The sequence below is a fragment of the Syzygium oleosum genome, unplaced genomic scaffold (assembly GCF_021117445.2).
Source record: "Syzygium oleosum isolate NSW1041296 unplaced genomic scaffold, Sole_v2.1 Sole_v2.02, whole genome shotgun sequence".
Taxonomy (NCBI): domain Eukaryota; kingdom Viridiplantae; phylum Streptophyta; class Magnoliopsida; order Myrtales; family Myrtaceae; genus Syzygium; species Syzygium oleosum.
The window spans coordinates 15,077,858-15,144,331 of NW_026607486.1; the positions used below are offsets into that span (position 1 = coordinate 15,077,858).

Consider the following 66,474-nt stretch of genomic DNA (forward strand, 5'->3'; position numbering starts at 1 on the left):
GGACATCGCCGTGTTATCGATGGCTTCCACAGTGTCCTTCCAGCTTCCCCAATTATCTGCGGTATTTTTTTTTTTGGGAAATCAATCTCAGTAGCCAATATTTGTTTTTTTTAGAGATTCTAAAATAAAACTAGAGAGTTTCATGACTCGTGAATCATATTGTTGTCTTGAGTCTGGTTGCTGGTCGGGAAGTTCATCTTAAACCATTTAACATAAACTTGCTCGAATAGTGCCCTTAAGTTTAATTATTGATCTTCTAAAACACTAAATAAACTTGTAGTACGTATTGGTGGTGCTATTCCCCTAAAAATAAAGCAAAACTTTGCTTTTCTACATCTTGAAAAGATGTAAACAAGAGCCTGAGTGTGACGAACAAAATTGATGTCCTAGAGCCCCACTCTTTGTGGTCGTCATTGAATCAATTAGAAACGTCAAAGTTAGGTTTCTCATTGGAGACTAAGACTGGGATCATCAGATATAGCATGGCCTAATATGCGTGTCCAGTTTTGAGGAATCTATGCGTGGCATGTCTCAATGTCACCATATTTATGTGACAATTGAAGAATTGTCCTTGTTGACTATCTCGGGGCTTCCATAACATGTGATTCACGCAAAAATCCTAAATAGGACAACACTAGGACGATGTATAAGTCATTACCACGTACTATTTATTGTGCTTTCCACGTGATAAGCGAAGCTCAATTCCATTCACTCATATCAAATCAATCATATTTTAAGTGCATACCTACGGTCTCGCCAAACGAATCATTAATTTCTATATGGTTCTAGCTTTACGGTCCATAGAACGTGATCTATACATGGTGAGGCGTCCAAATACCTGCAAAATAATTGCAAGTCCTCCCTAAGGAAGCACTAGATATGACACATATATGTCCATTATTTAGAGCTAACGAAGCACTAGCTATGTGGGGAACCTAAGGAAGAAATGTCAACACATTAATGATATGAATCTATTTGTTGACACCTAAATTTCGGCGCATCATTTAGTGATTAATTACATAGAAAATTAGGGATTAAATTTTAATCCCTGAACAAAAATATTACAAATTGCATAGCATAAAGTTTAGGCTCATATAGATTAACTGCATTTCGCATCGGATCGGCGGTGGTAAGCGAGCTTAAAATTCATCACGTAAATCGAGCTCGGGCACCGAACGAGACTCGGCTCACTCGGAAAGCATGGGCCAAAAATCACACACAAAAGGGCTTGGTTGTCTTAATTTGAGCTTAAATTAGCCCATTATGCTTAATTAAAGAAAAGCTCAAATTAATTCAGCCCACTTAGAATTAAATTAAAGCCTAAACCTAAGCCCATTAGGATTAGAAAGCTCGACTAATTGACCTATGTTTACATTATAAATATATGTTTATGTCTCATAATTAAGGAGGGGGCTCTCATAATTTTTCAGATCGGATTTTTAGAGAGACATACGAGAGAATTTTGAGAAGAGTGAGAGAGAGAGAGAGAGAGAAGGAGACCGCCCGCCGCGCCGCACTGCGCGCCTGCCGCGCCACCGCCCGCCTGCGCTGCCTCCTGCCGCGCGCTGCCGTCTCCCGCCGTGTGCCACCGCCGCTGCACGCCTGCCTGCCGCTGCCTCGTCGCACACCACCGCCGCGCCGGTGCCACCGCCGCCTGGACGTCCCTGCTCCGCCCGTCTGTGTCGCTGCTGCTCGCTGCACAGCCGTCGGAGAGCTGCCCTGCACCGCCGCTCGTCAGCCAGAGCTGCCCTGCACCGCCGTTAGCCCACCGCCTGTGTTGCCGCTGTTCGCTGCACAGCCGCCGGAGAGTCGTCCGTCCCCGCCTGTTGGCCGCTGCTCGAAGACACTCGCCGCGCCGCCGTCCCCGTCGTGTCACCGTCGCTAGCCGCCACTGTTCCCGACGTCACGCCGCCGCTCCCGACGCACCGCCGATCCGCAATCCCGATCCGCTACAAATTCAAATTAGGAAAGAAATCTGCAAATCAGGTAATTATCATATCCCGATTTGATTTGAATATTTGGTTGCCTAATTTATGCTTATTGATATCTAATTTTGCATATTTGGATAATAAGCATTATTTCAATTAGGATTTTATTTCCTTTTTTGAAATCTTGGATATCTATTACTTTTCAAATTTGGATAGAATTTAGAATTTTCAAAATCTTTTGAATATATCCAAGATATTTAAGATATCTAATATTTTTTCAAGATGTGATCGATTAGGAAAATTTCCTAATCCGCAACCGCACACGTGGAAATAAATCTATCTATCAAGCCTTAGATAGAGTTATTTCCATAGCGGGTATTTCGAATTTTAGGATCGATCTGTCAAGCTTCAGATCGAAACTTAATTCGAAAGATTTAGCGGTTATATTTTTTACTTGATTTTAATTTCGAATTTTGATAAAAAAAATGCCAAAAAGATTACTCTAGAATAGGTTAATTTCTTTAGTTTAAAATTGCATGTTTAGATAATTGGCATTTTTAATTCCGAATTTCATTAAAGAAAAAATACAAAAAAAAATAATATGCCCGTCATTAGAAATAGATCACGTCGTCGCATGACATATAGTTTGCATGTTAGGTTGCATTAATCACATGTCAATTTTTGCACGTCATTACATATAGGTTAGCTTTCATTTAAATAAATAAAAAATCAAAAAAAAATTTCTGCACCTTTGAACTCTAAGTCAGGATTTATCAAAATTGTCCAATTGAGTATTTATCTTGAAATTGGTACCGAAAGGGTGTTAGGGAATCTAGCGTAACCAAGTCCCCGAATTTATAATTTCTGGTTCGTAGAAATAAAATAGTACTCCCGCTATTTTATTTAGGTTTCTAATCAACCTACCTTAAATGATTAGTGGCGACTCCCATAGAAAATATTTGCATGCTCACAATTGGACCTAAATTGCGATTTGGTAGAGTTTGGGAGAACTCGAGCTAGGTTAGTTAATTTAATTGATCTAGTAATCTATTAGCCTAAGATCGAAAAATCGATTTTTTTTAGGTCGCGACACTATTCTAGAAAAAACTTTATATTTCATTGATCACAGTTTTTCATGCATTGATAACATAAGACGCCAATTAGCCCCTTTAATTAGGTGGATAACTTGAACCTGTGTGATGACATGATAATCTCTTCAGCGAGAGGATCAACCAAAAAATTTTATTTTTGATGTAGCTAACTAGTGGAATGGGTAAAAAAGTTAATGAGATCAAAATTTGCTAAGGAGCCACGATTTCAAACTGGTTATCGGTCTTCGTGTTAGGAAAAATATCTTATGCATCGGCCACATTATTGACGCGTGGAATATCGATAATCTTTTTCTTGGATCCATGGATGAATTGAACTAATATAAGGTAAGTGTGATTTACCTCCTTTTTCTGGTGCGTTTGTTTCGCGGAAAACTCAATGATAAAGGAAAATACTTTCTGAAAAATCATTTTTCAAGAGTACACTTAGTTTTCCTTTGTTTGGTGATACACGATGGAAATCCTTTTCTGATGTTTGGATTTCAATAGAAAATAATTTTAATCTCATGATTTTATTCCAGGCAAAAAAAAAATCGAAATTTTTAATATTTTTTTTAAAAACTCGAATTTTTAATTATTTTTTATTTCTCTTTTTATTTTTTCTTTTCTTTTATTGAAAAAATTGGATTTTTTTTATTATTTTTTAGTTTTCTTTTTTCTCTTTTCTTTTTCTTTTCTGTCCTTTTCTTTTTCCTCAGCCAAGACTGGCCGGCAACGGCTACAAGCGAGCTCGAGCTCACCAGCCTCGGCTGAGCCCAAGCTCGCCTAGATCGGGCGAGCCCCAAGCTGGCCGACCTCGGCCAAGCCTGGGCTCTCCTGGATTCGATGAGCCGTGAGCTCGCCGTCCTCGGGCGAGCTCGAGGCTCGCCGCCAGAGGCCGCGATCTCGCCGATCTTGGGCAAGCTCGAGGCTCGCCGCCAGAGGCCACCGTGACCTCGCCTCCAGAGGTCGCCATGAGCTCACCGGCTGTCGCCGTGGCCGGCGATCGGCTTGAGGAAGAAGAAAAAGAAAAAGGAAGAAAGAAAAAAAAAGAAAAAGAAAAGAAAAGGAAAGAAAAGAAAGGAAAAGAATAAATAATAAATAATTCTATTTTTAAAAAAATAATAAAAAATTATTTTTAAAAATAATTAATTAATTAATTAATATTCGATTTTTTTAATTAAATATTTTTATAAAAACAATCATTTCAGTAATTAAGGACCCGAGCTCGAGCGCTGAGGAACTGCGCACGGCCTTTGTGGATTCGGGCCGAAGGGTCGGGACTAGAGCTCGAGCATCGGGGACCTGAGCATGGCCTTTATGGACCCGAGTTCGGGTGCTGGTGCATCGGGTACGGGCACTAGGGGTTCGAGCTCAGCCTCGATGGACTCGGGTGTGGTTGCCGGGGGCTTAGGCCCTGGACACCGAGGTCTCGAGCCCGACCACCAAGACTTGGTCCTGAATGTCGGGACTCGGGAACCAATGTTGGAGTTTTCGTGCCCAAGTGTAGAATTTCGGGTCCAAGCTCCGATAGATAGTCATATTTCGGAAAACGTTTTCCAGTTCTTTTAAAGAGGAAATCATTTTCCTGAATTTAAGCTTTCGTAAGAAAACTTTTTCCATTGACTAGGAAAATATTTTCCGTTGACTCATTTTCCTAAGCAAACCAAATGGCAGAAAATGAAGAAAGTGTTTTCTCGGAAAGTGTTTTCCACGAAACAAACGGACCTAAATCATGTCTCGAATTCGAGTAGTTTATAGACAGTCCATCCTGTTTGGAAGATATAGATTGGTTCGTTAAACCAAATCTTTAACAAAATCCTGAAAGATTGTGCCCTTTTTTTTGGGATAAGCGTATTGAAAATCTTAAAACTTGGCACGAAAGTGCAATTAAGTCTTAAAACTTATCACGAAAGTGCAATTGAGTTCTAAAACTTTCGAAAAGTGCAATTAAGTCTTAAAACTTGTCAAAAAATGCAATCTTTAAAAGTTTTAGGACTTAATTGAACTTTCGTGACAAGTTCTGGGACTTGATTGCACTTTTTGAAAGTTTTAAAACTTAATTGCACTTTCGCGATAAGTTTTAGCACTTGATTGCATTTTCGTGCCAAGTTTTTGGAATTTCAATATACTTATTCCTTTTTTTTTAATAAGTAGGTGGATTTCTTTCGGGGCGGTGGTTTTTCCGTAATTATCCAATGTTTGATCAAGACTTAGACTTCTTAATAAAACTGTACAGTGGACGTTTAAAATAAAAAAAAGAATGTTGGCCGCACATTATATTGATTGAGACGCTTGTTGTTGCTGGCCAGAGTATTATTGGAAGTTTTGTTACTTTTTTTCAAGCCACACGATAGGAGTACTGATGTGCCGTGAGCTTTACATTCAAATTGAATTATTTATTTATAAATAATGTGTTTGGGCTTAATTTACGTGGGAAACATTCAAGCGTTTGAGCGATTGTAACTCTGATTTTCCGATTATTAGTGAATTATTTGTCGCTGGCTCTTCCCGCGGAATAGGTTCCGACTCTCGGCTTGAACCACGTAAATCTCAAATGTTGATATTGTTCATCGTTTATTACTCTTGTGATTTTTCGTTGATTTTTTTGCAAGACCCAATATTTTCCACGTTAATATTACAACGATCTTATCTTAATTTTAGCCAAAAGGAAAACTGTCCAATTCAAAATGGGCAACCTTAGTTTGTAGATCTTGCGGTGGAGAGAAAATCAACCGCAATGTATGAACCGTATGAAAACTGGCCGGTCGGAACTAGGGGTGATCGGTTCCAGGGTAGGTAGGGTCCAGACCTGGAACCTGGAACCTACCCTGTTATAACCGGTTCTCATTTTCGAACCTACCCTGTTTTCCCTAGATCCTGTTTTGGAACCTACCCTGTTTTTCCGGTCCGGTTTCAGGGTCTACCCAGTAACCTATTTTTTTTTCTTTTCCTGGTTATAGAAATTCGAAGCAAAATAAACAATCCACAAAGAGGTCCCAAAGTAGATCACATTTGTCCTCCAGCATCAAATCGACAGTGTTAAAGATTAGGTAAAAGCATAAGACGCTCTAAGGCTCACAAGCGCACAAAATTTAGCAGTAAGCCACTTCAGTGATGCAATATAAGCATCAGTGCCAATAATTATTCCACTTTCTCAACAAAAATAACTACTCAGAAAAATTATATACACCAATCAACCACCATGGGCATGGTATAACCAAGCTCAAAATTTCGAAAAACTATCAAAAGATATAATAATGATGTCATTAGAACAGCAAAGTCCTCACCATGAGCAATTGCACTAGTGGACTGCGTGGGCTCCTCACTTTCATCAGCATCATGACAAAGTAAAAAAAGAGAAGATCCGCTCGCTGAGATTGACATGTGCGAAGAACTCTACAGCTATATGGACATCCACATTAACCATAACATAATCTGCTTCATATTGCAATTCCATCCAAGCTTAAAGTCTGAATTTATTAATGATGACCAGTATCAAGTTTGAATGATTTCATTATTACCCTTGTTTAATCATAGCAGCAAATGAAAAATAGTAAATGGGCACAAGAAAAATGATTAACTCTATTTTATTTCCAAAATCATGCGGATGTCCAAAACCAAGTGGCACGGAGCGACCTAATTACATCTCATTTAGCTGACCACTAAGACGATTGCATGAGAAGAATCAGTTATTCCAAAGATCTTCAAAAATTAAGTCAACCATTTGAAACTTGACCTGGTAATTTGCTCACAACACAACTTGTACTGTTTGCAGAAGTTATGTTTGATATCGCACTAAACAGGCAATCAAGCTAAGCAAATACCCATAATCAAAACTCCAGCTTCAATAATCTTTTCTTATCTATCTTAACTTTTCTCACATCATAGCAAGAGTAAAACAAAATAGATAATCAGGATGAAGGAACAATGGCCCAAACAATAAGCAGGAAATCTGAAAAGTTGACTTTAACTTTCAGACTGCATCCTCCAACAGCTACTCCCCTAAAGGATACATGTCTACTGTGAGGAAAATGTAAAACGCAGGTGTTGCCTATCTACAAACGTCGACTTTATGCCATGGGCAAACGCTAAAAGATGTCATCTTTCAGTTTGAAGGTAAAAGATTTCAAGTCTTCATCATAAGGAAAGGAGAATGCGGGTCCCTGAGGTTTGAACTCGACCACATCACAGATCCTTCCTACTTTTCATTAACATGAAAAAGGGACTTGCTTTGCGCAAAAAATTAGAACTTTTCTTGAACTCAGCTCTCGCCGGGTGTATTGAGCAACAGCATTGCGAAATTGCAAGCATAAGACTATAAACCCGTTTGCAAGCATAAGACTATAAACTGCGGCGACGAGCGGCGAGCCCCCCGCGGCGACGAGCTGCGAGCACCCCCCGCGACGAGCGGCGAGCACCCCATGGCAACGAGCGGCGAGCAGCCGCGGCGACGAGCCAAGCCGCGGCGACGAGCGGCGAGCACCCCGCGGGCGACAAGCGGCGAGCACCCCGTGGGCGACGAGTGGCGAGCAGCCGTGGCGACGAGCCAAGCCGCGGCGACGAGCGGCGAGCAGCTCCGGCGACGAGCTCTTGCGGGTGGGTTTTTACTGAGAAGGGCAAGAAGAGAGTCAAGACTCGAGACTGAGAAGTGAGGCTGAGAATTGAGAGTCTGATTTAGGGTTTTTACTGTAACTTCAAGCCGGTTCTAAAAACCGGTCCGGGTGGGTTTTCACCTAGACCCGGAAACCGGGCCGGTTCCAACCGGTTCCAAAAATATAGAACCGGTTCCCGGACCGGTTCAAACAAGAACCGATTCCCGGACCTGTTTTCCAGGTGGGCCGGTCCGGTTCTCGGGTAAACCCGGTCCGGTTGCACACCCCTAGTCGGAACGGAACCTAGAGTTTAAGTTTAAGCGATACTTGCTTGAGGCGCGCACATTCATGTGCCCTATAAATTACTCCATTCTAAATGTCTTCTTTTAAAGCTGTGTAATGTTCGCAAGAGCCAAATTTGCATATTTCACCAACATAATCCATGAACAGATAAGTATAGTAAATTAGGACAATAGCTCTTGACATTTCACCCTACGTCACTAGTTTTTGACTTTCTAGGATTATTGAGACATTGGAATTCTGTCGTAAAGAATCTCTCATATTATGTCAATAGTGTGAAAGTTGTCAATTGGTAGTTAATGTTACAAATGGAGATAGACCTAATAGCAAAGTTCAATCGCTCCAACTATGCTAAAGCATTATTTCTCAAGTCTGGAAATTATTACTCATCATTCCTCGTATTTCACAATTAAATGCATCATTTTTGTAAAATATAACTCTTAAATTTGAAAGGACTTTTTGTTAAAAATTCCTAGTAAATACTTCCTTAATTTTTGAAATGTGAAGAGATTAGATAATTTGATGGGGCCAAGATTTAGGGATGAACATGTGAATGTTTTTGAGAAATTTACTGAATATAATAGAGCTATGATGCTCAAACACATATGGCTTCTTTTCACCGATAAGGAGTCCATGTGGTGCAAGTGGATACACTCGAACTTCATAAAAAGCTCTAACTTCTGGATTGTTTCTAAGCCCACTTTTTGTTCCTGGACGTGGAAGAAAATCCTTGACCTACGAGACTCTGCTCGGACTATTTTTCGATGGAAAATTGGTCATGGTCGGTCGGTCTCATGGTGGTTTGATTGGTGGCACGACAAAGGCCCCCTATACCTTCTGTTCAGTGATGCGGACATTTATCAGTCTCGTATTCCCCGGGACACGTCTGTTCGGGCCTTTTATGACTCAGTATGGCAGCAGTCACATACTTTGGATACTATATTGAATTGGACGGAACCTCCACCTATTTTTGAGGATGACATTGAAGATGAGCTGATCTGGGCTCCTCAACCATCCTCTACCTTCTCGGTGGCGATAGCTTGGAACCATATAAGAAGAAAGGGACTCCCCGCTCAGTGGCATTCCTTCATATGGGATCATCATTTTGCTCCACGCCACTCCTTTCTTCTATGGATAGTTTCCCTTGGTAGATTGCCTACACAGACTGCGCTTATTCATAATAGCAAGATTGATTCCGCTCTATGTGCGTTTTGTGGTACTACTCCGGACTCAATCAATCACCTCTTCTTTCAGTGCTCCATTACAAGAAGCTTGGCGTTTTTTTGGGCAACTAAATGCTATCTTCCATGGCGTAACCGGCCATGGCATGAGCATATAACATGGGCAATGAAGGTTTGTGGAGGATCATCATTTGCTCATCGTCTCTCCAGGTTCTCATTTGGAGCCCTTTGTCATATAATATGGACTGAAAGAAACAACTCTATTTTCCGAAACAAGAGTACTTTCATCCCTGGTATACGCAATCATATGATCAAAGTGGTGAAGGATAAAGCCTCAACCCTTGGAAGAGTTGCAGACACACCATTGAATAGGAGATTACAAAGGAGTTGGGGGCTCTCACCATCCATTTTTTCTTAAATGGGCTGGGTTGGCATTCCTTTGTATAGCTTTCCCTTGTTTCCTTTATGTTTTTGTGGTTGAGCTTTCCGTGTTCCTTTGGCTTGTACCTGCTTTGTTGTTTGTAGGTCTTTTGGTTAGCCTTGTTGGGTGGCCTTCTTCCCCCTCTTGTTCATTCGGGCCCTGGGGTGTCCCTTCTCTCTTGTATAGTCTTGCTGGACCTCTCTTGACCCTATATGGACAGGTTATGTCCTAATAGGGTCAGGACTTGGTTTGAGCTTTAGCTTGTATTTGGTGTTTGAGAAAGTTATATATACACTTACCTTTACCAAAAAAAAAAAAACATAATTTGAGAAAATTGGAAGCCGGAGACCCCTCCAGTTCCCATATGAATCCGCCCGAGTACATTGATACATGGAGATACTCTTTACATATGGATCTAAAACACCAGAAGAAATTTTCCCGACAATTCATAGGCTTAAGATTTCGGTAATTGAAGTTTGATGACGAAGGATCATCTCGAGAAGATTAAGGCTTATCTAATAGTCAATGCAAAATTATTTGGAGCTCGGTTAAGTGTATCTCTACTGGCTAAACTGTCTGGATTACTTTCATGTGATGTTTGAGTGACTTTTCGTATTTCAATTTGGTCAAATATTATAGTAGTTGGAAAGCCCTATGTATCTAGTTTTCAATGAATCAAGTTTCAAGCAAATTTAGAGATTCCCCAAAAAATTTGCCAAAATAGTTAATGCTACTCAGGGAATCCGAGAATGATTTATCTTAATATTTTATTTGTTGAGTCACGTGCATTGCATTTAGTTTCTAGATCATTTGAGTCCAGAGTCAATGTTCTTATTTATGTTTTGTCCAGGGGTTATTGGTCTTTTATCTTGCAAATTGAAATGTTAGTGTCTTGGAATTTGCCTAACCTAGAGGGCTGTTCCAAGTTGTCTATATAAACCCCTATTAACATTTTCTCGAGAAAAAAATGATAGTTTCAATGATTTTCTGGAATTGAAGTCTTGGATTGGAGTTTCATTGGTGGATTCCATTCAGTGGCGAGTCGCGGTGTATTTTAAGATGGATTTCTTAGGTGACAAATGTTTACCATATGGTGTGCCATGTATTATGATGTGATTTTCTCAGGCGGAGAGCATTTACCAGCTTGTCGCACCTATGTTAACTTTTATATGTCCGACACCTCCGGTTTCACTTAACGACTTAAAAGAAAGCAAATCTTAAAAGTAACACCAGTCACAATGATCGCAATGGATTTACCTAGTGATTATGCTGAAGAGGGCGCAATTACATGAAGGGTGAGAATCAATGCCATGATCTACATCTGGGGAAAGCCCTAACTTAATCTTTCTTGAACATGTCAATTCACGGCTTTGTTCCTTGGCTACCCAACATTGGCCGGGGTTGCTGTACCTGCATTTCACAGATCCTCGTTAATCAGTCACACCACCATCCGTTTTAATGGGTCAAATTCTGGGAGGAATCAAAGAGAAAACTGGAAACTGTTGAATCCGCCCAAATCAGCATCTGCAAGAATTAATCGTTTCGGTCATACAATACCTATAAAATCCGCCACTTCTCTTGATGTATTGTGACTGGCTAGAGGTGATCAATGAGCTGAGCAAGACAGGTTCGGGCCAGGCTCCTTGCATAAAATCCAGGATCATAGGTCCGAGCCTGACTTTGGGTCTAGAAAGATGTTGTCCATACTTGCCTATCACAAAAAAATAAGAAAGAAAAACCCTAGAAATGTGCATTGAAAGCATCATGCTTGCCCCGTAAAGGAGGCCCCCAAAGCTCACTAGTGTTGATTTCGCCCTGGCTGGCTAAAAATATTTGTGCCCAAGCTTTAGCCCAAACTAACGATAATAGGCCAGAGTTGTGTAGGGCTAGAGTTCAAATTTCATGAAAAGCCTCACTAATCTCAAGGATCTTGTAAAACGCGAGTTGAAATCTAGGTGGACGGTCTAAATGACGTGAACGTCTTATTTGATCTTGGTGATTTGAGGAGTTGAGCTTGTGTTATGCACCTAATTTTCACGCAAGATTTCGTAACTCGACTACTATAAACCTACCTCCACTATATTTATATTGTATGCATCTCTTTTACTTTATATTGTGTGGTAAATTTTCATCACTCGTTTTGAACGTTTCGGTCTATCTATCGTCCGTTCTTTCATGCACTAGAAAGCAAATTTCAGGCCACGAAATATATGGAATTATTATACCACGTGCAAGAATTTTTTCAGCAAACACAACTGGCTGAACTTAGACACACAAAGCACTACTTATATTATATTGTCTAATTAGGAGTACAACACTGCATTGGTGGATGATTACACACTTAGTAGGCAAATAAACATCGTCCTTTTCCATGCTCCCAAAGCATGTTATTGACTACTTAACCACACGTAGTATATTTTCCCTCAAATCTATCGATTTACCATTTTAAGCGCATATTTTTTACTGCGCGAGATGGTGGGCATCGACTACCAGGAACATCGCATGGATGAAGTCCATATACTTAACGGGATCGGGAAAATCATTGCTTTTCTTCTCGAAAGTCAGAACCGCTGTCGCCGTGCAGCCTTGGCCCTTGGCAGTGAACTGGTACTCCACCTTCAGGCTCTCGTAGCGTGCCTTCGGCACTGGACCGTCCAACAAAGTCCATGTGATGGACTTCTTCTCATTGTCAATGGCTTCCACAGTGTCCTTCCAGATTCCGCAGTTAACTGCGGTATTTTTTTTTTTTTTGAAAAAAAATCTCAGTGAGCAATATTTTGTTTAGGGTTTCGAATAATAAAACTAGAGAGTTTCATTGCTCGTGAATTATATTGCCGCTTTCAGTCTTGGAGCTGGTCGAAAGGTTCATCTTAAACCATTTATAATAGTTTTGTTCGAAAGGTGCTTAAGTTTAATTATTGATATTCTAAAACACTATATAAATTTGTGGTAGGTATTGGTGGTGCTATTTTCACATCTTTTTTTTGTGTGGCTAAAACACACCCTTTTAAGTTAATTCACCAAATTAGCCTTCAACTTTATTAAGAATGTGTTAATATTTCCTAACACCGTCTTTGGGCAATCTAGTGATCCATGACTTACAACTTTCCTATCTCAGGTTTGTTAAAAAATTTCCAATTTTACTCTTTTCAACTGGAAACTCAATTCAGGACTTTAATTCATTGGTTCCTTTCAATCTTTAAGCACAAAGCTAGAAAAGAAAAAGAAAAGATAATGAAAGAGAAAGATCTAAGACTCTTTTTCCATCGTCCATACACAGATAATAAAATTTGATACAAAGAAGTTTCCTTTTCTTCTAAAAATGAAGTACACATTTCAAACCTTTGAATTCAGGACATTCCTCACATGCAACACACATGTATCTTTGCTAGGTTTACTTGAATAGATCAAGTAAGAAAAAGTACTTTAGAAATGGCATGTGCCAAGTCCCATTTAAAGGTGGTGAAAAATCATCAATACTTACTAATCCTTAAATTAACATATGACTCCAGTTCAGTCGGACTACACATTATGTTCATGCATGAAGTATTTACCACAAGCTTAATACATGCGTGTCCTCTCGCCACCTCAACTTAGAAACCAGTAAAGACTCTGCATATAGTGATCATTAATCGAAGCTTTGTCCCAAGGTCCCCAAACAAAAGCTCATGGAATAGTAATGAAATGTCAAGATCTTCCACGAGCTGAAAGATTCAAGCTCGACACTGACGTTATGTGTTAGATTTAGTTCCTGTGCTCATGATGATGAATTAACAACGACAATCGCATCGTTTTTGGATCGAATTGTCGATCACAAAATAGAAGAATGAGGAGAAAATTATCATTTTTTTTATTAACAATACATCGAGACAACTAATTAATTGAGAAAGAAAGAAGAGATAGATATGATATGGGATATGAAAATTAAAGTGGCTAGATTAAGTGACAAATTTTTTAACCTACCATCAAAAAAAGTCCACAGCCTTTGCGAGCCCACACAGTTCCATTGGCCGCTGACCAATTCCACTTTCGGAAACACTAGAGGCATGATTTTTTCGAAGACGAAGCATTTGTTCCGGTAGATATCATATACCTTCTCAGCTGATGATTTCAACTCCAGTTGACGCTTCAATTGCCCCATATTCTCTCCTTTTGCTCTTGGAAATAAACAAGGTTAAGAAACTACGCAGAGAAAGTGTATGTTGTAACTAGACTGTACAAATGGGCCAGTTTATAGAAATGCTTAGGCCTTTGGTTAGTCCCGATGGCGATCCGCTCTTCTATCTTATAATCTTTCCAAGCATATTAGCAATCATGATTCTACCAAGTTGTTCACTTCACAAGCGCAATCCTTCCAAGCTTCAATGAACATCACAGTTCTAGACTTGTTGACCATCACTAAGGTCCATCCCTGTTCACCTTATCTTGGTCCTTCCAAGTCATCACAAATATCCCCGTTTTTCTTGGCTTGTTCTCCCTCGATCAAGGTCCTTCCAGTTTGTTCACCTTTGTGGAGATCCTTCTAGCTTGTAAATATCTTTATGACCAATACCTTGTTCACGTTTGATATCAACAGTGATCCTTCCATATCGGCATAACGTTCCTAATTGTGACTGAGCACTCATCCTTCCATATCGGCATAACATTCCTAATTGTGACTGAGTACTCAGTATCACACCTGATATTGATTACAACACAATTTGGATTATAGCTTGTGTATATATCACCCGATAATACTCAACCAGTACACACATTAATAGCATCCGATTGTTTTTGTCGTCGTCAAAACCACGTAGGGAATTTTCCCAACAATCTCCCCATTTTTTATGATGACAAAATAATCTTCTAAAAATGCAGATGTCTTAACACGTAATTTGTTGTGCCTCCGCATCGCTTGACGGCTAATGCTTATCCATCACCACCAGCAACCCTCGGCAAGCACCAACCCGAGCATCACTAGCGCGTTTCTAGCCTTGCCGTTGCGTCCGTGAAGTACCAGCCTACTTCTGCAGCGTTTAACATCAGGTTGGTGATTTCCCAAGGACGTTAATAATCAACATCTAGCCTTGGGTGATTTTTCCTGCAATCTCGGTGGTTTTCCAACTCAGTCGCAGCTCACAAAGATATAATCAGCATCACAGCTACTAACAACAGAACAAAGAAGAAGACTCAAAGTTATAGACTTGGTTTGTTCATTTCACTCTCCCAACCTCACTACTTCTCTTGTATTGAGTATATATAGTCTTCCAATCCTTAGATGACCGTTTCCCACTCAACTCCATGAAGTAGCCATTGGTTCTACCGTTGCTAGCATCAGATTAGCTCTCTCTAATAGTGGCAGTTTCTCAAACCAGTCGGACTGCTCCTCTCAGTGTCTGTCTCCTATCAGAATTGCCATAACTGCTCTGATAGTGTTCTTGATGCAAATTCTAAGCTTTTGTAACGGATAATTTCATCTTGATCAACATTCCCATCAGCCGAGCAAATGACCATCACCCTCTAGGACTCGATATCTACATTGTCCCTTACCGATAATCAAGATTGCAGATTATCAGTAGTCTGTTAATGTTGCACACTGATGAAATCCTGTGGAATGATATCCAATCAATCATCCAATGATTCTTTTGATTTCTTTAGCGTACAAAAACTTCCAAGGACATTAGTATCATTGCTAATTCCTCGTCTTCATTCAACTCACTGGATCATCGGCATTGTCAGTGTCTTCCACCTCATTTGAAGAAAACTGCTCTAACTAGCAATCTGCTATCCCGATGGCGATTTGCTCTTCTATCTTCTAGTTCTTCCAAGCATATTGGAATCATGATTCTACCAAGTTGTTCACCTTCACAAGCGCGGTCCTTCCAAGTTTCAACGAACATCACAGTTCTAGACTTGTTCACCATTACTGGTCCATCCAATTGTTCACCTTATCTTGGTCCTTCCAAGCTATCACGAACATCCTCGTTCTTCTAGACTTATTCTCCCTCGATCAAGGTCCTTTCAGCTTGTTCACCTTTGTAGAGATTCTTCAAGCTTGTAGGTATCTCCCTTGTTCACGCTTGATATCGGCAGTGATCCTTCGATATCGGCAAAGCATTCTCAATTGTGACTGAGCACTCAGCATCACACCTGATACTGATTACGACACAATTTGCATTGCGGCTTGTGTATATATCACCTAGTAATACACAACCAATACACACATTAGTAGCATTTTATTGTTTTTGTCGTCGTCAAAACCACGTAGGGAATTTTTCCAACAATCTCCCCATTTTTTATGATGACAAAATAATCTTCTGAATATGTAGATGTCTTAACACACAATAAAAGATATTGAATCTGAGTGCGTAAAAAGTAAAACATATTTGCTTATCTTGCCAAAAATAAGAATTCATATCAGGGCATAGTAAGCATACAATTACTAAATCGCGTAAATTTCAAATAGGAATAAACATCCATCATATGACTTAATACTCCTATAAACACAAGCGCATATTCATCTAATATCTCCCCCTTTTTGTCATAATAAAAGGCGCTAATAATGTATATGCAATCCATCTCATTTTCTCACAATCTAATATCTTCCTCTATTCGACATACTAGGGCGAATAGAAAAAAAAAATGTGCAATGAAGCTCGTGTTCAGTGGATCGAACATCATATGCATAAACAAATATATATCAAGAAACATAGATACATACAATCAGTCTCTCTCTCCCTTATCATCATAATGAAAAGCATGATGTTGCAAAGGAAATATAAGGATCTCCTAAGATGATTTCCACAATTCACACAAGCAGATGTCAATATCTCCAGTCACGATAGTCATCAAGGAATAATTGAGACAATTAGCATTCATGATAATACAGAAGAGACGGCAGATAAAAGTATTATATCATGAAATTCTATTTAAAGACAAGCATTGAGAGACAACATGTCAACAATTGATGTGAATTTTTTATAAGACCAATGTTGCTTCCCCTGTCTAAATGCTATCGTCACAGTAGATACCATCATCATCAGTATTGCACCTTTCATTCCATTGGAAGTGGATGAACACATTGACGAGCTAGAATTTCAATTGTCTTTCCTCTTGCTTGTAAGGAGATCGTGTAGGGTGAGAAATGAACAAGACGATCTTAAGACTCCGAGATTAAACAATTTCATTAAGAAGAATCCTCATAAGTAACATTACTAGAAAGTAAGATTGCCCATTTGAATATGAATAATCTTCTGTCCAAAGAACTTAATCAAAGTAATCAAAAAAATCTTTCAAAGGCAAGAAGGAGAGTTTGTGAAATTTTGATAGATGATCTTTAATACTTTCAAAATACAAATTTGGTAGATGTCGCGACCTAAACCTCCCGCAGTGCACCACCTAGGGGTTCGGCTAATGGATTATTAAGTCTAAGCCTAACTCGGGCCCTCCCAAGCCCTACAAATTCGCGACTTAAGGTTCAAGTTCTTAACATACAAATCGTTTCAATCAGGAGTCGCCACTAATCTATTTTTTAGTGGGTCGATTAGAAACCCAAGTAAAGTATCGGGAGAATTACTTTACTCCTACTAATCAGAGATTATGGATTTGGGGACTTGATTACACTAGATTACTCTAATGCCCTTTCGGTACCTTTTCTCTTTTATTTCAAAAAAATATTTGCAAGCAGCTTGGATTGATTTAAACTTATCCACTAACATGCGAGGTGATCATGCGGATGCGCAATCAATAATATAACACTCAATAATGCAAAGCAATAAATAAACTGCAAGATAGGGACTTACCTCAAAGTAACGAAAGCACCCGCAATGTTAGTTAGAAAATCACATTGACAATCCTAATATGATTTCTAATTAACACGCAATTCCATTCAATGTATTTTTTGGAGTTTTCTCTTATTTAGTGAAAATTAAACTATATGCAATGCATGCTACTAGTCTAACATGACATGCGACATGCGATTTACCTAAATGTCCTAATTCTGACAACAATTAAATGCACTATCTCTAATATGGCATGAAAATGAACCTAGACGTGAAATTTCTAATGACGAGAATTAATTAATATGTAACTACTCTAATATGACATGCACATGTTTATTTTGGGTATTTTTTCATGAAATTCGGCATTAGAAAATAATGAAAATTTATTATCTAGTGCAAGATATTATCCAATTCATTTTAGGAATTAAACTAGGCCAAATACTAATTTAAATCGGAATGTTATCCTAACTAGATAAACCCTATAAAAGCATGCAATCTATTTAAAAAAACTTACCTTGATCCTATCAAATCTTTTTGGGAGATTCAAATCAAATCAAAACAAAGATAGAAAGAAATAGCAATCAAACGACACCATATCACAAAATATTACCGATATCCATTTAAATTTAGAAACGATAGATTGACAAATCATATCCCGGGCATGAAATCGGATTGGCCAATTTTTCCACACAATCACAAATCGTATCTCGGGCGGGAGATCGGATTGACAATTTTCCGTGCGATCACGAATCATATCTCGAGCAGGAGATTGGATTGTCAACCATAACACGTTATGTATTTCCTGACTTTAAGGATACTCGGGAATTCCATGGATACAATAATATTACTTGAAGATTCGCATAAAATTGCAATATTTCAAATAAGGAAGCAATATACTCTAAAGTCAAATTAGATGAGCTTTTTACCTAATTCGAATATTTGCTTTCCAAGTTTGGACCGGCGAATTGCTGTGGCCGACTGTGGTGGTGAAGTTCACTTGGATTATTCAATGAAGCACTTGGATTGCTGGAAGGACGTGGTGCTGATAGGGGACGCGCGGTGGCGATAGCTCTCGGTAGGACTCACGTTTGTAAGTGCTCGGTTGTGAGAGGGCTTTTACGTTGACAACAGCATGGACAGTTCCACAAGGATATTTGCAAAGTGGACTTTGCTTGGATGAAGAATATTGACTCAATCAACATTAGACCAGCCTCGAGAGATCCTGTAAAATAAAACTCGGGTGTGGTAAGAACAATAAAACAGCAAGCCGAAGCGTCGGACGAGACTGGGACCAACTGAATTGTCGGCTTGCAATTTTGGGGTCGAGGATAACTGGTCGCGGGCTGATACAAGCACCAGTTCAGCAGGTGGTGTCCATGGAAGTAGCAAATCACAGCACGAACAGGAACACAGCAATGTTGTCGTTGGACTGAACCTTCACGAGATGGAGAGCGGGTCGTCGCGAATCAGAACAACGACGTCAATGGTGCGCAGGCGACTGTATGAGCAACACGAGCAGGCGGCATAGTCGGCAGCTGAACGACGTTCCAAGTGGTGGTTGCAGCAGTGGCTTTGCTGGTACGAGAACTTGGGCACGGCCGTTGAAGGTGGCCAGGCTTGAAGACGAAACCTCTTCTCTTTCTCGTGTTCTAGCCGTCCCTCTCTCTTTGACTTTTCTCTGGCTTTTCCTCTTCTTCACGTTCTCTCTGAACGTGTCTCTCGATTGTGGCCGTGTATTTCAATTTTGTGGCCCCCACTCTCCTCTCTTTTCACTTCTTTTGTGGCCCCCACTCTCCTCTCTTTTCACTTCTTGGACGTGCTGCACCTCCTCTCTGTATGCTCTCACTCACGATTTTTTCTCTCAATTGTGTGGCCGTGTGTTCATTGTGTGTGGCCCTTTCGATTGTGAACCCTAACACATCTATTTATAAAAGTTAACCAGGATTATCTTGCAAAAGTTAAGATATATTATTTTCTAATTCTGATATTCAACTTAGGCAATTTTCTGATTATTTCCTCTAGCTGAATATTCATAGAATAATATGAATTATCTTCCAAGTATATTATTTAATAATTCAATAATTCAATTATTCTAACTTGCTCTATAATGCATATTTCGGCCATATATGTATTCAATGGGCTTGGACAAATATTTAATCTTTTGGGCTAAGTCCAATCAATTAAGCTCAAAACCATTCACTTAAGTCCATCCGTCGGTCCAATGCAAATGCAACTAGATTAGCCTAATTACTGATGTAAATGCTCCTAATCTATATGCAATTTAACTAATATTTTTTTTGTCTAAGGGCCGAGATCGATTCTTAATTTTTATGCAATGAACGAGTAACTGAGTCACAAAAATTTAGGTGTCAACAGTAGACTTCGATTCAAAACAAAGAAATCTTTAAAAGCAACAAAGTAATTTCAAAAATCTTGAGTTTAAAAAATGGATCATCAACAAATGGAATTAGTAAAAACATCTCTTGTAAAGTTAGCCATAACAAGATCTTTATGCTCAGAAGTAAAACACTTTTAATAACAAGCGACGATGCTCTAATACCAATGGGGCTAACAATACAACCTAGAGGGGGGGTTGAATAGGTTGAACGAAGATAATAATAAACTTTCGCGGATACCAAACCATCAGCACACCTGATGGTGTTAGATGCAAGTCAGCATATATGATGCTAGTATGTAAATAGAGTGAGATAGAAGATAACACACTGAGTTTTATAGTAATTCAGCTTTATCCCCAAGCCTACATCCACTCTCAAGATTAACAGCCACAATCAGGCTGGAATCCACTAGTAATCAGCATTGCAAGTTATAACTGGCAAGTGTTGTTCATTTTACATGATTGATCACACTATCAGGATACAAGCACTGCTGTTCTACTTATACACTTAACTACTTGCTATTAAAACTCAGTCATAGCTCACAAAGACATAATCAACATCACAGCTGCTAACAACAAAACAAAGAAGAAGACTCAAAGCTATAGACTTGATTTGTTCATTTCACTCTCCCAACCTCACTACTTCTCTTGTATTGAGTATATATAGTCTTCCAATCCTTAGATGATCGTTTCCTACTCAACTCCATGAAGTAGCAATTGGTTCTATTGCTGTCAACATTTGACCGGCTCTCTCTAACAGTGGCAGTTTCCCAAACTAGTCGGATTGCTCTTGTCAGTGTCTGTCTCCTGTTAGAATTGCCATAACCGCTCTGATACATCTTCAGTGTTCTTGATGCAAACTTCAAGCCTTTGTAACGATTAGTTTCATCTTAATCAACGTTCCCATCAACTAACCAGATGACTAGCACCTTTTAGGACTCGATATCTACATTGTCCCTTACCCATAATCAAGATTGCATATTATCATTAGTCTGTTAATGCTGTCCACTGACGAAACCATGTAGAATGATTTTCGATCAATTATCCAATGATCCTTTTGGCTTCTTCAACATACAAAGACTTCCAAGGATATCAGCATCACTGCTGATTCATCCTCTTCATTAAACTCACCAGATCGTTGGCATTGATACTGTCTTCTACCTCATTTGAAGAGAACTACTCCAACCAGTAATCTACTGTCTCAATGGCGATCGACTCTTGTATCTTCTAGTCCTTCCAAGCATATTAGTGATCATGATTCTACCAATATGTTCACCTTCACAAACATGGTCCTTCCAAGCTTCAACGAACATCATAGTTCTAGACTTGTTCACCATCACCAAGGTCCATCTAGCTATTCACCTTATCTTGGTCTCTCCAAACCATCACGAACATCTCCTTCCTTCTCGGCTTGTTCTCCCTCAATTAAGGTCCTTCCAACTTGTTCACCTTTGTAGAGATCATTCCAACTTGTATACATCTTCACGCTCGATACCTTATTTGCCCTCGATATCAACAGTGATCCTTCCATATCAGCAGAGTATTCCCGATTGTAACTGAGCACTCAACATCACACCTAATACTATGACACCATATGCATTATGGCTTGTGTATATGTCACTAGATAATATTCAATCAGTACACACATTAGAAGCCTTTGATTGTCTTTGTCATCATCAAAACTACGTGGGGAGTTTCCCAACACTATGCGCTAAAGAATACAAACGACAACGTTGGTAAGTTCAAATCAAGATCAATCAAAGATATATTTCTTGACTATTCTACTACTAGCAAAGCTTATCGTGTTTTTAATTAGATATCACAAGAAGTAGAAGAATCGATCAATGTTAGGTTTGATGACAACTTGAAGGTATCCAAAGTAGAGATGAAGATGATGAGCCATCACCAATGCAGATTACAGACTCTACGCAGAAACAATAATCTCAACCTCAAAAGGAAGTCAAAGACGAAATACCCAAAGACTGGAATCAGTCAAGTCAACCAAAAGAGCAAATCATCGGTGATGTTGGTGAAGGAATATGAACAAGAGCTTCATTCAAAGAGATCATCAACACTCCTGCTCTTATCTCTGAAGTTGAGCCAAAAGAAATTAATGATGCACTTTTGGATGAAAACTGGATTGAAGCTATGCAAGAAGAGCTTTATCAATTTGAATTCAATGAAGTGTGGGAACTGGTCTCTTGACCTGAAGGGCATCTAGTCATAGGCTTAAAACAAGTATTCCGAAACAAAATGGACAACGAAGGCAATGTCATAAGAAAAAAAGCCAGATTTGTTTTTTTTTTTTTTTTGGTAAAGGTAAGTGTATATATAACTTTCTCAAACACCAAATACAAGCTAAAGCTCAAACCAAGTCCTGACCCTATTAGGACATAACCTGTCCATATAGGGTCAAGAGAGGTCCAGCAAGACTATACAAGACATATATAGATTACGATGAGACATATTTGTTGCAAAGGGATATTCTCAAGAAGAAGGTATAGATTACGATGAGACATATATGCACCAGTAGCAAGGTTAGAAGCTATTCGCTTGTTATTTGCTTATACATGTGATTATGATTTCAAATGACGTCAAATGGATGTAAATAGTGCAATTATAAATGGTTATATTAGAGAAAATGTGTTTGTTGAGTAACCTCCGAGGTTTGAAAATCCAAAGCGAAGTGATCATGTTTATCAACTAAGGAAAGCCCTATATGTACTCATGCAAGTCCCTAGAGCCTAGTATGAAAGACTCAACACTTTTCTTGTCAAGAATGATTTTGTGAAAGGAAAGGTAGATACAACCCTGTTCACCGAGAAGAATGGTAATGATATCCTGTTGATTCAAATCTATACTGATGATATCATTTTTGTCCTTCTAACGACAATATGTGTAAGAAATTTGTAGACATGATGAAGAGTGAGTTTAATGGGAGAGCTAAACTTCTTCCTTGGACTTCAAGTCAATCAATTGAAAGAAGGAACATTCATATTTCAAGAAAAATATGCAAAGGAACTCGTGGAGAAGTTCAACATTGAAAGCAGCAAGAAGGTAGACACTCCTATGTCATCATCATTGAAACTAGACAAGGATGAGACACGTAAGTCGGTTGATCCCAAGTTGTACAGAAGCATAATAGGTTCTCTATTGAATCCAACTGCTTCAAGGCTAGATATTTTGTTTAGTGTGTGTATTTGGGCACATTTTCAGTCCAATCCTAAGGAACCACATTTCAAGGCTGTTAAACGTATTATCAAATACATTGCATTGTACCCAAATTTAGGCATATGATATCCAAATAACTCGGATGTTACATTACTTGGATATTCAGATGCTGATTTTGCCGGATGCAAGATAGATGGAAAAAGCACCACATGTACTTGTCAATTAATGAGATGTATGCTTATCTCATGGTTCTCAAAGAAACAAAACTCAGTGGCACTATCTACAGCCGAAGCTGAATATATGGCACTTGGAAGTTGCTATGCACAAATCTTATGGATGCAACAACAATTGAGTGATTTCAATGAAGACAGCTCAAGCACTATCATCAAATGTGATAATACCAATGCAATCAACCTCACAAGAATCCTATCATGCACTCTCAAGCAAAGCACATTGAAATCCGTCATCATTTCATAAGAGACCATGTCAGCAATGGTGATATCAACATCAAGTTCATTGAAATTACTCAATTGTTGGACAAGACTGCATTCGATTTTATACGAAATAAGTTTGGCATCTGCAATCCACTTGAATAAACTTCAAGTATCAGCAATGCAAATGATCAACTCTCATAACATCAACATTATACCCTGTAAGAAAGTACAGGTACGCATATTTCGAAAAAGTTATCGTTACATTGTTCTTATCTATAACGTAATATTTACACTGTGTTGCTTGATTGCATTTTTATCCATTGTGATGCTTATTAGAATTAAATTAGAAGTCTATTAAATTTCTTTGTAGAAAGTTACTGTTACATACGAGTAACTCCCTATCTCTCTCCTCATCACGTACGCCATCATCACCTATTTATATGGTGATCATGGTTCAACGGTTTCATTCTTTCTTAAATCTTCTTAAGGTGAATCCCTCTCTCACTCTTCTCTTACTCTGTTCAAAGCACTATAATCTCACTTCTCTTCAAAAAATTCCTCATGGCTCTCAAAGCTCCATCTAAGAGCACTCGCAGACCCATTGCCACGCGAAGATCATCTTGCATGGCCACTGTTCTCTCTCGCACTCTCAAGGGACCCTCTGAAATCGATCTCACCTAGCTACAAGAAGAATCAATTGAAATTACTAGTAGTCGTGACACCTTCATAACTCGTCAAGATACAGGACGTTCAGAGACTGTTAGTGCTTCATAGCCACCAATAATGAGGAGAACTCCAATTGCTCATACTTCTAAGTCTCATCTACAACCACTAGTGGAACGAACTCCTGTTGGACCCATTCAGGAAGCAATCCTCATTGCACCTGGACAGGAAGGACCCCTTAATGATCAATAACAACAGCTCCTTACACAGCTGTTCTCTCAGGCCGAAGGTGTACAACAAACCACTTGGGCCAACCTACATATCACACTTATGGGAGTGTTGCAACAACAAGGTCTTATGCCTGTTAGAAATGCTATTGCGATAGCATCTGCGTCAACCTTTGCACCAGTGATCTCCAGCATCGCTCCTACTGATGAAACATTTTATGAGGAACTTTAGGATGTCCCCCTAATGACAAGAACAAAGAAAAGGACACTATCGACCAAGAATGACAAGTTGATGCTCCCGAAGGAACTAAGCAAAGGAGAAACAAATAACCCTAGACTGAAGAAACCGACATATCAGTAATGGTAGAAGGGATCATTACTAGCACTGACGAGCCAACCAATGAGCAAACCACTGAAGAAGGACAAGGGGACAAGCGGAAAGATGATAACGATGATTGCACCTTCTCTCAGTTTAAAGTCATCGAAGGTTTTCCCATCAATCCATCTTTTGAGTCTCCCATGTTTTTTTTTTTTCTGATCACGAACAAAACTGTATATTATGCGAGGGCCATGATCGACATGAGGACCAAGTCCCTCATCATCACCGACCCGAAATGCCCATTGGCGGTCCCTATGATCCATAGATTGACGGAAACCAAGACCATCTCCATGATCCAACTTGTGGACGATGGGCTAAGAGTTGAGGAATCCGCAACTGAGTCAAGCACAAAGCCAAAGGTAGAGATACTCAACATGAGATGCCTATCCATGTGCTCTTTCCGGAAGTGGCGAACTTGTCGGACAACATGGTGATAGCCAACCCAAAGGAGCCGAGTAGCCGACAAGTCGAGAAGCCAAAGATAAAGCGGCATCGGAAGTGGAAGAATTGGCAACGTCCCAAGGAACCAACAATCCACCCCGAGTCAGGAGCACCGAGATGTTGGTCAAATGGGTGGGGGAGAATGTCACGGTGCCGAGTTTCCATGCACCAAGGACCGTGTACGATCAAAGAAGATCAATACAAATCCCTTAGAGTTTCCGGAACATTCTCAAGGACGGGCGATACAGTAAATGTACCATGTTCTAGAGAATTCCTATATTAAGTGTCAGTAGTTAGTGGATGGGGAGATGCAATCTCTACTGCTAGATCGAAAGGAAATCTACGGATGTAATGAGAGGACCTCTTGTATAAATAGAAATGCTCTCTCTCTCATTTGTATCCATCAAACACTTGAATCAATAGAGCTTCTCTCTTTACGATATGGGCAAGTGAGCGAGCGATTGATCCTTGAGTAGAAAGCTTGGCTTAGGCACTCCAACGATCCAAAGAAGCCTAAGTCGCTACACGGTTCGATCCCAAACGATCAACCCGTGACAATGGCATGAGAGATCCTTGATGAGCGTTTTCTTTTTATCTTTCCTTTTCAACCCCACCTATTGATTCTTACTGGTCACTGCTTTCCTTTTAGAAAATTTTATACATCTCCCACAAGCTTCAGCCCTTGTTTGCCTTCCCTTTTTTTATTTATTTATTAAAACTTCCTTTGTAGAAGACTCTAAAAATCTCTTTTATTCCGCCAACCCACTAATCACGGTTTCCCCTCGAATCTCCACTGAATTGATTTCTTCAGCCGCGTTGAACCACTTGATTCTCGCTGTCATTTGTTCCGGCAAATATTGTTGCACCGATTCATCTAACTTGCTCCTGAAAATTGTTGGGGCTAACAATACAATCTAGAGGAGGTAAATAGGTTGTTTAAGAACTATGAAAAACATTTGCGGAATATAACAAGTTCAACTTCAAATATTGACAGAAACAGTTTGTAGAAATCAAGTGCGTTCTACTGTTTGATAAATCGTGATAATAAAGATCAAGTAATACCAATAGTCTATGTTGCACCGACACGTTCCGGAGGCCACCGTATTGGTGTCGGACACCAACACGCGCCGACACACGGCGGTCATGCTCGGACACGCGGTCAACGCGCCGGACACGCCGGCGACACGCGAGTCCGGAGCAAAAGGGAGAAAGAAGAAAGAAAAGCCCTCTCTCGTCAGATCTCTTGCTCACCAGAGCAATGAACAAGGACACATACCGCATAATCGCAATCCCTTTCAACAGCGAATACCCGTTGATCTGGAAGTGCGGAATGGGGAGGTGGGGGATCTGGGAATCGGTCGGGATCGGGGGAGAGAATTTGCCCGGGGAGGGAGGATCTCGAAATCTAGGTCGGGAAAGGTTTTGAGAACTCACCGACGACCCCCGATCCTCCCAAGCCGAGCGTCATGGATGAGCGAGCTGAGCAAATCGGAGTTTCCGCGGTGAGAGCTGCCGGAGAACTGATCGGAGGAGAGGAAGAGAGAGAGAGAGAGGGAGGGAGGGATTGTTGCAGTTGCAGAGACGAGAGAGAGATAGAGTCAAGAGAGTATTTGATGGAGAAAGAGGAATAATAAAAGCTTTATGCCCGTCCTTAATAAAAAGGACGAAGATGGCTTCTTAAAAGCTTTAAAAAATTGATGGAGAAAGAGGAATAATAAAAAGGACGGGAAGAAAATAAAAACGAAAATGGGTACTCCAAGAGAAAAATATATATGGCCAAACAAAGGAATTTTTACTATATCACTTGACATAACAAAATATGTCATATATAATTTATCAAACTAATTTGATTGATTGATTTATTTATTTGTGAATTTGTATTGAATTAATTTGATTAAAATAATTTAAAAAAATAATAATTTATCATGTATATATAAAAATATACATTTAATATATAACATGTCCCAACGTGTTGGAATTCTCTACTTTTTGAAAAATGACGTATCGGCGTGTCATGTCGTGTCGTGTCGTGTCGTGTAATGTTGTGTCGCATGTCGGTATCAGGTGTCGGTGCAACATAGCCAATAGTGAATGGATAGAAGATTTGCAAGCATATATATAGTGGTTCGGTTTTATCCCCAAGCCTACATCCACTCTCCAAACTAACAGCCGTAATACGGGCTGGATTGCACTAGTAATCAACTCATCAAGTTGCAATTTGCAAGTGCTGATCCTTTACAAATGATAGATCACACTATCAGGACTCAGCTACTGCACGTACTCTTGTACACTTGATCTTTTACATGATTACTATACGGCAAAATTATCACAGTGAAGATCTTTCGAGAGAATAGAACAATATCAACAAGGAAAGTAGCTCAAAGCAAATATTCAAATTCTACATTGTGTTCTTTAACATTTTGGCATAGAAGGTCTTCTCTTAAATGGACATCTTCGATCTTCCGTTTGGAGGTGCTTCAGAAGATCAACTAGTCGTTAGAAATCCGTTAGTGCTGTTGTCCAGAGATGGTGCTGCCCATATAGCCCTTTATCCTGAACATTTGCAGGCTATCCGAAAATAAGTTCTGCAGCTACTATTTTGACGCTGACTGCTCTTACATTTCTGACAGATGCTTGCTCGTGTTCCTCGATAGACTTCCTAATCTTCCCGTTGCACATTTCCACCCTTCAACGGCTATAATCTCGAACATCCTCACATGTTCATTATTCAAATATCACTAATGACATGATGGTTCAGTATTGATGCAAACATCATCAATAAGCTAATCTTTAGGTTCATTAGTGCTGTTTGTTGGAAAACGTACAAGGACATCTTGCGATATTCTCCTAATGGATCACACCATGGATATCACGTAGTCCTTAAAGATCATCACAATCTTCCACCTCATCTATACAAGGTAGCTGCTCTCACCCGATATCGATGCTAATCTTTCTGGTCCATCCAAGCATATTGGAAATTTCGACTCTACCAAGCTGTTCATCTTCATGGTCCTTCAAAGCTTTACCAAACATTTTCGTTCTAGGCTTATTCACCATCATCATGTGCATCCAACTGTTCACCTAATCTTTGTATCTCCAAGCCATCCCGAACATCCCGTTCTTTTTGGCTCATTCACCCTTGATCATGGTCCTTCTAGATGTTCACCATATCTGAATATCCTTCTAACTTGTAGACATATTCAATTACCTAATATCTTGTTCACCTTAGATATCAGTAGAGCATCTTGACAGTGGTAAAGCACTCCTCATATCATAATGTTTTGGTGCTGTTTATGACGAACATATGCATCTCTGCTTGTGCTATATCACCTAGTACTACTTAACTAGTACACAAATTAGTAGCGTTTAATTGTCTTTGTCATCTTCAAAACAACATAAGGGATTTTCCCAATAATCACCACATTGGTGATTTTCCCAACAAAAATAACCAAGACTCACATTAACAAATTGGGAATAGTTCTCTACTTTCCCTGTCGTTCCTTGGCCGAGAATCTCCGGAATATGTGTCCCTTATTCACTTCCCGATTTTGCAAAAATTAGCGCCTAAAATCTCACCATCCTTTGCTCGAAATCACACTTTCCTTGGTGGGAATTAGTTGAACTTTCTTGCCCTCTTTGATTGCTCTCCCCGTCGAGCAAAGGATCCTTCATGTCGCAAAGAGGAAGCCGAAGCCAAAAAGCCACGTGCCCAGCCGCAACCCATGCCCAAAGGTAATCGTGGCCGTGGGCAAGTCGCCAGCGGCCAGCAAGGCCCGACGACCCTCATCCAGTGGCCGGTGAAGAGAAAAAGAGGAAAAAAGGAAAAAGAAAAGAAAAAAGAAAAAAGAAAAAATTAATTAAAGAATTGAAAATATATTATTAAAAATTGTCAACGTCAGTTTCGGTCATGTCACGTAGGATGACTGGCGTCCACGTTAGCGAATTCTTACCAAAATTGGCCGGATGGATCCAATTGGCAAAATCTGAAAAAGTTTAAGACTCAATTAGTAAAATTAAAAGGTTTAGGATTGAATTGGCAAAAGTGCAATAGGTTTAGGACTTTTTGGACAATTTTTCCATTGGAATGTTTATACTTTCTCGAAATATTTTCTTTCAAATTTTTACGGCACTTCGATATTGATTTCTTATGAAAGTCCAGATAACTATGAAAGAGTCGATATACAAAAAAAAATTAAAACACTAGTCAACAGCCTTAATTTTACTAGCAGTGTAATTCCAAATCCACTGCTGTCGCCGTGCAATTTTTGCCCTCCGGAGAGAACAGGAACACTACAAAAAAAATTAGGTTTTAGCGACGAATTTTGCCACGAAAAATTTGGCAAAATTCGTCGCTAAACGAATTTGCGACGAATTTAGCAACGGGAAAAAATTCGTCGCTAATACGCCGTCCCAAAATTTTGCGACGAAAAATTTCAATTTTCGTCTCTAATTTGCGACGAAAAAAAATTCGTCACTAATTCTTCGTGGTAAAATTCGTCGCTAATTTGCCACGAACTTTATTCGTCGCTAATTATTCGTCACAAAATTCGTCACTAATTTGCCAAGAATTTTTTTTTTTTGGTTAGTAATTTGCGACAAGCTTATTTGTGGCAAAATTCGTCGCTAATTTGCCACCAAATTTTTTTACTTTTGCCATGAACATTATTCATGAACGAATTTAGCGATGATTTTTTATTAATTCTTTAGCGACGAACTCTGTGACGAATATCGTTTAGGGACGAAATTAGTAACGAAATTTTATTTTGCAACGAACTTTTGTAATTTGTGATTGTACGATAAAATCATTTATTTTTATTTTTGGATTTTAAACCTAATTAAAAGCAAAATTAATTTTTGGAATTTATATTTAACATTAATTAAGCACTTAATAACATCAAAATATTATAATAATATGAAAATGAAATACATTCATCTACATTTTCCACAAGAATGACATAAATATTTTTCTTTATAGTACACATAATGAGAGAATAAATAATCTTGCACAATAACTAATATTGCACAATAAATAATGACAGAAATGAATCAAAAAAGAATATCCTGCTTTTAGCGACAATCCCCATCATATAAATAATGAACAAAACTAAAGACACGGTCGATGTGAGATGCTCACTTCCTGCTCCAGTTTTAACAAATGCCGGTTGAAATGTTGTTGCAACCTCTCATTTGCATAACTTATGCAGAATTGCTCAAAGCTGTTCTTCTACAAAACATAAATTGTCTGGAATTAGACACAAAATTAGTGACATTGTTTCCACATTAAATGTTAATATATTCAGCTTCTAAAGGATAAATAATGACTGTGAAGCAAGCAATCTTAATTAAGTAAAGCAACGAAGGTAAATGAAATATAGAGGAAAAAGGTTGAAGTTCACTTTCAGTGATAAATCTAATAGAAGTAAAGAAACAAAGGTGCAACGTAGGTGTTCCAAATTGGTTCACTTTCCACAACTGCACACTTCCACCACAAAAAAAAAACATTTATGTAAGTGACATGAACAAAATAAAGAATGATATTGGATGCTATTTATCTTTTAGCTACCACAAAATACCTGACAACACTGCACACTTCCACCACAGGCAGCATAATGAAGTGGAGTGCTTTCAGCACCTGCAACGTGCAAAGAACAATACACATGACTTTCCACAAATGCATGATTCTAAGCAGGTATCACTGCATTCAAATAATCAATCATTTTGAATGAAGCCATAATTCTCCCACGGGGTATTTTCTAAAAAAGCAAATAATACCTGGTGCAACCCCCAAGACCAGAAGACAAAAGAGGGGTTTTGGACTCTTGATTGCCCCATTCATTCCCATCCTCAAAAACCCAAGCCCCACGACTAAAAGCAAGGAGAGGAAAAAGATGGAACCAATCACATTAGCTATAACCCAGCTAAGCTATGTATCCCAATACAATATACCAATATAGGTTAACATACCAAATCACATTTGCTTCTTAGAATCTATTGCCTCTTTTCCTTTGCAATGCAAGAATACGAGTAAAATATATTCAGATGCTATGAGCTATAGTAGAGCCGAAAGGAGAACAGTCAAAAGAGAGAAAAAAACAGAGAAAACAAAAGCAAACCAGCTTAAAGCAAACATGAGAAAACCAGGAGTAGCAATATTATCGAAGACTCCGACGGAGACAACGCAATGGGCTCAAACAAAGCCACGAGATCCTCCATTTTTGCGAATATCAAAACAACCAACAAAATCAGCCCTGAATCAGATCAAACAACAAAATCAAGCTAAAGCAACAAAAGCCAAGAACAAATCAGCCCCCAATGTACATGTGCACGGCATATAGTTGTAAATATCACTTTCTTGTGGTTCCTCTTCCAACAGAACAAATCATCAGGTAAGAGGAGTGCTACCACAAACAATTAGTTTCATTTAAAAGCAACAAACAAAAAATCAGCAAGAGAACTCATTGTCCTACTTTTGCAGCCATGATATAGAAGTGCCAATGAACCAATATGTTGCTACTCTATTTGTTCCCTTTTTTTTATGGGCAGCTATTTAGCTACCGAAAATTTTTTCCTCACCTTGAGCATTTGAACATCTTCTTGAAAAGAAAGCCGCAAGGTCTTTCTCAAGTACTGCAATTAAAAATTACTGCCCATGAGTTGCACTATTTATGTAATTAGATTGCAAAAAAAAAAAAAAAAGATCATATTATAACCTTTAAAGGTTCAAAGGGGTATTGTCTTTCAATAGCTTCAAGTTCTTTCTTGCAACTCGCATTCAATGAGTCGAACATTGTAACGAACAACTTGTCCACAATGTCCATTACCTGCACATAAACGTTTAGTTGGTTAGGCTAAACTGAAAATTCAGTTAAATGAAAAAGTATCCAATCCAACCTCACAATAGTGCTTCTTAATCTCCATTTCAACATCAAGGCCAGTAAATTCACACAAATGCCTATGTGTGAAGGAGTCTTCTGCCCTAAAAATAGGGCCAATCTCAAAAACACACCCAAAGTCACCACAAATGGCCATTTGCTTATGAAGCTGAGGTGACTACACCAGGCATGCAGGGTGCCCTTTATAGTCCAGTTTAAACACAACAGAATCTCCTTCACTGGATCCAGCTATCAGTTTCGGAGTGTGGATTTCAATAAAGCCTTCAGATAACAAGAACTGGCCAAAAATCTACACAATGTGAATTCATATAAATTCAGGTGTTAAGACTCAAAACACAAGGCAAATGTAAATAGCAAACTAGGAGGAACAATGGCCGATTAAAGCATAAACACCAGAGCATCAGCATCTTATCTTAAGAAATTGGACTTTCATATGGAGATTGGAGACTACAAAAACAACCCGTGTGTCTCTTTCACCCCTCCACTATCACCTCCACTTTACTGCACTTCTTCAAATCCACAGGCTCCACCACAAACTCTTAGGAATAATTGCTTCAAAGCGAGAGATAGAGAGATCATCTTAAAACAAGGCAGCAAGTAAATATACACAAAAGAATCCATTACATGCTCTCTCCGTGCTAACACTATAATAAATTCCGTAATGGATAGTTGATACTGAAAATCACACTTCGTTTCAGCAACTCAAGTATCAAAAGCTCCGGCCCAATACCAAGAGTTCGACAGGGGACACACTTAACTCTTCCCTAAACTAATAAACAAACATGCTCAATACATCAAGAGCTGAAACACTCGAATCATCGAAATCCCCGAGCAAAATCCAAACTTATTCAGACAGATATACATATTGATGGGTACTCCCCCGTGCTAAATCAACCTCCACTTCTAAACAAGCACAGACACGAAAGCGCAGATAACAAACGGAATCCCTCTTATTTCCTTTCGAGAATTAGACTGAACCCGAAACGACACGCACGAGAAGGGAACTCACACGACACATCATCAAATTCGACGAGCGAGAGAGAGAGACGGACCATCGGAGTTGGCCTTGAAGCGAGCCGAATCGCGGTGATCGGAGGGGGCCTTGCCAAGGACGACCGCGTGGGGGGACTTGTCCTTGCCGTTGACGACGCGGGACGTGGACGGGGAGGACCGCTAGAGGAGGTGTTTGTTGAGCACGTCGTTGATGTTGATCCTCTGCTTCCGATCTGCGCCGTCGACCACCACCTCCTTGCCCTCGACGGGGGGAGGAGCCGCCGCCCCTTTGGGCTCCGCGGCCTCTAGGGCTCCGGAGGCCATGGCGAGGAGTCACGGGGGGGAAGGGGTACCGAAAACCCTAGCGAGCGCCAGGGGGGTGGGGCGGGCGGGCGGGCGAGGGGGGTGGTGGTGAGGGCGGGCAAATTGGGAGTGTGGGCGGGGAACGCGAAAATTGCTACGGACAAAAACATTCGTCTCTAATTTTCCGTGGCTCAATTTACTTTTTATGGTGTAATTTTATGACGAAATTAGCGATGAATTTTGCAACGAAATTAGCGACGAATTATTTTCTGTCGCTAGCAACGATAGTTTACATAAACAATTTAGAAAATAAAAAAAATTTGCGACGACAGTAATTCGTTGCTAATTAACGACGGATTTAGCGACGACATTTTACATAAACAATTTAGCCATGGATTTTAGTCAGTGGCTAATTAGCGACGGATTTTAATATGTGGCTAAATAGCCACAGATTTAGCCACGAAAATAAAAAATAGTCGGGAAAATGAAGCAAGAGTTTATTTTCGTCGCTAAATCCGTGGCTAAGTAGCCACGGATTTTAATCCATCGTTAATTAGCCACGGATTTAGCGACAAAAATAAAAATAGTTGGGAAAGTGAAGCAAGAGTTTATTTTCGTCGCTAAATCTGTGGCTACGTGGCTAATTATCCATGGAATTAGCCACGGACTAAAATATGTGGCTAAATTCGTGGCTAAATCCGTCGCTAATTAGCCACGGATTTAGCGACGAAAATAAAAATAATCGGGAAAATGCCGCAAGATTTTATTTTCGTCGCTAATTAGCCACGGATTTGAATCCGTCACTAATTTGCAACGGAATTAGCGACGGCGACGACCTTTCATATTAACAATTCATCAAATAAAAAATTTTCCAACGAATTCAGTTTGTCGCCAATTAGCGACGACCTTTTAACAATTCAACAAATAAAAATGTCGCAAATGTCGTCACTAATTTTGTCAATTAGTGACGATCCAAATCCAATGGAAAATAAAATATCGTAAATGTCATCGCACGAATAGTATTTGACTTATCGCCATTTAGCGACGAATTTTCCGACGACCTATTACATTAACAATAATAATAACAATAATAATAATCAACAACAACAATAATAATTGTGACAATAACAATAAACACATGTCGCAATAATAATAATAATAATAATAATAATAATAATAATAATAATAATAATTACACATAATTAATAAAAAGTCTCAAAAATCATAATCTTCATCTTCATCTTCGTCTTCACCTTCGTCTTCGTCTCGATCTTCATCTTCTTCATGAGCATCATCTTCATCTTCTGTCTCAAAATCAGATTCTGCAACACCTTCTAAATTTGATTCGCGAATTTCAGTTGGATCCACATCTATCATTGCTCCACATGGATCTCGTAAAGTTGAAATGTTATATTCTTCAGTTTCAACCGTATTACAAACTTCCTCTTGTTGATATGTTGTATCCTTCCAGTGTTCCTCGATTTTTCTTCGTGCTTTGGTTTTACATATAGCCCACCAATCAGTTTTGTCACGTTTCAAACTAGGATATGATGCATAATATACCTGAATTGCTTGTTGTGCCAAGACAAATGGTTCATATTTCATATACCTTTCTTGTGATTTATTTCAACCAAATTAAACTTCGTATGCACCTTCATTCGTCGCAAATTCTGTCACAAATTAGCAACGAATTTATTTTTTGTCACAAAATTAGCGACGATTTTATTTTTTCATCGCTAATTCTGTCGTAAATTAGCCACGGACAATTTTTCGTCTCAAATTAGCGACGAATTTTTTTTTCGTCGCAAATTAGCGACGAATTTTTTTTTCGTCGCAAAGTGACGATAAATTTTTCGTCGGTAATTTTCCGTGGCTAAATCCTTATTTTTTTGTAGTGAAAGTTCGCCTTTAGGCTCCTGTAAAGATTCATCGCCACTCCGTTCAGATAATTGAATGTGATTGACTTCGTCTCGTCGTCGATGGCTTCCAGAGTCTCCTACCTGCTTTTGCAATCACCTGTGCATGTTTATTTTTCCTGGAAAAAAAATCAGAGTAACCAATATTTTTGTTTAGAGATTTTAAACTGAAAGTAGAGAGTTTCATGGCTCGTAAATTATATCTTAGTTTGTAGTCTTCTAGTTGGTCGGGAGTTTATATAAACCATTAACATAAAATTATTCGAAAGGCGCTTAAATTTTATTAACGACCTTCTAAAGCACTGTATAAATTTGTAGTTTGTATGGGTAGCGTTATTTAAACGCCCTCTTTTTGGCTAAAGCACGCCCTTTTATCTTCATTGATTAAATTAGCTTTCAATTTTTTTTTGGCCTGTATTAATATTTCCTAACATCTTTTTAAGCGAATTTTAATAGATTTGCTATGGATGTACCAGTTTGGATTTGTTTGTGACACGGAAATTAGTTTTGGTTAAATGTAACACAATATACCAGTTAGAGATTTTTTGTGATACGAAGATTTGTTTGTGAGAAATGTGAGACGAGTGTACTTGATTGAGATTTTTGGTGATATTAACCCTTCTAATGTTAGCATAAATAGATCCCTCCCTTCCAAACAATAATTTCAATATATACTTCTCTTCTCATTTTTAGTAGTAGTTTAGACAAAGTTTTTTTCCTTCCATATAGATTGTTGCTCTTTTTCTTTCTCTGATCTTATTTTATCTAGTAATAAATATAAATATTAGTCAAGATCAATTTCGTCGAAAAGGTGTCCACAAAATTCATTTTGAGATATGAAATGATGAGTAAATCGACAAAGGTTGTGAATGGTCATTTGCTGATTGTTGGATAGGAAATATTAATGACAAGAAAGTTAAAGCTACGGAGACCGGAGACAATCATATCCAGCCATGTAAAGGTACTGGAAATGTAAAGATGAATAGGAAGAGAAAGTTGAAAAATTGGTGTTCCTGAATTTTTTTTTTTTTTTTTGGTGCTCTTGAATTGATTGGTGATAATTTGTATAGATTACAATTCGAGTATTTTATGCCGACTACTAACGGTTTACGGCAGTTACTAAGAAAATTACATGAGCTACACATGGTTTTCACGATCTAGCTCTACTCATTTACAATCCCCGAGATCATCGACTCGACTACTCGATGATCGTCTCCTCCACTTTCTCTGATGGTATATTTTCGATAGTTGCATCTGAGATTCCTAGCACCATTATGGCGGTAGCTTCGCTTCCACGTCTTTGTAGTTACCATGGTCAGTTGCGCCCACAACTATCGGTCCCACTTTCGAGCAACTACATTCGAAATAGTTGGCTCCATGACTTAACAGTTCGCTACTTCCGCTCTCGTCGTCGGTTGACATTTTTTTTTTTTATGTCAACAACATCGTTCAAATTTTCATACTGTCATGAACAGACACATCTTATTACCGAAACAGAAAATTTGAAAAGACACGTTTTTTCGCATTTTGATAGTAAATTACATGGTGTTTTATTGTAAAATAGTATGTTTTTTTTATGTGCTTTGGATTTTCGCTTCTTCTAAAATTTTACACAGCGCCCTATCCCATTAAGTTCACCAGACTCAACTTCACTGATAGAGTGTATGTTTCGTATACATAATATGAATTTCTGGGAGAAGGATCTACGGCTCAGAGACGGACGAAAACAGGCCGCTTGAATTTTGGTCTTTCAAACCGGTAATAACTTTTGTCGGATCGCCTGAACAAATTATTTTACAACAACCCTTGAACAACTAATGAAAGTCCCACAAATACATGGAAACAGTAGAGATATTCGACAATCTCTTTGAAGACCATTCCATTATTTCCAAACAAGAACCACACGTAATCAAGCGTTCCTTTCACTGTAGACGCACATCGTAAAACATGTTCAAACATACACACCATCGAACTCACCAGAGACAGCAAACCAGTGCATATACATAAAAGTCCAGATTCTTAGTTTCTGCTAGGCCTGAGCCTGAGCCTGAGCCTGAGCCTGTTCCATGTGGTGAAGATCGATGTCCTTGCTGACATGGACGCAGAACTGGAGCAGCGAGTAGGGCTCAGTCACCTCCTCGCTCAGCTTCTCATACTTGAGTGTCCAGTGGACGACGCTCCCGCCCCCTTCCTTGGGCGTAGCCTGGACGACGAGGACAAAGTTCTTGTACAGCTTCATCAGATCGCCTTCGATCACTCTGAATGTCGTCGAGTTCTTCTCATCGTCTATGGCTTCTATCACCTCCTTTGCAACCTTAGTCTCTCCATCTGCAAAGTTCATTGGACGCGAAAGGTTAAGTTATCAGATGAAGGCCCATTTCATTAGTATCATTTGAATATTTACCGTGGGTGTAGCTCCAGCAGATCACGGATCCAGCCTTGCCCCAGTCGCCTTTGTGCAGATCAACGCCCTGGATCTTATCGGTGGACATGTTCGAGATGTGGTGGGGCCGGCAGCTGAAGACGTTGTGGAACTTGTCGGCCGGAGCCCTGATCTCCAAGTCTATCTCCATCTTCCCGTGAGCTGTCATTCTTCTTTTTTTAATTTCTTTCGTGTTAGATGCTCAGTGATCAAACTGATATGATGATACTATGTGAGCTGCAACTGTGTGATGAAGAGAGTGAGTGTTATGAATAAGATGTGAGAGAGTCCTCTCCCACTATGCTTTATATACACAAGTACACATCGATGTCTTTGCGGTTTTCGTTCCTTTAAACTCGGAGAGATTTAAAAACTAATTTACAGAGCGGATTCTCACAGGTAGAGATAGCGAGAGAGACTATTATCTATTAAACTATAGATGCATATTATGCATGCATCTCATGGCACGGTAGCAATTCAGAACTTTGGATGATTGCTACTTTGATTTAGTTTTCAATCACATAATTCAAGGAGCAATTGCAATTGTACTCCATTGACATCTACAATTATTTTTAGAATCTCATGATTCGTGTTAAGCCGAAATAATTGGGCCAGCACCAACATGTGAAATATAATAGTATGATTTGGTAAACTGCTAGCAAGCATAAAAATTGGGTCTGTGATTTGATGCTTTTATAGGAAGTTTCTGTATCTGTCTTCACATGCCCACTTGCATGAGAATTGAAAAAAAAAACGATATATATAAGAGTAAGATTTTATTGTAAGGAAACTAATATTTACTATTGATATTGCACTTTTCTAAAAAAAAAAACATGATTTCTAAAGTGAAAGTCAGGATTTGCTCTTAATTCGCCAGTGAAGTTTGGTAACACCGGTTTTTTCCCGAGTTTAGTATATTTATCCAATAGACTAAGCATTTTCAACATGACTGGTCATATAAACTATCTAAAGAGAAATTGCTGGCAAATTTCTCTGACTTCTGATTTGGTGGCCGTGAAATTTAAAGAAGATGTCCATTGGAACGGTCCTGAGCTGTCATGTCTCCTCACGCATTTCTTTTTAATAAGCAAAAGGATGAGAATGGACAACTAGCACTGAAAATCCGACACTCGCTCCATATTATTCGGTTTGATCCGCATCCTAGCAATCATCACTGTAACCAAGAAGTTTCTTCATATGAAATGTATCGTCATATCGCTAGATCAATCACCTTTGAAGTATATATTTGAATTACGTCTTCTCATGCATTGATCAAATCAACATGCATTCTCTCTCTTCATAGACCAAATCCCACCAATGATTTGGACTCGCTTGATAATCTCAAGGCAAGTCAAAGATAGCTGGCGCACAGGGATGATGGAAAATAAATGAAACCTAATCCACATATCAATAGACTCATCTGGGTAGGACCATAAGAGAGACGTACTTATTTAATTTGTTATATCAAAGATAAAATAATGAAACGAAATAAAATAGGACGACGGATGGAACGACAGTAGCCCGGACATGAGATCACTTCAACTATTAACATTAAATATATCAGGATAATTGTCTAAAAAGTTATAAATTTATTGTTCAATAACTAATTTAGTCTTTAACCTTTCAATTGTGCTAATTTAATTCTAAATATTTTTTTGTGTCAATTTAGTCATAAACATTTTGAAAATTTGTCAATTAGTCCTAAATCTATTATTTGGATATTAGTTTGAAGAACAACATTGGTAAATCGTCAAAAAGTTTATGACTAAATTGATAAATCGTCAAAAAGTTTATGACTAAATTGGCAAATCATCAAAAGGTTTATGACTAAATTGGCAAAATTGAAATGTATTAAGACTACATTGGCAAATCGTCAAAAGGTTTAGGGCTAAGTTCGCATGTTGAAGGTTTATGACTGAATTAACCTCCGTATAATAAGTTTGGAACTTTTTGGATAATTTTCCCCAAGTATATCAATATTCACCATTGAATCTGTTTAATAGAACAACATAATCCTCTTGGGTGCTTAAATGAGTCAATTACTTACTAATAGAATTACATGACATTCAATACATTAATTGAGTAGACAAGTTTGAATCAGTGTCCTTACGTTTTAGCACTACTCGATCACTAAAGAGTTAATGATTTATGCTTCGCGTGTGCGTCATTCACGATAAGTACGTGTGGTTTCGATACTATTAGTTTTTAAATTTTGGGAAAATGTATATGACAAAGCTCAATGTTCTTTTTTTTTTTTTTTGTCTCACTCTTCTCTTCTATGTACATGTGTGTGCACTGCTCACGGGAATCGAACCCCAGACCTGATACTTTCCGACTTCACCCCCTAATCACTTTACCAGTAGGGCCTCATGCCTATTGGCAATGTTCGGGTTTAAATATACATGATTTAAACCCGAACATTTAAATTTCAAACATTTAATGTTCAGGTTTAAATCACGTATATTGTCCAAACATGACGGAATAGAACGAAAGCCTGAAATCTGTATTGCAAAGAGGAATAAGGAAGAACTTCGTTGCAGGGATGGATCTGGAGCAAACATGATGGAGGGGCCAAAAATTGTCCACGGATAAATAATATTTGTTAGCAATTGTATAATGGAGACTGTTGTTAACAAAACTGAAACTCATTATTTTCAATCATGTATCATGGTAGAAAATCTTCTTTTTTTTCTCACTTTAGAATGATGATGAATTTCACAAAATAAATAACAAAGGATATTTAACTTTTTTAATAGATTTGTGACTAACTTAATAATCTTAGGATAACAGCTCTTGACTGTTTTCCCTCCATCACTAGTTCTTGACTTTATAGGATTATCACAAAATTAGAATTCTTTCCTAGACAATCCCTCATATTATTTGAATAGTGTGTGAGTTTTCAATTGATGGTTAATGTTACCAAAATGGAGGTAGACCTTGCAGTAAAGTTCAATCATTCCATCTGTGCCTAAGCATTATTTCTCAAATTTGGAAATAATTACTCATCCTTCCTCATATTTCCCAATTACTTGGAGCTTGATTAAGTGTATCTCTGCTGGTTGGATTGCCGGCGTCAAAATATGGTCACATACTAAATGATTGGAAGATCCTATGTGTCTAGCTTCAAATGAATCAAGTCTCAAGAAATTTGGAGTCTTTCAGAGAAAATTACTACACAATACTAAATGCTAATCAGAAAATTCGAAATGAGTTTTCTCGTATCCTATATGCTGGTTAAGTCCTATGCATTGTATTAAGTTTCTAGATCACTTGAGTCCAGAGTTAATGTCCGATTTATGTTTTGTCTAAGGGTTGTGGGTCTTTATATTGAAAAATAAAAGGTCAGTGTCTTGGGATTTGCCTAACTTGGAGAGTTGTTCCGAGTGGTGTCTGTATAAAACGCTCTAAAGTTTCCTCGAGAATATAATGATCGATTTAATGAATTTCTCGCATTGAACTCTTAGATTAGAGTTTCATCACTCCTCCGTCTCTTTGGTAGATTCCATTTTTTCAAATGGATTTCTTAGGTGGCGAACGTTTACCATGAGATATGCCTAGTACTCTGATGTGGTTTCCTTAAGTGGTTAGCATTTATCAGCTTATCGCATTTGTATTATCTTTTAAATCTCTAACTTCTCCGATAACATTTAATGACCTTTAAAAAAGTAAACCTTAAAGTAACAGTAGTTACTGTGATCCCAGTAGAACTTACCCAAACGGATGTTGAAGAGGGCACAATCACATGAGAGTGACAAACAATGCCATGATCCGCATCTGTGGAAAGCCTCAACTCAATCTTTGTTTTTGTTTTTGGGTCGAAAACTCAATCTTTGTTGGACATGTCATTTCAAGGTTTTGTTCCTCAGCCACCCAACATTGGTGGGAGCTGACCCAAAAAAAAAACATTGGTGGGAGCGCTGCACAGCAATTCGTAGCTCGTCATTAATTAGTCATACCTCGTTTTTTTGTTTAATGTGTCAAATTCTGGAGGAATTAAAGAGAACTGATAACTGATTGAATCCCCAAATTTATATATGCAAGAATTAATTGTTTTAGCCATACAAGTCCCGTAAAATCTTCAACTTGTCTTGATGTATTGTGACCAGGGAAAATTACTAAAAAATTTCTTAACCCGTTGCACTTTTAGTCATAAACCTTTTAATCATGTCAATTGAGTCATCAATCTTCTTACGTTTTGCCAACTGAGTCCATATGGCCAATTATGATCGGAAATCGCTGACGTGAATACTAGCCGTTCTATATGACACAAACGACGCTAACGTAAATAATTTTTAATAATAATCTAATTTTTTTTCGAATTTTCTTATTAATTTTTCATTTTTTTCTTTTCTTCTTTTTTTCTTCTTTACTTTTTTTTTTTACTGTGGTCGACAAGGGTCTTGCTTGGCCTTATTGAGATTTGGGCAAGATGGCCTCGCCTGCGATCGTGATGGTCTGAGCGAGGCAGCCTTGCCCAAATCTAGGCGAGGCTGGCTATGCCCAAGGCCGAGATGGCCTTGTCCAGATCTAGGTGAGGGTCCTGCGACCCTCGCAAACAACAATAAAAAAAAAAGAATAAAGGAAAAGAGAAGAAAAAATAGGAAAAAGAAAAGAATAAATAAAAAAATTCGAATATCAAAATATTATTAAGAATTGTTTATGTCAACGCCGGTTGTGCTAAGTAGGACGGCCCACGTCCACGTTAGTGGTTTTCAAACAAAATTGGCCGAACGAACTCAATTGATAAAACGTGAAAACATTTAGGATTCAAATGACACAATTAAAAGTTTTAGAACTGAATTGATAAAAATGCAATAGGTTTAAGACTTTTTTGGTAATTTTTCCATTTAAAATAGTGTGTAAGTTTTTAATTGAGAGTTACTGTTACGCAAATTGAGGTAGACCTAATAATAAAATTCAATCATTCCATCTGTGCTGAAGCATTATTTCTCAAGTTTGGAAAAACTACTCATCCTTCTACATATTTCAAAATCAGAAGCATCGTTTTTGTAAAATATAGCTCTTAATTTTGGAAGGACTTTTTTGGTAAAAAAATTCCTAATAATACTTCCTTATAATTTGTAAATGATTTTGAGAAATTGGGGCCAAAGCATAATTTCAGAAAGTTGGGAGGGCCAGGGCCCCTCCAACTCCCCTCTAAATCCGCCCAAGTTTATTGATAGATGGAGTTAGCCTGTCCATCCATAGGCTTAGGATTATAGGAAATGAAGTTTGAAGATGAAGGATCATCTTAGGAAGATTAAGGCTTATCTAACCATCGATGCATAATTATTCGGCGCTTGATTAATCGTATCTTTGTTGTCACGCCCCGAACCCCAATGGGCTCGCGACACCCCTCGATGGTCGATCATTGAACGCGACGTCCCAGGACGCGTCGCCGACCCAAACGAAACACCCAACGATAAAGGCAAGCGGAAGCGAAATAGAAACAACCCAGACAATAGACAATAACAACGGGATAACATAGGCACAAATCAACAGACGCATATCATAAAACTGACAGTCACTTACAACATTAAATCTAGGTCACTAGCTTCAAAACCACATTTATCAAAAGGGGGCGGTGGTTAGGTAACCTACTTCACTATACACAAATGGGGCATCCAAAAGATGAACGGAGCATCAAATGCCCAAAGTACTCCCGGTCTCTGGACCGCACGCGACGACTAACCGTCATTCCAAACCTGAAAATGTTTAACAACGGGAATGAGATAAATCTCAATAAGCAGACCCCTAAACCCCATATAGGCCAATGCGTATCCAGACAAGTTCAGCATGCAATCTAACCGATTACATATATATAATTCACATAAATGGACTTACCTCGCCATCCAATCACATGCCCACACTGCACATTAGTCAAATCATGATAATGCAATAATATCCCAAAAGTACATCACCATCACTCGAACGCCATACATATGTACACTCACCCAATTCATCCATGCACAAAACACATGCGCATCCATCCAACTTTTTCACGACCCGGGTCAACACCCCACAGGTCAGCCCTCCGATCAATCCGGGCTCTGTCCCGAGTCAACACCCCACAGGACCTTTCAAAAACAAACTTTCACACGACCCGGGTCAACACCCCACAGGTCAGCCCTCCGATCAATCCGGGCTCTGTCCCGGGTCAACACCCTACAGGACCTTTCAAAAACAAATTTTCACACGACCCGGGTCAACACCCCACAGGTCAACCCTCCGATCAATCCGGGCTCTGTCCCGGGTCAACACCCCACAGGACCCTTCAAAAACAAACTTTCACACGACCCGGGTCAACACCCTACAGGTCCTTTCTCACAATCCGGGTCAACACCCCTCAAGCTGGCAACCCTCCGATCGATCCGGGCTTGTCAAGTATACACAAGCATAATTCAATCAATTTCCATGGCATTCACATGTTCAAATCACACTCTAATATACTCAAACGCCAATCATTCAAATTAGTCCGTGCAAGCATCAAATCCACCTCAACTTCCACAAAATGAGCCATAATAAATCAAGCGCACATGAGTCTCAATAGGCCATCGAACTCAGTCCCCAACTCAGCACGGCCAACACGTATTCAAGCATCAAACCCATTCCATTGAGCTCAATCACCCATCAAACAAATCAATCCTCGTGGGCACTAAAATAACCACCATTCTATCAATTTAAAGTCGCGAACGTGCACTCGTGACAACAACAAACGGCAGTAACAACCAGCCCTCATACCGCGATTAACACACGCGCAATGAACATCAAATCAGCCCGCAAATCAAACAACATTCGATAGTAACAACGCTCGCCATTCCAACACATTTTAACCCACGTTCCGCTCAATAAACCCTCCAACCTCATCCCATCAAACTAACGATCAAGCCCGCCATAATCACTCGCCAAATCAGCCACAAACGAACCATATTCCAGCCATGATCAGTCCCTTAATCAGCCACCAAATCCGCCCTTAATCCGCAATAAATAAACCCTAATCGAGTCTAACAATACCCGAAATCCTAAACGGAGTTTAGGGAGTCGCTTACCTCGGGCCTAAGCGAGAACAAGCCGAGCAAGGGTGGCGAGGGGGACCGGAACAGCAACGGCAGCAGCCTCGGCTCAGCCGCAACTCCGGCGAACGCGCGGCGGCTCACGGCGGCGACGAATGGACGGCTGCCACACGGGAGAGAAAGCGGACAGGGGGCTGAAGCAGGGGCGGCTGTTGGGCTCACGGCCGGAGGGCGGCCAGGCGACGGCGGCTGGGCGGCGGAGGCTCGGCCACGGCCGGGACAGTCCGGCCAAGGCTGAGCTGGGGTGGCCCGGGCTGTCCAGGCGAGCACGGCGGCTGCTGGTGGCGGCGGAGCTGCTGGGGAAGTCGGGTGGTGGCGGACGGAGCAGCGACGGCGGCCGGAACGGCGGCGCACGGCGGCTGGACGAGGCGGAGCCGAAACAGGGGAGACGTCGGGGAGGAGAGAAACAGGGGGAAAGGGGAGGTGGTGGCGGCCAAGGGGGGCAGCTGGGCGGCGGAGGTGGCTGAGGGGAGAGACTGGGTGGCGGAGGCGGAGCGGCGGCGGCCGGAACGGCGGCACGCGGCGGCGGCGAAGCCAGGGGCCGAAACAGGGGAAGGCACCGGGGAAGAGAGAAACAGGGGAAGGGGAGGTCTCGCGGTGGCCGGAGGCGGCACGGCGGCGTCGCGGGCGGCCGGGCGACGGAGGACGGGCCGACGAGCGGCTGGGCAGCGCCGGACCGCGGCGGGCGCGGCGGCGACTTGCTGCTGCGCGCGACAGGGAGGAGAAGAACAGCCAAGCCGGAGGAGGGGGAACGGCCGGACGGGCGGCGGTGCGGCGGCCGGCGGGGCGGCGATGCCAGGCGGACTGCCGGCGACGGGGCGGAGGAACGCGTGGCGGTGGGCGAACGGCGCACGGCGGCTGGGCGGTGAGCGGCAGGCGAGCGTGCGGTGGAGGGGGAAGAAGAACGATCGGCAGAAGAGAGAAAGGAGACAGAGAAAGAGACAGGACAGACGGGACAGGGGGGGAAACGTGAGCGGGAAAAGAGGAGGAGAGAGAGAGAAAAAGTCAAACAATCAGTGCGATCCAACGGCTGTAAAATGATCTCGTTGATTGATCTAACGGTCCCCAAAATTCCAGTTAATAAATTAGGAAAAAAGTCAAAAGAAAATAATCCAAAACACACTACAAGAAAGGTTCACTAGTCCAAATCTACATCCGGTCAAAAATCCACTTTTCACATATTCCTGACAATAGCGACGTTGGCCACAATAATATCGACACCGTCCAATTAAATTCGTCCCGGAACTCCGAGAAATTTGACACCAAAGTTTGGGCTCTAAATAACTGCCAAATTCGATCGAGTGCAATTCTAGCGAAATCTCTAATTTAAAACAAAAATAATAATAATCGAGAGTGATCAGTTCTCGGGCGAGATTTTACTATAAGCACACTGACAAATTACACGTTTTATAAATCCCAAAAATAGGCCGAAATTCGGAATGTCACATTTGTTGGCTGAATTGTCGTGGTCACTTTTTATTTGACGTTTGAAAGACCTTTTGTACTTCAATGTGATCAAATATTATATGGTTTGAAAACCCTATATGTCTAATTTATAATAGGTTGAGTTTCAGGCAATTTGGAGTCTTAAGGAGAATATTATGCCACGACACTAATTGCTGCTCAGGAAATCCGAGAACGAGTTTTTTAGTATTCTATATGTTTATCGAGTCCTATGTATTGTACTTAGTTCCAAATTACATTGACTCCTGTTTTGCTCTGGATGATTTTCAAGGCTTGAATTTGTGTTGTGCGCCTAATTTTCACAAAAAAATTATGTTCCTTAACTACCATAAGCTAACCCAATGTGAATAGACCTATATAAGAATATGGCAAACTTGCATCACTCATCAAGTTTTGAACTTTTTGGTTTGTCTGTGGTCTTTCTTTCCTCATACTAGAAAGCAAATTTCCGGCCACAAAAAAAATATATATATGAAATGACTATACCACATGCAGATTGTTCTGCAAACACAACTGGATGAGTTTATACACACATCAAAGTACTACTTATATTATATGTACTTTGGAGTACAATACCATGCATTGAGGAAAGCTCTCAAATCATGACACGCTTAACAAGCAGCTAAACATCCTTTTCCTTTGATGCTTCTAAAGGATCATTATTTTCACACCACCTAATACTTTAGCACACGCAGTACATCACCATCCGAAATATATCGATTCGCCATTTTAAGCTCATCTTTCACGCCTTGAGAAGGTAGGCGTCAACACTCATGAGCATACCACGCGTGAACTCCATGTACTTATCGGGATCGGGAACATCCGCATTTTGCTTCTCGTAAGTCAGAACTGCCTTTGCCGCGCAATGTTCACCCTCCGGAGAGAACTGGAAGACCATCTTCAGGCTCTTGTAAAGATTCAGAGCCACTCCGTCCAAATAATTGAATGTGATGGACTTTGTCTCGTCGTCGAAAGCTTCCACAGTCTCCTTCCCGCTTTCGCAATCACCTGTGGTATGTACTGCAGTTCAGTTGAGCGTATGACTACTTAATAATCCTTAAATTCACGTATGACTCCAGTTCAGTCAGACTTCACTTTATGCTCAGGCATGAAAAATTTACCACAAGCTTAATACAGGCGCATCCTCTCGCCACCGGCTTAGACTTTCAGATCGGAAATCAGTAGAGACTATACATCGAAACAATGCATCCAACGTGAGTGATCATTAATCGAAGCTTTGTTCTGAGGTCCCCAGACCAAAGCTCATGGAACAACAATGAAGTGTCGAGATCTTCCACGAGCTAAAGGATTCGAGCTTGACATTGACCTTACATGTTAGCTTTAACTTCTCAACTCATGACGATGAATTAACGACGAATTTGATTGAAAAGAGAAGAAATCGGAGTAGCGATGGAACGATCAATCACAAGACAGAAAAATAGGGGGATAGATAAAACATGGGACGTGGGATTCAAATTGGCATGTACAAGTGACAAAAATACAGGACCCTACCAGCAACATAAGTCCAGAGCCTTACTGAGCCCACAGACTCCCAATCACCGGTGAGCAACTTTATATCCTTAACCATATGAGGGGCGATTTCTGGCAAGAGGTAGGATTTTCTCCGGAAGATCTCATAGACCTTCTCAGCTGGAGATTTCAACTCCATCTGAGCCTCGACAGTCACCGATTGAGCCATGTTCTCTGCTTCTGCTCTTGGAAAAAGAAAGGTTAAGAAGCTGTGTTGAGAAGTGTATGATGTAGCTAGACAGGACGAATGAGCGGTATAACACCGAAGGCAATTTATAGAAATGCTTAGGGCTTTGGATGTGTATGGACCTTCGCCACTTTAGTCGATTTCACTTTTCTAAGATCACGACATGTTATTCGAAAAGAAAAAAGGGCTCTTCCATGGTCCCCCGGGAGATTGTTTCTTGAGTCTTGATATGCCGTAAATGATGCACAATTATTCCAATAGAAAGTGTTGTGACATGGTAAGCGGGGAAATTATCAAAAAAGTCCCAAATCCATTACAATTGAGCAAATTCAGTCCTAAATATTTTTTTTCCAACTCAATCATAAATTTTTTGTATTTGTGTCAATTCAATCATTCCGACCAATTTTGGCCAGCTGAGGCCGGTGAGCATCCACGACAGTGCCAGCTGGCCAAAATTGGTTGGATTGACTGAATTGGTATAAATGAAAAAAGTCTAAAACTGAATTGACAAAAAAAAAGTTTTAGGACTGAAATGGCACAATTGCAATAGGTTTAGAACTTTTTTAGTAATTCTCCCCATGGTAAACACACGAAACAAATTTCATTTATATAAGTGATACATTCATTTGTTTTCCCTTATGATCACAAGGAATCCCACCTTAGATCGGTATACATGAGTGTAAAATATCGCGAATTATGAAATGCATTGTCGCTCAAAGTGAGTTGTGGCAATTTGTAGTAGCAACAAAATGTGCGTCGTTACGATCACCATCATAGCCCTCTTTCCAAGCATTATCTTCTATTTATTTCGAGGATATACCCAGGTTCACAAAAAAGGAAGCTTTTGGTAAGGATGAGAGGAATAATCTGAGGATCGAATTGCCCAACTGCAACAATACATGGAATCAAATTCGCGGCCGTGTGGTCATTAATGAATCGGATTCTATATGATCCTTCCCCGTGAAAAATAGCAACAAGAACCGAGGTGCTTTGGTCGTGGATCAAATAACTGAAGTGGTATATGTCGAGGGAAGCTATAGAATAAGATGATCTCTGCTGCTAATGAGTTGCTTTGGTCATGGACAAACGATGAATAAGATGATGTGTTTTGTCTGTCGCAAATTGGTGAGAGCATCCCACCATCCTTTTTTCGTTAAGTACTCATTCGATGACTAAACTGTTATAATATCAATAATGTGATCCCACATTCAGTTTATTATTCCCACATTTAGTTAATTTCATTCACGTTTATTGTCCACGTTAAGTTTCGTGATAACTGTCCATTATATTGTGACCGCCCAAAATAAACGACTTCTTAATGGAAGAAGTCGTATGAAGGGATGCGAATGGATACAAAAGGGTCTTCTAAACCAAACCCTCTCATAATAAAAAAAACACACCATCAATGTTGAAAGGGCAATTGGCTAGAGATATCCTTCACCGACCGTTCAATGCTCGATGATTCAGATTATCAATCGAACTTTATCAATGTCTAGACGTTAATAAAGAATTTTTCAAGTTTCCGCATTAGGTTCTGATTACGCATGAGTTTTGTTCGTCCATGCAAAATCGGGATATTCAGTCCTTTTAGAATTTCTAACATAAACAAGTCAGAGTATCGTAGTAACTCTAATTAATGATCATGTTCTAAACATAAAAATTTGCTTGAACTTAGATTAACTATCAAGACCTTATATATATTTTGTCTATACCTATAAAATGCATCCATAGATCACCATATGTTAAGCCCAAACAAAGATATATAGACCCTAGCTTCATCCTTTGATCTTATTTTTTCCCTTTCCTCATCATGCTGCAGAATCCATATGAGCATCCATGTCTTTGGTGACAGTGGTAAACACATCCATGTACTTATCGGCACCGGAACGCCGGAGTCGGCTTCTTGTCCTCAATCATCACTGTTGCAAGACAGCCGTTCTTTCTTCGGAGTGAGCTTGCAGGTCGCCCGATACACCTTCTACAGTATGAAGACATCGCCTTCCAGGCCGTGAAGGCTCACCTTCATGTTCGCATCGTCTAACTCCACATTCTCCTTCAACACGTCCGACTTCCCTTCTGATAATCTCACTAGAATTGATTAGTTCACGCTGAATTAACACTATGATTAGGCAAAGCATCGACGAAAGGACAAAGAATAATATTTAATTGCAATCGATGTATCTTGTCGGCAAAATAATATTTTCGGTTTTGCTTCAGACATGAGGAAATTATTAAAGAGTGTACTTGAGCACTTTGCCCCGTGTAGCCCACTCAAAATAATTAATGAACAGTATGTTCTATCAATAATTTTCGATGCGACAATTAGGATGACTAACTGCGACTTCCACCACTTAAAAAATTATCATGAGAAATGTGCTTAGGTGCGAAAAATAATTAAAACAAGTCCGTAGTAGTTGAGATTAGGATTGAGTCACAAGCTGAGCAGGTATTATCATTTCAAACTGTACTCTTTTCAGTTGAAAAAGATCTGCCCGGTTTCAACCGTGGTAAATTATATAAAATACATGTACAAAGATATTCAAAATTTTCAATGCTTGAGAACATTTTGAACAACTCCGGCAATCGCTTATAAACTACACCCTCATCGTCGACGGCGAAATTGCAACGCCATTCACGACACTAAGGTCTGGGCAATGGCTCCAATTAATCTTAGACCAATTACTGAAGAAAATTATGATTCATTGTACATAGATTCTTAATTCTTGGATACTTCCTTTTTGGCCAGTTAGGCTAAAGCTCAATATGTGAAAAATCACAGGAGGGACCATCTAAAGTTCCTGGAAAGTCACCTAAAATATGTCTACAAATCGCATGCATTGGATCAACTACACTGCCAAAATATAATCTTTATTCCTAGCTTATTTAATTTGTATGTCGACACCATTATTGCGATTGACCGTCGGCGTTGTCATGATATGATTACTATATATACCCTCTTGTCCAATTTAAGTGTTTTAAGTAAACGAGCTCGAAGTCACTCCACTTGTTAAGCTCTTAATTTGGTTGGGAATCTTGAACATGTACTAGCTTCTTCATAACCATATCAATTTGCAAAAACCACAAGTGTCTTATTACAAGCACAATTGCACAATGGACACAAGACACAATCTCATATTCCCAAATACCCAGCTCAGCTTCTCATCACCTGATCAACCAGCTTGATTTATTGGACCATCACGATACATGAAAGTAACAGAAATCTCAAGCATTACATAGCACAACTTCATATATGATCATAGTCAGGCCATGATCTTTTCCTTCATGCGCTTGTAACATGAGCATCGATGTCCTTGGTCATCTCGATGAACACGGCCATGTAGTTGTCGGGGTTTGGGTCGCTCGCCTTGTACTTCTCGTACTCGATGCTCAGCTTAGCCACGCTGCCTTCCTCCTTTGGGACAACCTTGCACATTGGCTTGTAGACCTTGTACACGTTGTAGACATGGCCCTCGATGCCGTGGAGGGTGACCGACATGTCATTGTCGTCGAACTCGACCTTCTCTTTGAACTCCTCAGATTTTCCATCTATACAATGGCACCAGCGAAACAAAAAAGGTTTAAGTTAGGCAATATGTATGAGAACCTCAGTTTAATTCAATAACAACATCGAATAAATTGATAGTTAGAGAGACCAAATTAAATCAATTACCAACGGTGTACTTCCAAATCTTGATAGCTCCATGCTGATCCCAGTCACCTTCATGAACATTGATTCCTTGAATGTTTTTGGAGGTGACGGTAGGCAATTTGTGGGTTTCGCTCCTCCAAAACTTGAAGAATTTGTCGGCTGGTGATTTCAGTTCGACTTCAGCTTCTACTTTTCCATGCAACTTCGCCATTTTCCCCCTTTATATCTGAGTGATGATTGTATTGAGACACCAAAATTCTCTAAATTTGTCACAGCACTGAATTGTGTTGAGAAAATAAAGGGTATGGCTTGTTTCTTATATAAGAGTTGGCGTTCATTTTTTTTCTCTACTTTAGGTCCCACATCATGATTCACGTGGTATTTTTATTAAAGTATATCTACCTTTCAAATTGCATTGCCGACAATAAGATGTATTTTAGACGAATAAAAGGGGAAATCTACCAAAAAAGTCATAAATCTATTGCAATTATGTCAATTCAGTCATAAACTTTTTTTTTGGCCAATTGAATCTTAAATTTTTTGTATTTGTGCCAATTAAGCCCATCCGGCTAATTTTGGCCGAAAATCGCTGACATGGATGTTGACTGTCCTACCCGATACGGCCGATGCTGACGTGGAAAATTTTTAATAATATTTTAATTTTTTTTAAAATTTTTAATTTTTCTTTCCTTTTTTTTTCTTCCCTTCTTCCTCTAGCTGGACGCCGGACCTTGGTAACTGGCCAGAGGCAAGGGTTGGCAAGGCTCAACCTCGCCAGTGGCCGGCGAGGGCGAGCCTCGCCCGTGGCTGGGCTAGGCTCAACTTTGCTAGCCGACTAACAACCGGCTAAAGGAAGAAGGAAAGAAAGAGAAAGAAAAGTAAATAAATAATTTGAAAAATTATTAAAATATTATTTAAAAATGTTCACATCGGCGATTGAATTGGCACAAATACAAAAGGTTTAGAACTCAATTGGCCAAAAAAAAGGTTTAGGATTGAATTGACACGATTACAATAGGTTTCGGACTGTTTCGGTAATTCTCCCAATAAAAAGATATGCCTGAACAATTATAGCCTGTCAAATAATAGAAGCAATATAAGACTTCTACTTTCTCGGCCATCAGCAATTAAATGGCCATCCATACATTTCTTACATTCTCATAATAATGGATAAATTAGCAGGCCTATAGGTGGACTCGAGGTATTATAAGATGCACCGATCATTGCTCTATATTGTTGTTGGGGTGGACGTGTGAGGTTGTTAAGCGAAAAAGATTGCATATCGAAGATGCGATGCAAGATAGAGCAATAAATTCGGTAGCATAATGCATTGGTTTAAACTTTTGAGTGGAGGTGGTCTAACTATAAATTGATGGGCTCAAGACTTAGGCTCTCTCTTTATAATCTCCATAGGTAAAGATATTGGACTTCTGTTGTGCATCTCAACAAGTGATATTGTAGTCTGATGGTTTATAAGATTGACGTCTAGTGAATATATTAGAAAGAGACTTTCCAATGTTACTCTTTGATTGAAATGGCAGATGGTGTCCCCTTACTTCTCGCCATGTTCGGTTGGGCAAAGGCAATTGACTTGGAGTCAAGAGGGCAGATGTTATTCGCGTATGGAGGGGATATGCTCAAGTGCACGTATGATGGTATCAGGTGAAAGAAGTTCTTTCTCAAAAATGTGGTGTAAGATGGAGCAATTAATTTGGTCTAATAACCCATTCTTTTGAGTTTTCGGAGCGGAGATAGATCTAATTAGATATGTTGATATACTGAAAGATGGAAGTAGAAAGCGTTATGTGCCAAAAAAAAATCATCACGGATATACTTCACTTGTATAGAAGATGAAGGCCCTTGATTTGCATAATATATACTTCTATAGGGTCCCACAATACGTGATTCATGTGATCCTTGGAAATCGGTTTCATGTTTTCAGTTCCCCAATCTTCACCTACTAACTAATTGGTGTATTGAATGAGCATGCGCATTGCAAAAAAAACAAGAGAAGGAATTCCTATTTAATTAATAACACATTATTTTTCACAAATCATACGTATAGTATTTAGCTAATTGTATAGATTAGCAAATTTCTGGACCCAGCACACTGTCCAAATATTTGACCGACGAAATAAGGATTTTTACCTTAGGGCCCATTTGGCAACGTGCCAAACAGTGAAAATTTCTGTTCTTTTGTTCCCAGAAATAGTTTGGGAACAGAAATGCGTTTGGTAAACTTTTTGTTCCCGGGCACATTTTTGCAAAAATTTGTGCCGAGAAACAGTTTTGGAAGAGAAACAAGAAGTAAAAAAAAGTTGCTTCTTGTTTCTCGGCACAATTTTGAGAATCGGTTTTTTTTTCTTCTTTTTCTTTTTTTTCTTTTCTTATTTTTGTGTTGTTCTTCCCTGGGCTGGGCCGGCCGCCGGCGACCGACCACAGCCCAGGGCGGGCGAGGGCGTCACGGCCCTCGCCTCCGCCGCGGGCGCCGAGGGCCGTGACGCCCTCGCCTGCCCTGGGGTGGCTGGGCCGCCGGCCTGCTCGCGGCGCATCGGCCATGGCCAAAGAAGAAAATGGTAGAAAGAAAAAAAAAATTTAACAATTCAAAATATTATTAAAATATTATTTGGGAACAGAAATTTTGTGTAATTACCAAACGCATTTCTGTTCTTTTCTACTCTAGGAATAGAAATTTTGAACAGTTTATCAAACGCCTTCAAATACTCAGAAATTATTTCCGGGCACAGAATCAAAAAAAATCATTTCTATTCAGAAATAGTTTCCGGGCACAGAATGGTATTCATGCGCACCCTTAAACTCACCTCTCAAAGAAATAATGCTAGAGTGGTAAGATAATCCCTATCTTATACTTGTGTTCTATAGTCAAAACGGAAGGATTTACATTCTTTTGTGCACGTATGCCAAACTGCGAATAGCCAATTACATTGAAAACTTAAAGGCGCGATCAACAACAGTCCGCATCGCACATATATATGCATGTGTAAAATTTTGTCATGGTCAAAGGAAAAATAGGACGTGGAAGATATGTGATCATTGTCGTATCATTCCAAAGTACTAATGCAATGTAAATGGACAAACAGAAATCTAGATGGACATTAAACTTGCAAGTACGAGAACAATCTTGCAATCACGTACCATCGTGGAAAAAGCATAAGACGCTTATTTATAATAGAGAAAATCGTAACCTAAAAACGATAAATCATCTCATATCTAACTCGAGATAGAGGCAAATTCAAAATTCCTATCTTTAAGAAATGGATTTCCTAAACTAATTGAACCATACTCATTCTAAAATCCTTTCTAAATCCTTATATATTCTTAAAAACTTCCACGTAAATCTCCATATATATTCTTAAACATTTTTGTATACGTTGCGTGAATTCTTATATCAAGCCCGCACGCTACAGAAATTTCTCTGTAATGGCTTCCGGATCAATCCCCCCACTAGAGAAAAATTCGTGCTGGGGTTGGATTCAAGTTCAGGACATAGGGGCTCATCATCTGGGTAGTAAGCATGAATGCTGCAAACTAGGCAAATTTCTGATATAAGTTTAGGACTTTTTTTGTTATTTTCCGACGTTAAAAGCTGCGGTGATATCCATCGAACCTGGCGGATCAACAACCTAGGCATTGCCATTAATCTTCCGCTTGATTTTGGACGCCCCGTCCTTCTTTGGCTGTAATTTTGCAGTACTGCCCTACGGGAAACTGCTCCTTCCGCAAGAATATCATGTCATCATCGCAAACTTCAAATGCTTTACGCCTCCAGTGTTGGTCCGCGGCTTGTTTATATTTAGGGTTTGCCTTAGCCCGGTCTCTGATTGACTTCCACTCGTGTGGAATGAAACTGTCTGGCCAAATTCTGCGCAGCAACACTTTTGTCAGTCAAGTTAGTAAGTGAAACCAAGTCAAGAACCTGTTCTGGAGCCGTTTTGCAAACAACGGAGAACCCCAATAGCCAAATGAGTTGCGCTATTACATGCGAACTCCGCCTAAGCCGAAACAAAGCACCATCGTTTAGGCTTATCCGTACAAATACTTCGAATCAGATTACCCGAAGTGTGATCCACGACCTCAGTTCTGCCCGTCAGTATGTAGATGCATTGTGCTACTAGAACGCGATGCAAATCGAACAAGTGCCGGAAAACTTGCCAAAAATGACTAAGGAACCTATTGTCACAATCTGAGGTGATCGACTTAGCAACCCGGCGCAACCTCACAATTTGTGAGAAAAGAGCTTCACCACATTTGTCGCATCCAACATGTTGCTGCAAGGGAGGAAATGAGCCATCTTGGAAATCCAGTCCACCGCTACAAGAACGGAGTACAAACCAGTTGAGCACTTGTAAAACCCGGTACACAGTCCGTAGAGAGGTCCTCCCAAATCTCCTCCGGGACAGGAGGAGACATCCCTGCACCAATTCCCCAACTTCCGGTTTCAGATGTCGCCAGTAAAATCTCTCTAGAACAAGGAATGCGAAGCTGATTTCCCTTCATTAGGAAGCCATCGTGCACACGATAATCATCACCAGGTTGCTTTTGTTGTAATCACTCCCAGATTTCTTAAAAATCTTCATCGTTTTTATACAATTCCCTCAAACATTCGAAACCCACAACCTCGCTGATAAAAAGGTGGCCCCCCCTACGAAGAGCATTTGCAACTCGGTTCACGCGCCAGACTTGTGCATTCACTTATACAGGAATATCTGCAGAACAAAGTAATACCGACACGCATGCTTGTCACTTCTAGTCCGCTCTTGATTGCTCAGATACTTCGCCTCTTGACCGAAATACAAAATAAACTCTCTCCCGATCAATAGTAATGCTCCCAACGCTTTAACGCTGGCCAGACAACATAGAACTCCTTGTCATACGTTCGATAAATCATGAAAAAGAAAATTATCTACTAAATCATGGAGATATTACCTTACATCTAATTAAATAATTATTCAGAAAGAAATAGCATCATATGTTTTATAGTTAGGGAAACAAAGTAAAATCCAAAATTTAGATGATCCTCTGGTCTGGATCATTCTCCTCCTCTGGGTAAACTCGACTCCAAGGAGTTGTTTAGATTGCACCAATTTATACGGGTTAGAGAACACTCGCCCTCGAATTCTCGAGTGTTGGTGAACGATTCTACTTTTCCATGTTAACTCGTCATGATGATCCACACACTTTCCCCCAAAGAAAGTTTCTATATTAAACTTTGTAGTTGATTCTTCGAAGTTCTGCGGTAATTGAAAATCTTTCTGCAAAGTAAACTCTAGCATTTTTTCATGCGAGCTCAAAGCTCCTTCGCCATAATTTGGGTCTCCACCCTCAACTTTATTGATGACAATACTATGTATTGCGCTCTTAACAGTAATCACCTCATCTGAAATAACAGATTTTAATATCAAAACCTTTGGAATCTTCATTCCATTATCTATAATCCAGTAGTCAAGCTATCACATTATGACTTCACATTCAAAATCGTCCTCGGGGAAGTGGAGGTATTCCAATTCATAATCAACTTTCATTCTATGGCTATAGTCTTCTTACTCACATGTCATATCCCAACCCTAATGTGTGGGGATGTCTTTACTCCATTGCTCAAGCTACCATATGGATTGACAATACTTCCATAGAATCATCCTTAAAAAATGAAGGTACTCCAATCTATAATCAACTTTCATCCGAAGGTCATACTCACATGTCATATCTCCACCCTAATGCCAGGAGATGTCTTTACTCCATTACCCCAAATGTTTCTCATGAGAAATGCGGTTAGGTGTGAAAAACAGTTAAAAGAAGTGCATTGTAGACTAGATTAGTGTACAAGTTGAGCAGGAATTTTCAATTTCATACCGTACTGTTTGTTTTTGAAAAAGATCTACCTGATCTTTTTTTTTTTTACAGATCTGTCTGATCTTAACTGTGGTAAATTATACCAAATCAATATAGACGCATGTACAAAAATTCAATTTTCAATGCTTGAGAACATTTTGAACAACTTTAGCAATCGCTTATAAGCTGCACCTTATCATCCACGGTGAAACTACGACGATAGTCACAATACTAAGGTGGGACCAATGGCTCAAATGAATTTAGACCAATTATTGAAGAAACTTATGATTCATACTACATAGATTCTTAATTCTAGGATGCTTCTTTTTTGGGCAGTTAGGCTAAAGCTCAATACGTGAAAAATCACTCGAGGAATCACCTAAAATTCCTAGAAAGTCACCTAAAATATGCCTAAAAATCGCCTGCATTGGATTCATTACAATACCGGAATATAATCCTTATTCAAGCTCATCTAATTTGTATCATTATATCGTCTATTGCAACTAAATTTCAGCATCTCTATATATCGTAGTGTTTAAGTAAACACACTCAAAGTCCAACCACATATTAAGCTCTTAATTTGATTGGAAATCGTGAATATTCATCGATGGAGGGATCAAATCGAAGCACGTATTAGCTAGATTTTGCAAAAACCACAATTGTCTTATTACAAGCACAATTACACATGAACACAATACACGATTCAGATATTCCCAAAGCCCAACTCAACTTCACATCACCTGATCAACCAGCTTGATTTATTGGGTCTAGATACATGAGAGTGCTAGAAATCTCAAGCATAATATAGCACAACTTCACATATGATCTTTTCCTTCATGCGCTTAAAACGTGAGCTTCGATGTCCTTGGTCATGTCGATGAAGAAGGCCATGTACTTGTCAGGGTTAGGGTCGCTCTCCTTGTACTTTTCGTACTCGATGCTCAGCTTAGCCACACTGCCTTGCTCCTTTGGGATGACTTTGCACGCTGGCTTGAAGACCTTCCACGCGTCAAAGACATCGCCCTCGACGCCATGCAGGGTGAACGACATGTTGTCATCATCGAACTCAACCTTCTCTTTGAACACTTCCGATTTCCCTTCTATATAATTGCACCGGTGAAAAAAGAAGGTTTAAGTTAGGCTGGGTCATCAATTTAATTTCAATGACAATTGATAATTAGAGAGACCAGATTGAATGAATTACCAACGGTGTAATTCCAAATCTTGATAGCTCCGTGCTGATCCCAGTCACCTTCATGAACTTTGACTCCTTGAATGTTTTTGGAGGTGGCGGTTGGCAATTTGTGGGTTTCGCTCCTCCAAATCTTGAAGAATTTGCCAGCTGGTGATTTCAGCTCGACTTCAGCCTCTAGTTTTCCACGCAAATTAGCCATGTTCTCACAAATATTGAGACCCCAAAATTCACCAAGTTTGTTGTGACACTGGCCTCTGTTGAGAAAAAGGTGGCCTGACTTGTTTCTTATATAGACTTTGGCGTTCATTTTCGTCTCTACTTGAGGTCCCACATCATGATTCACGTGGTCCTTAATATGTTTACTAATTATAACTACCTGTCAAATTGTTATTGCCTATTGCTTTATAAAATGTATTTTGGACCAATAAAAAGATGTGACCGAGCCATTACAGCTGTGGCCTGTTAAATAATAGAAGCAATTCAAGACTTCTATTTATTTCGGTCATTAACAATTAAATGCCTAATTCATACATTTCTTATTTTCTCATAATGAGCTCTAATATTTTATGAAAGTTGCGAGTGGAAATCATCTTCTAATCTGATTGATCTGCCAAGGTCAACTTAAGATTATACCCAATTCATAAAATAATGAAGTAGATAAATTACCTGGCCAATAGGTGAACTCAAGCTATAAGACGCCTTCATTATTGCTCTACATTATTATTGTGTTGCACATGTGAGGGTGTTAAGCGAAAAAGGTTCCATATTTGGCATATAGTTCATTGGTTTAAAATTTTAAGTAAAGCTGAGTCTAACTAGATAATAGATATATTGATGTGCGTAGATTTGGGGTCTCTCTATTTGGCCACAAAAAAAAAAAAAGATTTGGGGTCTCTCTTGATGATCTCTACAGGTGAAGATATCGGAGTTATGTTGCGCATCTCAACAGGTGTTTTCTTAGTCAATGTTTAATAGGATCGATGTCCAGTAAATATCTCAAAACAAGAATTTGCAATGTGACTCTTTGATCGAGGTGGTAGATGGTATCCCTTGCTTCTTGCCAATTTTGACTGGGCAAAGGTGATTGAGGTAGAGTCACAAAGGCAAATGTTATTCATGCAACCATTAGCCAAACTTGGCAAGGCCAAGGTAGAGACTCAAGCTGAGAATGTTGCTGTAGAAGGACATTAGAATTAAGAGGGAGCTAGCCTAATGCAAGAGGCTCACACGGGGAGGGAGATTTGTTTAAGTGCATGTGTGAAGGTATTAGGTGAAAAAGTTCCATATCAGTGATGCGGTGTAAGGTGGATCCATTAATTTGGTTCAATGAATCATTGGTTTAAGCTTTCGTAGGTGGAGGTGGGTCTAACTAGATAAATTGATAGGCTCAGAGTTGGGCTCTCCCAAGATGTGGTGTAAGGTGAAGCAATTAGTTTAGCCAAACAACTCATTGGTTCAAGTTTTCAAAGCAGAGACGAGTCTAACTAAATATATTGATGGGTTCAAAGTTGGGCTCTCTCTTCGCCATATCCCCAAGTGAAGGTAGTAAGCTTCTACTGTGCTCCTAACAATTGTTATACACCAGTCTTAACGCTCGATATAGTAAGATCGGTCTACAAAGTTTTGTATACTAAGTGACTTGATAGAGTGCAAGTAAACATTTAATCAAGTGGGTCATTGTTAAGAACCATTTAAAAGCCTGTCACGTCGCTTAGTATACAATTTTGTGATAAAGTCTCGGTATACTTATCCTTTCTCTATAGATATCACCATCCGCATATTTGGGTTGATTTCTTTGAAATATTCTACATACACTTAATATATTTTTTTGTATGGCATATACACTCGAGCTTTTGAAAAATAGGGATATTCAACGCGTATGGTTATCTTATTGTCGGGCAGCGATATTAACATTGATACCATGACAGATTGCTTGAATTTGTGTGTTCACAAAAGTAATTATAAGTGAACTCAACTTAGGAAAATTACATTCTGTCAAAACAACCCTAACCCACCCTGATCACATCTCTCCACACATTCTGCCCCTAACTCCAAATCCCCATCTCTCTCTCTCCCACCAATCGCCCCCCATCTTATCATTTTTAACCAGCTAATGATTGAGGCAACAGTTTATACAGGAGCCACCTCCCCCCGATGTAGCCTCGTCGTCAAGATCTAGCCAAGATATTGACGGTGATGGTGGAGAGATAGAGAGAGTGGGCAATTTGATTGTTTGTGTCTAAAAATAAATAATCGGTTGACATATCTCACGAATCATAACAATGGGACAAAAGATCTGCAACTACTCCTTTAGGCTTTGTTTGGCAATTGAGGGAAAATGGAGGTGATGTAAATTAAGGTGAAAAAGTTTCAAAAGTTTCAAATTTTAATAATGTAAAATTTAAAAAAATATTATTAGAAGATTGTTACTTTCTTGAAATGTTTTTTATCATTTTACAATACTTCGATATTTATTGGGAGTGCAGATAATTAGGAAAGTGACATTATTGTTGACTCCGAAAAATGATCAACTTTTGGCTATAAACGATAAGTGACAGACTTAGTCTATAATAGTAGAGTTTGGTGAACAAAGAAGTCAACCGATGAAAAGAATAGTTGACAACTTGAAGGAAGTTATCGATAGCAAATATCAATTATTGATGAAAACCTGCACGGGGGACGAAGTCATCAACATCAACATGTAAATGCTGAGTAGCAATATTTTCAGATATGTAACTTCTTTTAGATAACTATTACTAGATAATAGGTAACTGCTGGGTGGTTGTGGTTATGTTTAGTGCCGCTATTTTGGAAGTTTTGTAACTTCTTGTGGATAAGTGTTCTTATAACTTCTTGTAACCGGGAAGTTATTTGTTTTGAAGATAGGATTAGAAAGTTATCTTTTTAAATTTAATAGCCATTTGTAAATGTCGAGTGTAGTTTTTAAATAACCATATCGTACTCTTTGTAAACCCCTAATCAATCTTCGACACAAAAAAAAAAAAAAAAAAACCCAATCAATCATAGATTTCAACATTTTTTGCTAATTTATCTTTATCTTTACTCTTTCGCAATTTAAATGGTTGACTGCGATTGCCTCCAATTTTCATACATTTAAATATTTTGTCATTTACTTTCTTGTCCAAAATTAAAAAAGGACCCCCTCATATACTTTATCGATTCACCATTAATCCATCGGCGCTGTGTTCCGGCGTCGTTTTGGCCGGCTCTTAAGATATGGCCATCCAAGGCCGCCGTCACCGAAGGAGCCGTCGTTGCTAGCGGCCATGGCTCTAGATCTGGAGCTCACAGCCATGATTTCCAGATTTGGAGCCATGGCCGCCAGCACGACGGCTCCAAATCTAAAGGTTTGGCTGAGCCCATATTTGAAGGCTACTCTTGAAAACAGAGAAAAGGAAAAAGTGTGAATGAATCGTGAAGCTTTTCTTCGTCTTCGTTTTCTCCGAGCAACCGCTCGTCCATGGCCACGAGCAATGTTGGTTGACTTCCAGATCTGCAATAGCGACAAAGAAGGTTAGACGCTTGGTCGACTTCGTTTTCAGCGGCTCGTCCATGGCCGCAACCAACATTGGTCGACTTTCAAATCTGCAACTCTGTCACTATGACTCCAGATGTGATCCGCGGCAACGAAGTTAAGGTAAGGAATGTCAACCACATAGACGACAGAGAAGGTTGACGCTCGGCAGTGGTCGCCTTGGACGCAGCGCCGGCAACTTCGCTGATGGCCACGGTGGAGGGAGGCTGGGAGGTTAGGCTCAGGGCGGCTGGAGATGGAGGAGGAAAAGTGAGGTGGATTGAGATTTTTTATTTTATTTAACTAAATCCACGTGTCAATTTCTAATTGGTTTAGGGTGAAAAAATGCACGCCACATCAAGTTATTAACGTGGCGTGTGGAAACCACTTAATATTTTCTCATTTCCAGAGGGTCGCATAAGGCATGATTCATGTGATCCTTAGTAATCGTTTTCATGTTTTAGTCAACAAATCTTCATCTACTAGTCGATTTATTAAATAAGCATGCGCATTTCCAAAAACAAATCGTATTTAATTTATAGCTCATCGATTTTCACAAATCGTATGGCTTTAATCATATAATATCTAGCTAATTGTATAGATTAGCAAATTTTATCCAACTAGCACATTGTCCAAATCTTTGGCCAAGAAAAAACAAGGATTCTTACCTTAAACCCATCTCTCAAAGAGATAATCTTAGAGTGGTAAGATCATCCCTATCTTATACTTGTGCTCCGTAGTTAAAATGGAAGGATTTACATTGTTTTTGTACGTATGTGAAACTGCGACTAGCCAATTTCGTCGAAACTTCAAAGGCGTAGCACAATCAACAATCTAAGTACATATATGTACATCCATCTCACACATATATGCGAGTGTGAAATTGTTGTCATGGCCAAAGAAGAAAAATAAAATAAAATGTGGAAGCTGTATGATCATTGTCATATCATCTCAGAGTACCGATACAACGTAAATGGATAAACAGAAATATAGAAACTAAGTTAACAAATAAGAGAACAATCTTGCAAACGCACAACTTTGTGTGAAAACAAAGGAATTTTCTCTCTAAATGTATTATGATTAAGGATGAAAAACCTTTTTGTTCTCCAAACGAGAAACTTATTCGTGGAAGAGAAAAGTGTCACCTAAAAAAGGATAAAATATCTAATTCATATCACAAAATAGCAGCAAGTTCAAAATTTCTATCTTTAAAAAATGGATTTCCCAAACTAACTAGACAATACTAACTCTACAAAAAATTAAACCTTAATATCTTCTTAAACACTCACGTGTAAGTCTTCATCAAATCTTGGTATATATTCATATATACATTGCGTGTGTTGAAAAAACTTTATAATAAGTTTTGAAAATTAATTGACAAAACCTTCCATAGTGACTATTGAATCTAACGAAAGTATTTTCAAGTGATATTCATGAAGAAACAATGTTCAAACTCTAGTAATTGTCATTTGAATATTGTGTCATATTAATTCGTAGACATCATCATATATGTCAAGGATTTCATTAGAGCAAATATGAGGATATCACCAAAGCTTGCATGTGAATATTGTCAAGACGTTTGGCATCTTTAGACTCTCTGCGAAATCTATTCAGACTCAGGGAGTATTCAGACTCAAACAATATCATCTAATCAAGAAGTCTATTTAGACTCAGTATACAACTTGTATATTGCAATGACTAATGATCTGGCTCGGAGTTCTTTTATAGAAAATGATGATCTTCTATTTTAAAGATTGTTTTGCAACGAACTTACTCAAAGCAAAACATTTTTGATTGATTGACAACCGTCCAAGACAAGATATTCTTGCCAAACGAAGAACTCTACTTATGGAAACCCAACTTTGGTTGTATGGGCGACTGAATCAATGGGAAATTCTGATCTCATCACTCAACGGCTACTCGGTCTTCTTAAAGCATTTGTGTCCAATGGGTTGAATGGAGAATGATCTTTTGAAAAATATTCAATGGCTAGATTGGAAGTTGAGGAGTATTAAACGAAATTCTGGTGCTGAAGAGAACAAGTAGTCGTGAATTTGAAATTCCAAAGTCCAAGAAAGCTTCTACTCTTAGTGAGCTTCTAGTGAGCTTCAAAACAGCAATCTTTGAGAGGTGTAAAAAAACAAACAAAAAAAGTGACTATGAGATAGTGAGACCTATCAAGATTGAGTGTTATCACTTACTTCGATAACCTCTAATTGATTCACTAGTGAAATCAAGACAGTAGGTTGTCTGCATGGAGAATGGACGTAAGCATGCAATAAACCGAACCACTATGACTTCTTTGTGCAATTTTCTCTATCCATTAACTCCTTATTATTATCGTTGACAATATACTGCACACGACGGAATTTGATTATAGCATAATATCTCTTCAAACTCTGTCTTCACGTAATATTAATCTTGACTGTTTAAATTCCACTTTAATTTGTCAAGTTTGGTTATAATTACCTATTTACCCCCTCTCTAGGTGATATTGCTAGCCACATTAGCGTGAACTGTTATCTCTAGCTCGCCAATTAGATTTCAGCTTATCTAAACGCTCCAGAAGCAATACTTCTACAAAATCGTCCTCGAGGAAGTGGAGGTACTCCAATCCACAAGCAACTTTCATGGTTATCCCAATTCTAATGCGAGGTTATATCTTTACTCCATTAGTGAAGATATCATATTAATTGACAATATTTCTACAAAATTATCCTTCGAAAAATGGAGATACTCCAATTAATAGTCAATTTCATGCTGTAGTCATACTCACATGTCATATCTCAACCCTAATACGAGGAGATGTCTTCACTCCATCACTCAAGCTATCACAAGAATTGACAATACTTCTACAAATTCTGTCCTTTGGCAAAAGGGCGGTACTTCTATCCCATTGCGAGGATTTGAAGAAAAGGAGCTAGGTTGGCAACTGAACTCTCTTTCAATGAAACATGAAAAGGAAACGATATAACAGTCAAAATTATAATAATCATCCATAATAACCTTCTTTCCTTATTCAGTATGCGTCCTCGACTTTTGAAATAATACATTTTGTACCCTGAGATAAAGACATGCTTCAAATCATGGGGACTAAACAGCTTTGTAAAATAGACAAGGCAAAGTTTGGTTTTTTTCTGAGAAAAAAACAAGGTACAAAGCATATTGATTTTGATATTACTGAAACTATTGGATGAAAAATGTAACTAATGGGAAAATGAGGATCCCTTTCGTAATTCTAAGATACTATGTAGTAAGTATGAATGATAGATTGAACAATGAACAGAAAGAATTTTACGCTTGGCGCAAACAATAAGAAAGTTAAGGTGAGTGCAAGAAAGAAAATGGAACTAGGAAATGGTTGAAAATAAGCATGACTCAAATACCATACTAAATGATCCAACTTAGAAATCAAAAGGGTCATTCAAGACTTGAATAACCTTTTTCTCCAAAAAAAAAAAGCGATAAGCGTATTCATCATTCTCGCTCAAGACTTGAATTTCGATCACCATACTTGCGCATTCTTCTGAGATCACTCCAAAGAACATAGACCTGCGTGTCTCGAATAATTAACTACCCGAAATATGCAGTATAAGAGGACTTTTGCACATGGTAAGAATTAGTTGGATGTTCAAAAATTTCCGAACATGCCATTGAAATCTGAATAATAATGTAACCCTGAAACTTATATGGTAAAGATGGCGATGCAAATTTTATCTACCGTAAAATGAAGATTAAATAGCTAAGTGAAGTATCACCCTAACAAAAAAAGGATGAATGCATAAAAAATTTTCCTCCTCCGGCAAGATCCTAAATCTTCTCCGGTTGAGATGATCCAAAAAGAGTGGGTAGAGTTGATGTGGCCTTCCGACCGGCTCCAAGATTTGGCCTAGTCCCAGAAAAAAAAAATTCAAGAAACTTTACTTAGAAAAAAAAATCAAATCGATTTAAAATACTTAATTTTTTACGAGTGGAAATGACAGCACCCATTGCATATTGAGTAATAATTTTGTCTATTTTCTTGGTGATCCTGAACCAAATATAAACCAAGCATGGCAGAAATCTAGAGGACAGGGACATGTGTGCCTTCACTATTATTAACATCATGACATTTTGATTTCGCTTTGACGTGATAGGATCACGGAAAGCTATCTCTAAAAAGATATGTGCCACCACTTAATTAGCATATCAATATAGTCGCATGTCCATTGCTTAAAAGAATACATGAAAAGTACATAAACTTTCATGGCAAAGAAAATCCTAGTGGAGCAAAGCCCATAATTCAATAAAACAAAGCTAAATCCAGAAAACGAGGAGGATCAATAGAGCACCGGTAAGCACACACTTTTTTCATAAAAATGGATTTGTCAAGCAAAATAATCGACGGCTGATCACTGGATTTCATATATCATCAGTGATGAGCACATGCCAGAATTTCTTCTCCAATAACTACGGCGTTGCCAGTTGGCGGTGCACACCTA

At 39.2% G+C, this 66,474-nt stretch overlaps 6 protein-coding genes across 13 annotated transcripts; all 6 read right to left on the minus strand.

Annotated features, from left to right (window-relative positions):
• Window positions 1-10,046: 10,046 nt before the first annotated feature.
• On the minus strand, window positions 10,047-13,693 carry LOC115686874 (MLP-like protein 34). The gene is made up of 2 exons (XM_030612290.2): window positions 13,477-13,693; window positions 10,047-12,242 (listed from the first exon to the last, which is right to left on the minus strand). The coding sequence occupies exons 1-2, from the start codon at window positions 13,652-13,654 to the stop codon at window positions 11,974-11,976; spliced, it is 447 nt and encodes a 148-aa protein (XP_030468150.1). The 5' UTR covers window positions 13,655-13,693; the 3' UTR covers window positions 10,047-11,973.
• A 16,167-nt stretch (window positions 13,694-29,860) lies between these two features.
• LOC115662933 (aspartate--tRNA ligase 2, cytoplasmic-like) lies at window positions 29,861-33,248 on the minus strand. Of its 8 annotated transcripts, none has more exons than XM_056308815.1 (6): window positions 32,929-33,248; window positions 31,875-32,165; window positions 31,694-31,804; window positions 31,557-31,610; window positions 30,557-30,615; window positions 29,861-30,207 (listed from the first exon to the last, which is right to left on the minus strand). In XM_056308815.1, the coding sequence occupies exons 2-6, from the start codon at window positions 32,010-32,012 to the stop codon at window positions 30,180-30,182; spliced, it is 390 nt and encodes a 129-aa protein (XP_056164790.1). In that variant the 5' UTR covers window positions 32,013-32,165; window positions 32,929-33,248; the 3' UTR covers window positions 29,861-30,179. The 8 variants fall into 8 exon arrangements, with proteins under 8 accessions (XP_056164790.1, XP_056164789.1, XP_056164787.1 ...); XM_056308814.1 differs by having other exon boundaries at window positions 29,861-30,225; XM_056308812.1 differs by lacking the exon at window positions 30,557-30,615.
• Window positions 33,249-36,792: 3,544 nt separating this feature from the next.
• LOC115686873 (MLP-like protein 28) lies at window positions 36,793-37,769 on the minus strand. The gene is made up of 2 exons (XM_030612289.2): window positions 37,493-37,769; window positions 36,793-37,416 (listed from the first exon to the last, which is right to left on the minus strand). The coding sequence occupies exons 1-2, from the start codon at window positions 37,677-37,679 to the stop codon at window positions 37,118-37,120; spliced, it is 486 nt and encodes a 161-aa protein (XP_030468149.1). The 5' UTR covers window positions 37,680-37,769; the 3' UTR covers window positions 36,793-37,117.
• Window positions 37,770-46,569: 8,800 nt separating this feature from the next.
• Window positions 46,570-47,825, minus strand: LOC115665932 (kirola-like). The gene is made up of 2 exons (XM_056308818.1): window positions 47,560-47,825; window positions 46,570-47,055 (listed from the first exon to the last, which is right to left on the minus strand). The coding sequence occupies exons 1-2, from the start codon at window positions 47,744-47,746 to the stop codon at window positions 46,790-46,792; spliced, it is 453 nt and encodes a 150-aa protein (XP_056164793.1). The 5' UTR covers window positions 47,747-47,825; the 3' UTR covers window positions 46,570-46,789.
• A 3,067-nt stretch (window positions 47,826-50,892) lies between these two features.
• LOC115665933 (MLP-like protein 328) lies at window positions 50,893-51,683 on the minus strand. The gene is made up of 2 exons (XM_030587752.2): window positions 51,435-51,683; window positions 50,893-51,310 (listed from the first exon to the last, which is right to left on the minus strand). Exons 1-2 carry the CDS (start codon window positions 51,622-51,624, stop codon window positions 51,045-51,047), a joined length of 456 nt encoding a protein of 151 aa, XP_030443612.1. The 5' UTR covers window positions 51,625-51,683; the 3' UTR covers window positions 50,893-51,044.
• Window positions 51,684-58,090: 6,407 nt separating this feature from the next.
• Window positions 58,091-58,705, minus strand: LOC115671302 (MLP-like protein 328). Its single transcript, XM_030592840.2, has 2 exons — window positions 58,468-58,705; window positions 58,091-58,363 (listed from the first exon to the last, which is right to left on the minus strand). The coding sequence occupies exons 1-2, from the start codon at window positions 58,655-58,657 to the stop codon at window positions 58,098-58,100; spliced, it is 456 nt and encodes a 151-aa protein (XP_030448700.1). The 5' UTR covers window positions 58,658-58,705; the 3' UTR covers window positions 58,091-58,097.
• Between the last annotated feature and the right edge of the window lie 7,769 nt (window positions 58,706-66,474).

Excerpts from the sequence above, each read along its gene's own strand:
- LOC115665933 (XM_030587752.2), bottom strand. The coding sequence starts at position 51,624 with ATGGCGAAGTTGCATGGAAAAGTAGAAGCTGAAGTCGAACTGAAATCA. Across the intron at positions 51,311-51,434 it reads GATTTGGAAGTACACCGTTG|ATGGAAAATCTGAGGAGTTC; the intron begins GTAATTGATTTA and ends GCCATTGTATAG.
- LOC115671302 (XM_030592840.2), bottom strand. The coding sequence starts at position 58,657 with ATGGCTAATTTGCGTGGAAAACTAGAGGCTGAAGTCGAGCTGAAATCA. Across the intron at positions 58,364-58,467 it reads GATTTGGAATTACACCGTTG|AAGGGAAATCGGAAGTGTTC; the intron begins GTAATTCATTCA and ends GCAATTATATAG.
- LOC115686873 (XM_030612289.2), bottom strand. The coding sequence starts at position 37,679 with ATGACAGCTCACGGGAAGATGGAGATAGACTTGGAGATCAGGGCTCCG. Across the intron at positions 37,417-37,492 it reads CTGCTGGAGCTACACCCACG|ATGGAGAGACTAAGGTTGCA; the intron begins GTAAATATTCAA and ends TGAACTTTGCAG.
- LOC115686874 (XM_030612290.2), bottom strand. The coding sequence starts at position 13,654 with ATGGGGCAATTGAAGCGTCAACTGGAGTTGAAATCATCAGCTGAGAAG. Across the intron at positions 12,243-13,476 it reads GCTGTGGACTTTTTTTGATG|TTAACTGCGGAATCTGGAAG; the intron begins GTAGGTTAAAAA and ends AAAATACCGCAG.
- LOC115662933 (XM_056308810.1), bottom strand. The coding sequence starts at position 32,012 with ATGGCCATTTGTGGTGACTTTGGGTGTGTTTTTGAGATTGGCCCTATT. Across the intron at positions 31,805-31,874 it reads TTAAGAAGCACTATTGTGAG|GTAATGGACATTGTGGACAA; the intron begins GTTGGATTGGAT and ends GTTTATGTGCAG. Across the intron at positions 31,611-31,693 it reads ACCCCTTTGAACCTTTAAAG|TACTTGAGAAAGACCTTGCG; the intron begins GTTATAATATGA and ends TTTTAATTGCAG.
- LOC115665932 (XM_056308818.1), bottom strand. The coding sequence starts at position 47,746 with ATGGCTCAATCGGTGACTGTCGAGGCTCAGATGGAGTTGAAATCTCCA. Across the intron at positions 47,056-47,559 it reads GCTCTGGACTTATGTTGCTG|GTGATTGCGAAAGCGGGAAG; the intron begins GTAGGGTCCTGT and ends TACATACCACAG.